The 72089-nt window shown below is 35.6% G+C and overlaps 4 protein-coding genes across 7 annotated transcripts; all 4 read right to left on the bottom strand.

The window, feature by feature from the left end:
• Window positions 1–21141: 21141 nt before the first annotated feature.
• Window positions 21142–28002, bottom strand: LOC131154979 (arabinosyltransferase RRA3-like). Its single transcript, XM_058107846.1, has 2 exons — window positions 27509–28002; window positions 21142–22433 (listed from the first exon to the last, which is right to left on the bottom strand). Exons 1-2 carry the CDS (start codon window positions 27698–27700, stop codon window positions 21315–21317), a joined length of 1311 nt encoding a protein of 436 aa, XP_057963829.1. The 5' UTR covers window positions 27701–28002; the 3' UTR covers window positions 21142–21314.
• Window positions 28003–36022: 8020 nt separating this feature from the next.
• LOC131154977 (putative pentatricopeptide repeat-containing protein At3g18840) lies at window positions 36023–38827 on the bottom strand. 3 transcript variants are annotated; one of them, XR_009136722.1, is made up of 3 exons: window positions 36680–38751; window positions 36163–36303; window positions 36023–36087 (listed from the first exon to the last, which is right to left on the bottom strand). XR_009136722.1 is itself a non-coding variant. In XM_058107842.1 (2 exons), exon 1 carries the CDS (start codon window positions 38616–38618, stop codon window positions 36612–36614), a length of 2007 nt encoding a protein of 668 aa, XP_057963825.1. In that variant the 5' UTR covers window positions 38619–38751; the 3' UTR covers window positions 36259–36303; window positions 36586–36611. The 3 variants fall into 3 exon arrangements, 1 of the variants encoding a protein (XP_057963825.1); XR_009136721.1 differs by lacking the exon at window positions 36023–36087 and having other exon boundaries at window positions 36096–36303; window positions 36405–38827; XM_058107842.1 differs by lacking the exon at window positions 36023–36087 and having other exon boundaries at window positions 36259–36303; window positions 36586–38751.
• A 3502-nt stretch (window positions 38828–42329) lies between these two features.
• On the bottom strand, window positions 42330–52565 carry LOC131155836 (multicopper oxidase LPR1 homolog 1-like). Its single transcript, XM_058109282.1, has 10 exons — window positions 52475–52565; window positions 51453–51553; window positions 50965–51035; window positions 49953–50062; window positions 49389–49538; window positions 48964–49262; window positions 48427–48873; window positions 44222–44455; window positions 42511–43971; window positions 42330–42383 (listed from the first exon to the last, which is right to left on the bottom strand). Exons 1-10 carry the CDS (start codon window positions 52563–52565, stop codon window positions 42330–42332), a joined length of 3018 nt encoding a protein of 1005 aa, XP_057965265.1.
• Window positions 52566–54705: 2140 nt separating this feature from the next.
• On the bottom strand, window positions 54706–66710 carry LOC131154978 (pseudouridine kinase). 2 transcript variants are annotated; one of them, XM_058107845.1, is made up of 9 exons: window positions 66497–66704; window positions 66301–66396; window positions 65137–65239; window positions 60888–60935; window positions 59984–60081; window positions 59754–59868; window positions 59115–59197; window positions 55753–56314; window positions 54706–55216 (listed from the first exon to the last, which is right to left on the bottom strand). In XM_058107845.1, exons 1-9 carry the CDS (start codon window positions 66638–66640, stop codon window positions 55158–55160), a joined length of 1308 nt encoding a protein of 435 aa, XP_057963828.1. In that variant the 5' UTR covers window positions 66641–66704; the 3' UTR covers window positions 54706–55157. The 2 variants fall into 2 exon arrangements, with proteins under 2 accessions (XP_057963828.1, XP_057963827.1); XM_058107844.1 differs by having other exon boundaries at window positions 54792–55216; window positions 66301–66426; window positions 66497–66710.
• Between the last annotated feature and the right edge of the window lie 5379 nt (window positions 66711–72089).

The raw sequence follows: 72089 nt of genomic DNA, 5'->3' as shown, positions 1-72089 counted from the left end.
TTTTATGTTCATTGCTGCGTAGATTTTCGCTGTGTTTGACAGGTGTCCCCGTTACCCACGGGTTCGGGTTGACTTTTCCATTTATTATGTTATATTTCTTATTTAGGAAATTGAGGTCGCTACAAATGTTGTTTATAGGGGTGTTGAATTGGGAACGTAGGGAATCATCCCTAAGTTGAGGTAAGACTTTTATGCCGAATTGAATTAGTGATAGTTATAGAAAATGTTGTACGTACGAAAATACTGAACTTTAATACTGGGAGTTTTCATTTTCAGGGTGTTGAGTTAGGAATCCTGCGGGTGTGGGACAGTTTTATTAGGGGCTTTCCAAGAATTAGGTAAGGGGATAAACTAAGCTAGTTTCGTTTTGAGAAAATGCATGTATATGTATATATAACATCTGGTTTCAGGAAAATATATATATATATATATATATATATATATATATATATATGATTTATATTTGTAAAATACAGTGAAAATAATCGTATGTTGAATATATGAAAATCCATTTGTGTGTCATAAGTAAAAATGTTGTGAAATACTGTTTTCTGGGAATGTGGATGATATTGATTTTTATGATGGAAAAACCGGCGTACGAGCAGAGATTTTATATGATTTTCCGGCGTACGGGCTGTGCTATGTGGATGTGATTTGCCAGTGTACGGGCTGTGCTATGATTTGCCGGCGTACGGGCCATGCTATGTGGATGTGATTTGCCAGCGTACGAGCTGTGCTATGATTTGCCGGCGTACGAGCCGTACTATGTGATGTGATTTGCCAACGTACGGGCTGTGCTATGATTTTTCGACGTACGGGCCGAGCTATGATAAAATGTGTAATACCGGCGTACGGGCCGATGATTTTCATGATATACGTATATATGCAAATGATATGATTGATTTGATAATTAATGATATAAGATATTCATGTATCACGATTTTAGTATATGTATATGATATCAGAACCTGGTTGGCTTGGTCTAGGCTAGCACTTGCACGGTACCGTTGCTATGTGTCCATGGTGTTTGTGATCATGATATTTGTGTTAACGCCGCTGTACGGAGTGGTGTGAGATTGGATGGTAGATGCGGTTATTAAAGAAGTGTGTTGGGATCGTCCCTGGTGTACGGACCAGGTTTGGCAGACCCATCGGACCTATAGACTACTATTTGACTTGACAGTGATCGGCCAACCATTGTCAGGTCCCACTTTCGAGTCACACAACCTAGTCATGTGGGGGTAATACATGACAACAGCCAGCTAACCTACCGGGATTGTTTTTATGTTATTATTACTATATGAGATGAGATAGATTTATGAAAATGTAATATGTTCTGCCATGATTTGATATATACCTGTTTTCCTAGATTTGGCAAACAGTTATTGAATATGTTATGTATGGTATATGTAGAACATAGAATACTCATGTTGCCACACATTGATATTAGTTTATTTCCCTTACTGAGAGGTGTCTCACCCCTAAATCTTATAAACTTTTCAGGAGCCTCAGATAGGAGAGTGGGAAAAGCCCCGCTGAGCTAGTGTTGTTTATCTGCCCTCTGCGAAAGGTAAGTTTTTGTAGGGACAGTTAGATTTTGTGGGAAATGTCCTTAGATATGATTTTTTGGATGTGTATATAAAGAAATACAGTGGTATAGTGACTCTGGTATATTGTAATGCATGTTATGGTGAGATGTATATAATTATATGCTTTCTGCTGCTTAGGCTTCTACTATATATTTTGTTAAATCGCTGGTACCCACGGGTCCAGGTGGATGGTGACCTGTTGAGCTGAGATTTATGACGCTGATATTATTATTCAAAAAAAAAAAATGTGGAAAAATGAGCAGGTCGTGACATATGGATTTGGGGAGAATATGTAAATGATAATTATTTAGGTGAATTTAGTTGTTTGATTGAGAAATTATATGTGTATTATCTCAAGATGTTGAAATTATGAATGCCGCACACGTGAGATTGTAAATAGCAGTTAGTGCTCAGATAGTCACGTAAGGGAAATATGTTATGGTAGGAAATTTTAGTATGGTTATCAGTAAAAATTATATGTTCTACCAGATTATTATTCATATCATAAAATATTAGTATAATAGAAAATACAGACTTCAGAGCATGTGAATTTAAATATTTAATTGTGTGGCATGAGCTCGTAACATATTAGTACGATATTTATACAGTTTACAAATATCATGTTTTATAGTATATTAGCAGGAAATATCATGGAATATACATGTTCTACACAATGATGAATTTTCAGTATATATACAGATAGAAATTCTACATAATATTCAGAAACATGATTTATAGTATTTCTAAGATACCATGATTTACAGTATACGTATAGAAACATGTATTTTCAGTATTTTCAGAATACCATGATTTCAGAACCATAACACCCAGATACTCAGATATGCAGACATATATTTAGATATACAAATATTAAATATTCAGTCTGTTATGCAGATTTTTAGATTATTCAGATCATTTTACAGTGTTATGGTTATTTCAAAATCATGGTAAAACAGTAATATAGAAATATCAGTTATACATATATATATATATATATAGTATCAGACCTTGATGGACTAGATTCAGTCAACAGAGCACGGTACTGTAGCTATTTTCAGTTTAGAGTGCAACCACATAACTCAGATAGTATGTGGATTTTCAGTAGTCGATCGTGCCTATGTTGTGGACAGGCTCCCTGCTAGTTAGGGTTGAGGAGGTCGATTTAACTTTCGGAATTCAGTTGAATTATTCTGGTCGGCCAGCTAGTGACAGGTCCCGCCTGCGGGCTGCACAACCCTGTCATGAGGGGTTAAATCATGACTTCTAGTTATCCATCCAGGGAAATTTTCGTAGTTATTATTATATATATGCAAATTTATAGAAACCGTAGACATGCCTATGAGCATTATAAGTATTATGAATAGAAAAATTCAGAAAAATAGTTTATGTTAAGTAACATAGGTATGAGCTATACTGTACATTATTTATATGTGTTTTCTCAGACTCTGGTATTTGCAGTACCTCTAAATCAGATTTTACAATTATGTAAACTCATCTGTCATACACTAGTGATTTAACATTTTTTAGGTGATCAAGTTAGGCGAGTAGATCAAACTCGCAGATAGAAGGGACTACAGTACTACCCTGTCTGTAGGGTGAGTGTTTTTGGGAAGTCATTCTTTTTGAGTAGTCCCTAGATGTAGGTGAGGGCATTTTGGGGAGTGGCTATGTATGCATATTCTGGAAAATTCTAACACTCTGGTATTGTATATATTGATGTGGTTATATGTATTTTGCTTTCCGCTGCATAGGTAGTTTATTGTGTTCCAAATTCCACAGTCCCTGTCTGGTCCGTGATGATGGTTTGGTTTATATTAGAGGGTATTAGAGCAGTGAAATTTTACTGTTACACACACACACACACACACACACACATATATATATATATATATATATATGTGAAAAAAATGGCATGAAAAATCAGGTCGTTACACCTTTCCTGGTCAATCTCGTCAAAGGACTTGACAATTTAGAGAAACACTTAACAAATCTACGGTAGTACCTAGCCAAACCCAAGAAACTTCTGATTTCCTACACATTCTTAGGTCGCATCTAGTCTACTACCCCCTCGATCTTGCTCGGATCCACCGAAATACCACCTGTGGATATCACATGTTCAAGGAAGGTAACTTGCCTCAGCTAGAACTCGCACTTCTTGAATTTCGCATACAATCTTCTTTCCCTCAGAACCTGAAGCACTATCCTCAAATGTTCCTTATGCTCCTTTAGGCTCTTTGAATACACTAGTATGTCGTCAATGAATACCACTACAAACTGTTCCAAATACTAGTGAAAGACCCTATTCATCAGATCCATAAACATTGCAGACGTATTTTTCAATCCAAACGGCATAATCTGGAATTCATAATGGTCATACCGAGAATTGAATGCTGTCTTTAGAACATCTTTTGCTCTGACTTTCACCTGATAGTACCCAGACCGCAAATCTATCTTCAAGAAAATATGTGTTCCCTGTAACTGAATAAACAAATCATCGATGCAAGGAAGCGGGTATTTATTCTTGATAGTCACTTTATTAATTTCTCGGTAGTTGATGCACATTCTCATTGACCTAACCTTCTTTCTTATAAACAAAATCGGCACTCCCTAGGGCAACACGCTAGGACGAATAAACCTCTTGTTTATCAGTTACTGCAATTGTTCCTTCAATTCTTTCAATTCCGCCAGTGCCATTCTATACGGAACTTTAGAAATTGGCGCTGTCCCTGGAACTAGATCAATAGTAAACTCTACCTCTCGATCATGAGGTAGTCTCGGAAAATCCTAGGGGAAAACATCAGGAAAATCACTCATTACCGGGATATCCTGTACCCTAAACTCCCCTTTTGATACTTCCTTCACATAAGTCAAATATCCCTGGCAATCCTTTAATAACAACCTCCTCGCCTGAATGGCGGATAACAACCGTGGTGGGGTGTGCACACATGACCCCACAAATCTGTACTCCTGTCCTCTTGGAGGTCTGAACACCACCTCTCCCTGATGGCAGTCAATACTAGCATAGTGGGCAACTAGCCAGTCCATCCGCAAAATCACCTAAAACCCATGTATATCTAAAACCACCAAATTAATTGGTAAAGACCTTCCCTGAATATAGACTGGATAGTTCCTGAGTACCTTCCTACACAACACTACTACCCTGGTTGGTGTAGAAACAGACAAACTAATGTCTAATTGTTGAGTTTCCATGTAACGACATGCTTAATTTCTATTTATTTATTTTAAATAATAAAATACTACACCGACATATCAAATCCAGAAGGTTATAATTAACCTGAACCTGTGGGTACAAGAGACATACCAGAAACACAATATGGAAGCCTAAACAGCAAGAAAAATAAAAATCCTAATATCATAAACATAACACCATTCATCACAATACCAGAGCTACTACATCCATTGTATTTTTATATATACATCCCAAAAAGAATTCTAGAGCCACTTCTCACCAAAACAATCTGGCCCTAACAAAATACTTACCCTTCAAAAAGGGCAGGTCAGCTGAATCTATCTTAGGAGAGCTTTATCCGCTCTCCTATCAAGGGCTCTTGAAAATTTCTTGTAATTCGAGGTGAGACACCTCTCAATAAGGGAAATAAACTAATACAAGTGTGTGACAACATGGGTTTTTCTGTGTTGTACATAAACCATACATAAACATAATTAGTAAACTATTTGTATCTTATTTGGGAAAACATATACAATCATAACATGGCAGAACATACTGCATTTCATACACATAATTCATCTCATATAATAATAATACGAAAAACAACCCTGATAGGTTAGCTGTTTGTTGTCATGTATTATTCCCACATAACTGGGTTGTGTGGCTCGAAGGTGGGACCTGACAATGGTTGGCCGACCACTGCCAAGTCAAAAGTACAGTCTGTAAGTCTGATGGGTCTACCAAACCTAGTTCGTACAAGAGGGGCGCTCACATTTCTTAAAACTACATTGACTATCCATCCTCACGCTACTCCGTACAATAGCGTTAACACAATATCATGATGATCATGAACACATAGTAGCAGCGGTACTGTGCAAGTGCTAGCCTATTGAATTAACAAGTAATATCTGAAGCTTGTGTATACTATTGAATTCATCACTAGTTAAGTGATTTAAACAGTTTGATTTAAGTATCATATGGATGATGCAAAATCCTTATGACATATATGATATAACCAGGTTTGAAAGCAGCTTCTTATGGAACAAGTTCTATTTTTTGAACGGAATGCTGCCCAAATTTTTCTAAAAACCACATATATTTTTTTTTGGAAAAATTGAACACTATGAACTTACATGCTTCATCGTTTTGTTTTTGAGTCCAAAGGTTTGTTTGTGCTCCTAGAACATCACAATTATGGGCTTCATGATTATATTCAGTGTGGATTGTTCTGGTGTTTTCTGAATACCTTGCAGGACTTGATGTCAGAAACTTTGTTGCTTATGTGTTCCAAATCTTCCATTTAAGCTAGATTTCTAATTGAAAGGGGGATGCGGCTCTTGAGTTTGTGTGCATGAATCTATAATGGGCCAACATATTCACAAAACTTCTTCAGGAGGATAGATTTATATAGATTAGACGTGAATTAGGTCTAGTGCATAGTAGAGATGCCACTTAGAAGTATAATTGAGTGCGTAAAATGATGGGAAGCTACTTAACTTAGAAAACTACGGCTTTGAAAATGATAAATAATTTTTCACATCAATTATAAATATACTTCATACTTTGTGAGATCACTTTTGTTATCCATTTTGCACTACATGACTACACTATCTTTTGGATTTTGGAAGTAATGTACTCATTATATAAACTTTTTTGATTCATACTAAGCTACTTGAGTATATTGATGTAGATATTGTAAACTATATGTTGAAATCAATCAGGTCATTGATATACTGATTTTTTTGGGAAATGCTCTACTTTCAAATGACATACTGCCGAAATTTCTAAAAACCTTCCCAAAACTATATCTTGTATTTAAATGACTAATATCCACTGCATACCTATAAGTTTCTATCTAAGGTTATTTTCAAGTGATTATATCTTTTCTACCTTAGCCCTTTTGTTGATGCCAAAAGGGGGAGAAGTAGGCAAAGCTGGGTAAACAATTTGATTGCATGATTAATTATTTGTGTCTTCCTTTCCTCATCTGCTTGAGCTTTACTATATATTCCTTTATGCATATTCTCAGGGGGAGCCTTTCATGGCTATACCCATTTTTGCTTAAAGTATTTGTCATCATTAAAAAGGGGGAGAATGTTGACCTTATAGGTCATATCCCGTTTTGATAATGACAAATATCTTTGTGTCTTACCTGTGCCCTGAGTTTGTGTGCAAGACCATTCTTAGCATGAAATGGCAAAGATTTAGACAAGGCCATAAAGAACTCAATGCTCACATCATATGGTGGCGTTTGGAGAAGTAAAGGAAATGAAGACCAAATATTTTCAATTGTATTTGTTGTTTAATTCATTTGGGTCTGTAATAATTAATGCATCGCACGCATGATAAGGTTAATAAGCTCAATGACTATAGATTGACTTTAGGTCCCCAAGCACTTCATGGAAAATCCCTTATAATTTAAAAGTTATACCATTAGTAATAGAGGTGAATTATAATAAAAATCAGGACCTAAAATAATCTTTGAAAGGGCCCCGATCGAATGAACCCACCTAGTTATACTCAGCTGGGTTGATCGAACCTTTGTTGGCTGAAAAGACTTATCCATGGTCGACTGAACCTGTGACAGTATAAATGTAACAACCTACTTAATTTCCATTTATTTATTTTTTATATAATATAATAAAACCAATATGACAAGCTTAATAGATCATAATCAACCTGAACCCGTGGGTACAGGGATATATCAGAAGTATAGAACGGAAGCCTAAGCAGCAGGAAACATAAAATCAAAAAATATCATAAACCCATCCTCACTCATCACAATACCAGAGTTACTACATCCACTGTATTTATATATACACAATACACAACCCAAAAGATGTCCTAGGGTCACTTCTCAAAATTCCATCTGACCCTATCAAAGTACTTACCCTTCAAAAAGGGCAGATCAACAATAACTACCTCAGTGGAGCTTTATCCGCTCTCCTATCAGTGGCTCCTGAAATGATCATATAATTTGGGGTGAGATACCTCTCAGTACAGGAAATAAACTAATACTAGTGTGTGGCAACATAAGTATTCCGTGTTGTACATAAACCATATATAAACATATTTAGTAAACTGTTATATCGCATCTGGGAAAACATATACCATCACAGCATGACAGAACATACTGCATTTTTATAACATAATTCATCTCATATAATAATAATAATAATAATAATAAAACAACCCTAGTAGGTTAGTTGACTGTTGTCATGTATTACCCCCACATGACTGGATTGTGTGGCTTAAAGGCGGGACCTAACAATGGTTGGCCGACCATTGTCAAGTCAAAAGTACAGTCTGTAAGTTCGATGGGTCTGCTAGACTTGGTTCGTACACCAGGGGCACTCACACTTCTTAAAACCACATCGACTATCTGTCCTCACGCTACTCCATACAGCAGTGTTAACACAAAATCATAATGATCACGAACACATAGTAGCGGTACCATGCAAGTGCTAGTCTAAACCAAGCCAACCAGGTTTTGATAACATATGACATATAATCAAACTGTGATACATGGATATTTCATACTATTAATTGTCAAATCAATATCATTACATCAATTTGCCTATTTATATACATCATAAAAATCATCGGCCCGTATGCCGGCATTTCATATTTTAACATAGTTTGGCCCATACGCCGGCAAATCATATCCATAGCTCGGCCTGTATGTCGGGAAAACATATCCATAGCATGGCCCGTACACCAAAAAATCATATCCATAGCACGGCTCGTACGCCAGAATATCATATCTATAGCACGGCCCGTACACTGACAAATTGTATCTATAACACGGCCCGTACGCCAGCAAGACGTGTAAAATTCTCGGCCCGTACGTCGGTTTTTATTATAAAATTCCATATCATTATCATATTCCAAGAAAATTGTATTTTATCATAATTTCTACTCATGCTACACAAAATTGGTTTTTCATAAATTCAGAATATCTCATCAGTTTCAGCAGTATTTTCCAACATAATGAATAATTATATAAATATATGTATATCCCTGAAATCAAATGCTATAAAATTATACTTATTTTTCATAAAATATCTAGCTTAGTTTATCCCCTTACCTGATTCCTGAAAAGCTCCTAAGATAAATAGTCCTGCACCCGCAGGGTTTTCCGTTCAACACCCTGAAAATGACATTTCGCAGAATTAAACTTCAGTATTTCCACGCGTACTACACTTTCTACAACTGTTAAGAAGTCAAATATTGAGTAGAAAGTCTTACCCTAAATTTGGGATGAATTTCCAAACTTGACCCACCGATGATCCACTCTAGTAGATATGCAAAGAACTTCTCGAGGAGTGTCATGGTGGCTTCGGAACGTCGATCCGGCGAAGAACGAACCCAAAAATTTAAGAGAGAAGGGGTGGGAGTCGAAGAGGAGAGAGAAAGAAGATTTTGCACGTGAGTTTTCAGCCAAAAATGAAGATTTGGCCTATTTATACACTGACCCTCGTTGACGAGGCACGTCATCTCGTCGACGAGATCATGAAGACAACTCGTCGAAGAAATTCATAATCACCCAAAAACCCCCTCTCGATATTTTCTCATCGACGAAGAGCACCCTTGTTGACCAGTCCAACATGTCGCGTAGTCGACGAATACCTACTGTGCCCCTTTTTAATTTCCTTTTCTCCCTCTAATTATTTAAATATTATAATTTCTTTGGGTCACTACATTCTCCTCTCCTTATAAAATTTTGTCCTTGAAATTTGCTATTCTCGTAGTTCATCATCCCTTAAAACAAAATGGTTTACTTATTTTATTACTTACCCTCACTTATGGCGGAGGAATACCGTGGTTACATTCTGAGTCTTGGGAGATTACATAAACAAAATAAAATTCTCCCAAAAATAAAATATCACTTACTAATTAAACTATTACATGTACCTGCAAAAGAAATATAACCTAATTATTTACATTTTATCCTGGTTAAACTTCTTGAAATAATTGCAGATACTTTTATCTCATTTGCTCCTCAAACTCCCAAGAAGCCTCTTCTACTGCATAATTCCTCCACAAAACTTTAACCAGAGGAATCTTCTTGTTACGTAACTCTTGTATTTTCCTATCCATAATCTGTACTAGCACCTCCTCATACACAAGTGAATCACTGAACTCTAATTCACTATAATTGATAATATGAGAAGGGTCTGGGATGTATTTCCTCAACATAGATACATGAGATACATCGTGAATTCTGGATAACACAGGTGGCAAAGCTCGCCTATAGGCCACCGACCCCACTTTCTTTAGGGTCTCAAATGGACCGATAAACCTAGGACTAAGTTTACCTTTCCTCCTGAACCTCATAACCCTTTTCAACGGAGCTATCTTCAAAAATACATGATCACCAACATCAAATTCCAAATCCCTACGGCGGTTATCAGCATAACTTTTCTGTCGGCACTGAGCTGCACTAATTTTATCTTTGATAAGTCGAACTTTGTCACACGCTTGCTGTACCAGCTCTGACCCCACAACACGCCGCTTACCCCTCTCATCCCAGAACAAAGGAGAATGATATCTCCTACCATATAGTGCTTTAAATGGTGCCATGCCTATGCTGGCCTGACAACTGTTATTATACGCGAATTCCATCAGCGGCATGAATTGAGTCCAACTACCCCCAAAATCTAATACGCACACTCGAAGCATATCTTCCAATATCTGTATAATCTTCTCAGTCTGTCTGTCTGACTGAGGATGGAATGTTGTGCTAAAAGACAATTGAGACCCTAGTGCTTCCTGCAAACTCTTCCAAAAACGTGATGTGAAATGCGGGTCTCGATCTGACATAATAAATATTGGCACCCCATGAGAATGAACTATCCCCTGAATGTAAATCTCTGCTAAACGATTGAGGGAGTAGTTAATCTTGATAGGTAAGAAATGGGGGGTCTTAGTCAAACGGTCAACAATCACCCAGATGACATTCTGGCTGTGCAACGTCGTTGGCAGTCCTGACACAAAATCCATAGATATATGATCTCACTTCCATTATGGGATAAATAATGGTTGTAACTGCCCTACCGGCCTCTGGTACTCAGCTTTTACCTGCTGGCACGTCAAGCACTGGGTTATGTGATGACCTAAAAATATATACATGATTAAAGCACAATAATAATAAAATAATAAAAATGGTCATTGAGTTAATATCAATACAGAAGTATTTTTCTGTAGGATCCTTGATTCCATGTTTGATGCCTAAGAAAGACCTTGTCTAAGCGAGTGTTCAGAGACCATTGCGGCTTAGTAGCTCCCTAGAGGTCGGCCTGGTTAAAATGGAATTTCATAGGATAAACAGGATAGATACTGTTTGTACACGTAAATAAGTATATATACATAAAATAGTGTTTTGACAGACATAATTTGTAAAAATACATAATAAGATGATAATAATATAGGTATCATATGTGGGGCCCACAAGACTATGTGGGGTCCACATGAGTCCCGGAGCCACGAGATATTGTTTATATACGTAAATAAGTACATAAAATAATGTTTTGACTGATATAATTTGTAAAAATATATGATAAAATAATAATAACATAGGTATCCTATGCGGGGCGCACAAGACTGTGTGGGGTCCACATGAGTCCCGAAGCCGTATGGAGGTTTACACGAGTCTCAAAGCTAGGTAGGATGCATAAAATCGTATAAGAGTTATTCGAATTACGTAGGATCTATTCGAATCTCGAAGTTGTATGGGGCCCACAAGACCATGTGGGGCCCACATGAGTTTTCAAAATTCAAATTTAATTTTTGTTAAAAAATAAATAATAAAATAAATAAATACTAAAAATAGTTTAAAAATAAAAACAATGATAATAATAATGATAATAATGATTAAGAAAAATAATAAAATAATAAAATAATTAATTAGCTAATTGACTAATTAATTAGGTAAGTGATTAATTAAAAATTTATTTAATGGGAATGGTGGCAAGCACTCCCACATGGCCTCCATCCCCATCCCATACTCAACCCATACCTTACCCATCCCTTGTCCATTCTTTAATTTTAAAAAAATTATAATTTCACCTATCTCCCCACACTTTTATAAATTTCATTTCTTCCCCAAAATTTTCCTATAAATAGGGAGCTCTCAACCTTCATTTTTCACAACAATTTTTCAAGGAAGAGAAGGATTAGTGAGTGAAAGAATTTGTGATGGAGAGAGAATTTTTGAATAAATTCTCAATCACCCACTCTTTCCGATCACATTTCTTAGAGATAGTTACAGTGTTCGTAAGGAAGAAGGTAAGTAAATTTTGATTATGTTAGTTTTTTTTTTATTTAAAATTTATACCCGAGTTTATTTTATAAGTAAATTTCAATTATGTTAATTAGTTCCACAAAATTTCCATGAGTTTATTTTTACGCATATTTAATTATACCAGTTATATTTTTAATATACTTGCATCTATTTTTGGGTTAGGAAATGTTCTAATTCCCTCGGGTAAATTTTCAGCATTTCTTTCTATTCAAAAATAAGATTATATATATTTTTAACACAAAAATTGTGTGGCATGAGTTTATTTCCGTGTTGCATTTTTTTATGAAAATATAAGTAAAGATGAGATTTTTACGATATTATTTTAAATTGCATAAATTATAATAAAATGATTTTAAAATCCCTTATGGCAACAAAAGTTCAAAGTTACAGATGTTCGGTACCGCAGTTTAAAGTTTATACAGATCAGAGTGCACCCGCACTGCTTACAGAGTGGTTATTTATGTTAGTGGATTTCTCCTGAGTGCACACCTGGTTCCGGACCAGGACTTAATAACGAAAATCTAACTTAAAGTTTACGTACGTTGATTTAGTTTAGTTGGCTAGTCAGCTAAGTCTAATCTTCGGACCGCACAACCCAGTCATGGGGGTAAACATGACTTATGGTAAACAGGCCTAAGGGTGGTTTTTTTATAATATATGTTTATACATATTTAATTACGTGTATACAGTTACTGATGATTTGAAGGAAAAGTGTAAGTTTACGTGAAAATGATCATTTTGGTGCTTAAATGACGATCTAAGGAAAACGTATAAGGAAAAGTATATGTATGTTTATCATTAAATGTTTATACAGTTTTAAAGTTAAAAGTTTAATTTAACAGTTATAGTATATAATTATAAAATTTTACTGTTGTAATTGATGACAAAAGTTTTGTGCAGAAATTTTTAAATTTATATTTATTCTAAAAGAAATTTTGAAGTTATAGTATTAAATATTATTTTACGAAATTTATAAAAAGCTCATTTTGGCCACACACTAATAATAATCTTATTTACTTACTAAGTGTCGTCTTACTCCAATCATATTTTTATTTCAGATAACTCTGAAGAGCATGTTGGAAATCAGGCTTAGTAAGCATGCAGGTGGGGATTAGAAAAATAAAGATTGATTAGAAATATTAGTATGATTTCAGATATTTATGTTTGTGTAATTTTCTTCTTTTGAAATAAGTGATTGTAATATGGATAATTAGCGCTCTGGTTTATAAAAAATCGAGTTTATTTGCTTCCGCTGTAAATCAATGGTAAAAAGTTAATATCCCAGGCCCCTCGGGGTTGGGGTGTTACAGGTTACATATTCAACAATCTCTTTCTTCATACCACTCCACCAGTACGACTCTCGCAGATCCCTATACATCTTCATACTACCGGGATGAATTGTGTACAAAGATCTGTGAGCCTCTTCTAAGATAGTCTTTCTGATCTCAATATCGGCAGGAACGCATAATCTGGAACGGAACCGCAAAGCTCCATCGTCTACAACACTGAATTCCTCCCCTTGACCACTCTGCACTCCATCAAGAAACTCCTGATCTCCTGGACATTCCTCGGTCTAACCCAATTCAAAACCACCTCAATCTTACTAGGATCCACAAAAATTCCATATCTAGAAATAACATGCCTAAAAAACATGACTTTTTCAAGTTAGAAGTCACATTTACTGAATTTGGCGTATAACTTCTTCTCCTTGATCGTCTGCAGAACTTGCCTCAAGTGCACCTCATGCTCCCCATAGCTCCTCGAATAGACCAGTACATCATCAATAGAAACAACTACAAACTAATCTAAATATGGATGAAAAATCATATTCATCAAATCCATAAATATAGTAGGAGCATTCGTTAGACCAAATGGCATAACAAGGAATTCGTTATGCCCGTACCTGGTCCTGAAGGCCATCTTCGAGACGTCTTCTGCTTTCACTTTTACCTAATGATAGCCGGATATGAGGTCAGTCTTCGAATACACCAGTGTACCCTAGAGCTAGTCAAACAAATCATTTATACGGGGTAGAAGATATTTGTTCTTGACTGTCACTTTATTAATTTCTCTATAATCTATACACATCCTCATAGACCCGTTTTTCTTCTTCACAAATAGAACTAATGCTCTCCATGAAGATACACTGGGTTGTACAAAGCCCTTTTCAAGCAAATCTTATGGCTGATTCTTCAATTCTGCCAATTCTGCTGGCGCCATTCAGTAAGAAACTTTAAAAATCGGCGTTGTACTTGGAAGTAGATTAATAGGAAAATCTATCTCGCGATCAGGTGGCAAGCCTGCTAACTCTTCTAGAAAAAGATTTGTAAACTCTTTTACTACAGGCGTACTAGTAAGTTTCAATTCATTCTCTAACATTTCCTTCACAACTGACAAACCCTTGACAACCACTCAGCAGTAGTCTCCTGGCCTGGATAGCTGAAACTAGCTGAGGCGGGGATTGCACTCGTGACCCTACGAACTTGAATTCTACTCGTCCCGAAGGTTTGAATATCACTTCTCATGAATGACACTCTATGCTGGCAAAATTAGCTGTTAGCCAATCCATGCCGAAGATCACATCGAACCCATGCACATCCAACACTATTAGATCGACAGACAATATTTTCCCCTGAATATAAACTAAACAGCACCGGAGCACTCTACCACACCTCACTGTTGCCCCAGTCGGTGTAGATACCAACAGTTCAGTGTCTAACAACTGTGTTTCTACCCCATATAGTCTAGTACACTCCGAAGACACAAACGAGTATGTAGCTCGTAAATCAAACAATGCAATAACTTTAAAAGAAAGCATAATAACCATACCTATCACCACGTCACCTGCCATCTTAACCTCACCCGGCGTCAGAGTAAACACCCTGACTAGAGTCACATTCCTCTCTTGGCCCCCACGTGGCGCTTGGTAGCCTCCTCGATACGGTCTAGGAGCAGAAGCTACATCTGGTGGGGTAGGGCAGTCTCGCACCATATGCCCCAATCTACCACAGCGATAGCAAACAGGTTCGCCTTAAACCTCTTTCAAACTGCCTCGCTTTCTTCACCTCATTAGGGACAATATGCGGAGCAAAGCGAGAGAGCTCTATAAAACGCGCCGCATACTGTTGGACTGATAACTGTCCTTGCTTCAGATTCAGGAACTCCTCCACTTTAGCTTTCCTGATAATAGCTGGAAAATATCTATCGAAGAATAATTCCTTAAATCGATCCCAAGTCATGGCTATCGGGGTCGTCCTTTACTGCTCTAGAAGTCTCACAGCAGTCCACCACCTTTTGACCTCTCCCATCGGTTTATAGGTGGCGAAGAGGACCCTCTATTCTTTCATACATTGCAACACAGCCAAAACTTTCTCAATCTCTTGCATTCAATTCTCAGCGGCTGCAGAATCGACCCCTCTTGAAAGTGCCGGAGGATTCATCTTCGTAAACTTATCGATAGAGCATCCATGGCGAACCGACGGACCACAAGGGAGCTCCTAGCGATCTCAGCTATAACCTGCTGAGCCACGCTACATAGTACCGCGTCAGAGTTAGTCCCAGTTGCACTCGAGGGCCCTGCTCCATCATTGCCACTCGCATGGCCACCACCTCCTCCTGCATCCATCCTGAAAGACAATAATCTCAACTTAGAAATTCTATCCTTAAAATTTTACCCGCCTAACCTAACCTCTTATTCTAACATTCTCAACTTACTTATAATCCCCAGTCCAACATTTTAGGAACACAACCTAACAATAGTTTACTATGGTTTTCCTGAAATCGTCACCCTAGGAAAAACATAGAAACCACCACGGAAGTCCTGCTTCTAGACTGTAAAACAAACCTTAAATCATTTCCTATACTCTAGTATCGTTTCCGCTGCATTCTAAAGTCTACAGAACCTAACAACCTAGGCTCTAATACGAAACTGTAACGACCTGCTTGATTTCCATTTATTTATTTTTATATAATATAATAAAACCAATATGACAAGCTCAGCAGATCATAATCAACCTGAACCCTTTGGTACAGGGATACATCAGAAGTATAGTACGGAAGCCTAAGCAGCAGGAAACATAAAATCATAAAATATCATAAACCCATCCTTACTCATCACAATACCAGAGTTAATACATCCATTGTATTTATATATACACAATACACAACCTAAAATATGTCCTAGGGTCACTTCTCAAAAGTCCATCTGACCTTATCAAAGTACTTACCCTTTAGAAATGGCAGATCATTAATAACTACCTTAGCGGAGCTTTATTCGCTCTCCTATCAGGGGTTCCTGAAATGATCATATAATTTGGGGTGTGACACCTCTTAGTAAGGGAAATAAACTAATACTAGTTTGTAGCAACATGAGCATTCTGTGTTATACATAAACCATATATAAACATATTTAGTAAACAGTTATACAGCATCTGGGAAAACATATATCATCATAGCATGACAGAACATGTTGCATTTTCATAACATAATTCATCTCATATAATAATAATAATAAAACAACCCTGGTAGGTTAGCTGGCTGTTGTAATGTATTACCCCCACATGACTAGGTTGTGTGACTCGAAGGTGGGACCTGACAATGGTTGGCCGACCACTATCAAGTCAAAAGTATAGTTTGTAAATTCGATGGGTCTGCCAGACCTGATCCGTACACCAGGGGCACTCACACTTCTTAAAACCACATCGGCTATCCGTCCTCACGCTACTCCGTACAGCAGCGTTAACACAATACCATGATGATCATGAACACATAGTAGCGGTATCGTACAAGTGCTAGATTAAACCAAACCAACCAGGTTTTGATAGCATATAACATATAATCAAACTGTGATACATGGATATTTCATACTATTAATTACCAAATCAATATCATCACATCAATTTGCATATTTATATACATCATGAAAATCATCAGCCTGTACGCCGGCATTTCATATTTTAACATAGTTCGGCCGGTATGCCGGCAAATCATATCCATAGCTTGGCCCCTACGCCGACAAAACATATCCATGGCACGGTCTGTATGCCGGAAAATCATATCCATAGCACAGCCCGTACGCCGGCAAATCATATCCATAACATGGCCCGTATGCCGGCAAATTGTATCCATAACACGACCCGTACACCGGCAATACATGTAAAATTCTCGGCCCGTATGCCGGTTTTTATTATAAAAATTCATATCATTATCATATTCCCATAAAACAGTATTTTATCATAAATTCTACTCATGCCATACAAAATGGGTTTTCATAAATTCAGAATTTCTCATCAGTTTCAGCAGTATTTTCCAACATAATGTATAATTATAGAAAAAATATATATATATATATATATATATTTCCCTAAAATCAAATGCTATAAAATCATACTTATTTTTCTTAAAATATCTAGTTTAGTTTATCACTTTACTTGATTCTTGAAAAGCCTATAAGATAAACAATCCTGCACCCACAGGATTTTCGGTTCAACACCCTGAAAATGATATTTCGTAGAATTAAACTTTAGTATTTCCACACGTACTACGCTTTCTACAACTGTCAAGAAGTCAAATACTGAGTAGAAAGTCTTACCCTAAATTTGGGATGAATTTCCAGACTTAACCCACTGACGATCCACTCCAGCAGATATGCAGAGAACTTTCCCAGAAGTGTCGTGATGGCTTTGAAAGTCGATCCGGTGAAGAACGGACCCAAAAATTAAGAGAGAAGGGTGGGGGTCGAAGAGGAGAGAGAATGAAGATTCTAGGAGTGAGTTTTTGGCCAAAAATGAAGATTTGGCCTATTTATATACTGGCTCTCGTTGACGAGTCACGTCACCTCGTCAACGAGGTCATGAAGACAACTCGTCAAAGAACTCTCTCCTTGTTGACGAAATTTAGAATCACCCAAAAACCCTATCTCGGTATTTTCTCGTCGACGAAGACCTGCTGTGCCCCCTTTTAATTTCCTTTTCTCCATTTTTTATTATTTAAATATTATAATTTCTATGGGTTGCTACAATAAATGCCACGGTCGACCGAACCATTCGGAAGTCAACATTTTGACTTCGCGCGGTCGACCATTCTAAAGTGAGCGTAACTTCCTAGGTTGACCGAATCGAAGCGTGTCTGACCCCTAACTGTTCGTCCGACCAAATTTGTAGTTCATTTTGGCCACGGTCAACTGAACCACATGAGCGGTCAACCGTACCTTAACTTCGGTCGACCGGACACACGAAGAGGTTCAAAATCGCCTTGAGACGGTCGACCGAATCCCTAATTCAAAATTACCACGAACGATCGAATTTAGTAATATGGTCAATCAAACCTTGAATATGGTTGACCAAACCTCTCAGGTTGGCGCGATTTTTACCGAGATTAAACTGAGTTATTTTTTTATTAAACTTAATTTAACATTTTCAAAAATACCCATTGAGTCACAAACGGTTATAATTTTTGGAGTGTCTATATATACTCCTTCATTTGTTCTGATTAGGATAAGATTAGCAAACATAATTAGCAAAAATCCTCTGAATTTCCAAATACTCACTTTTTCCCATACAAGCTTAAAAACTCCACTCTTATACATTCCTCTTGCAAAAATTTCTTTGGTGAGAGTATCTTGAGATCATCCACACTGTTACTATAAGCTTACACTCTCATATTCTTTGATTGAGATTGATTTTTATTGAGAGTAAGCTTGAGTTTTCCCTTGTGATTTAATTCATAAGTATTCTTTGGAAAAACTCTCTAGGGCTTGTGAGTCTTGCATTCTTATTGTAAGATTCAAGTGTTTGTATTGCGATGTTGTGAAAAACATTTTTAACAAGCTAAATCCAAATATCTCTCATACTTATTTGAAAAATTATTTTTGAGATATTTGCTTGTGCTCTTGAAATCTTTGAGTTTGCAACTTGTGATTGGTACATATATACATATCTTGACTCAAAGATTCATTCATAACTCACTCTCACATATTACTTGCTATGTTGACATTATCTTGAGAGTTGTTTGAATATACTTCATTGAGCTTATAAATCTTTTCATATTGAAGTACATTGATTATATTGGTACATACTTGCTTATTGGAGAAGCATTGAAATTGTACACAAAATTTGTACAATTGATTATATTGGTACACACTTGAGTACAATTCCAATACTTCTCCAATAAGCAAGTATGTACCAGTAAGGAAAGGGTGTGGTATTCGGTGTCGCTCCACCCGGTAAACGAGCATTAGTGGAATCCCCTTACTTGTGAGCTTGAGGCGGGGATGTATGCAGTATTGACCGAACCATGACATCATATTTTGTGTTCCCTTATTTTCTGCACTTCAATTTCCGTACATGTATGCTATTATTTATTGGCTTGATTACTTTACAAACATGATTTGAATTGTTGAGAAATATTGAGATTGATTTATTTGTTTAAATATTTGCTCAGTTGTTTTTCTGTGATATTGGGAAAAACTTAGATTGACCCTAGGGTGTGTATTATTGCTCCTGACTTTACTCAACCTAGGAAGAATTTTTAAATTTCCAATTCACCCCCCCTCTTGGGATTATACCAAAGTCAACATGGTTTGCTCATCACTCAACATGTCTCAACCACTCAACAGGTTGCCATCTCTTTACAAAGCCAATGTCTAAATCATCTCTTCATTATTTTTGTACCAAACTTTGCCTTCAGACCCAGCAAGGTTTACAGGAGGGTATTAGCAACACACTCCCCTCAATCAATTCCATCCATGAAGACACTTTGCAAATCGTGAAGAAATCAATTCCACCCATGAAGACACTTTAGCAAATCCCTCGCCAATTTGAGAAGAATTCAAACGGTTGTTGCACACTTATTGAAGATCTGATTCCAATCTTCAAGGAGCCTCAAGGAGCCGAATTTTTGAAATTCAAAATACCACAACTGTATCATTCATCCTCTATAAATACTACCCATTGTATAGCCTAAGTGTTCACATTGCCAAATTTTGAAATAAAATTATTTTTTTCCAAATTCATTGTGTTGTTAATTTTCTTTAATGTCAACTGAAAAATAGTAAAATTATTTTGTAATTAGCTTTATTATTATTTTTAAAATTTATGTATATTTTTCTTTTAATTATATTTAAATTCATATGACCATTTAATTTTGATTTTAATTTAAAATGTATAAAATTAATAAATTAATCCAAGTAAACTATTTTTGGATGTTAAATTTCTAACAACAGGTTGTCAAAACTACTAAAAATCATAAAATCTAATTTTTAATTTTTTGACAAATAACTGAAAACTGACAACAGAAACAAACATGTTTTTATAATTTGTTTCAAAAAACAATAAACTGTATCAATACCAAACGGACTCTACATTTGTCATTAGTTTTCTATTTTGCGCAAATTGGATGTTGATGGGCATTGTTTCCACCATTCCTTCTTCGTTATGGTTTGGTTGGATAAAAAAGTTATTATTTGCTGTTCAGGCCATCTTTCTCTAATCTAAAGATTCCTGGGAATAGAGTAGCTCCTGCTATAACCAGGGTTTTGAATTTCACCATTGAAGAAGAAGAAGAAGCAAACTTCTAAAGCAAAAACTGTTGATGATCTACTCACCGGAAAACCTAAATTAAACAGTTCAAGAGGACCCTGATCTTAGGTGGCATACATATGGCACTTCATGCTGTAGGAATCATAAATCCATGGTCTTAAAACCAATTGCTAAAACAAGGTGTAAATTTTACCCTTCCTCGGAGCATGAATTTCCAGAATTGGATTTTTAATTGTGTGAATTTAAATAAAATATAATATAAAATTGTATTAAGTTTCTTCCAAATGTGTACGAATTCAAATCCAAGACTTGAAATCCAAGCTCCCAAACATTAGGATGTTTTACAAGCCATTCTCGATCCACTTGTCAATAGATAAATCCAAGTCAAGAGCTCAGAGATGGTTTAGCATGTCCAATCTCAAAAGTTCATCGATGGAGTCTCACATTGACACACTGCACAATCCTTTTCTGACTTCTGTGGCAAGAAATCTCATTTTCATTGTAGTATTGTACAACTCAAAGTAAAGCAATGTATGTGCATGACATTCCATCTCTTCAAAGCAGCATTCTAATAAAGTACAAAATGGAAAACGAATTCGATAAAGAGCTACATATCAAAATAGACCAAAAAAACATTCTACAAGCCTTCTGAACCTAGGATGCAGGATGGTATTCTCAATGAGTGCAAACAAGATTTACCAGCTTGAACCATCAGGGAATGCTTTCAGTGCATCTTGCTTGCCATTCACATAGAATTCCACAATAGCTCCCATTCTTGGAAGTTTATCAGGGTGATAGTTTACATGAACAATCACGGGTTTGAACTTGCTCAGTCTAGCATCTTTCCTAACAGTCTTGAAAAGGACCTTGCTGTTCATAAAGAGATAAAAATCCATAGTTCTCCTTGCAGCATGAAGTCCATCATAGCCAGGATGTGAAGGGAAAAACAGTTCCTCATTGAAAACTGCCTGATCCCATGAGTGTGGCTCCCGAGAAAGCCGACCAGCAACACGATCCAACAGCTCAATGGAAGGGATTGTTGGCCTTATATAAAAGAAGCCAGAGTTATAAACCCATATGCGCATTGTGTGAGCATATCGAGCCCAACCCATTGCTGGTTCGTCAAAGACATCATTATACCCATAAGCCGTCATATTATTGTGGCCATCAGTCATAGACTCCACATCTGAATCTCGATATAGGTAGTCAAAAGGGTTCTGCAAGTACACTATATCAACATCAGAAAGGAGAACACTATAACCAAGCTGCAAAAACTCTCTCAAGATACGAAATTTCAAGCCTGAGACGGCATGGTTTCCTCCTGTCCTTGCAATGGAATCAATTCCTTCATCTGGGTCTCTCTTATAGACTGGAACATCATTTGCTTCACAGAAATTGGCAATCTCTTCATCCAAAGCAATAACTAAATAATTTGGTATACCCACTCTCTTTATGTTAGCGAACCAAATCTCCAACATGGCTTTCACATTGGAATTTGCCAGAGCAACTATAAGCTCTTTTTGAACAGCAACCTCCTCAAGTATTTTTGCTAATCTTGGATTCACTGATTCATCAGGAATGACAGTTGGGTTGGTTCTTAAACCCTTAACAGTACCAAAAGGCCCAGCTTTATGCTGCTCACCCAACAACAAGACCTGCTTCTGTGCCTGATCTTTTCTCTGTTCAGCCAACCTAAGTTTTTCACTCAATTCCCTGGCCTGCCTTTTCAACTCCGCATTTTTCTCTGACACTGTCGCAAACTCTGACTTCATCATATTGATTCGCTCTGATGTCTCACATAGGGATGATTCAACCTGGAAAGCAAACAAACAAAAACGCTTATTACATCTGCAGACCACCAATACCTTAAAAAAAATGTCTGCCGACCACTTGTTTGTTCTGAAATTCCATCAAAAGCATCAGCTCAAACGTTCAATGTCTAAAGAGCAGCTGTAAATTTGAATCAATTGAGAACTGTAGAAAAACTGTGTATCAAACACACAGCAGTTTTGAGACTGCCAACAACAGTAAAAATAGGAAAGCTGCTTTTAGGCTTCGGTTCGGTTTTCCAAGGGTGAGAAAAGAAAGACAGTATCACCAGACCAAAGAGAGACAGCTGAGGGGAAAGAAAAAACATCAACCAAGCTAGCTAAGCTAGTCCCATTTGGATAGAGGTTCCATTGCGTTTGTCTTCAATTCCTATCCTCAAGCTGGTTGGAGCCAAACTTGGAGCATAATGAATTAAATACACAACACAAACTAGTCTTTTTTTTTTTTTTTTTAATGCTTGTAAGATTTGGATGATTTTTCTCTTCATTTGCATGAGGTTAGGCGTGGGATCAGGGTTTGAGTATTTGAGTGATTCTGAACTTCACTGTACCTCCATTTAATTCAAAGGGAAAATTCTCTCCTCCCTTACTCATTGATGTAGGTCTCAAAGATAAACCACGAAAATCTTTGTGTTTGATTTGTGTTGTTTATCATTTTTACAGTTTATCTATGTTACTGTTGCATTTGATTTGGGGTGTTCATAACAAATTGGTATCAGTCCCGGTTGGTGGTTTCTGGCTTTTGAGATGGTAGCTGTAAAGCATGATATTCCCATGCCCAATCGCAAAACTAAATTCACTCTCTGGCAAGTCATTGAGCAAGCAATCTTGACTCAGCTGTATCCTGAAGATGCTCTACTAGGACGGATAAGGTGCCAGAAGAAATAAAAGAAAGGATGAATTGCAAAGCCCTCACTCAAATTTAGTAGCATATATGAAATTTTGCAGGGAGTCTTGAAAGATACTTCTGCTGCTCTGAGGCATAATTTGGAGTCAAAAACCTCACCAATAAACTTCGTTTCAAGCAGCACTTTCCCATCAGATTACCAAAGGTAAATCTATTAACGTCTGTCCTGATGCAAGGCAATGGGTTACGCAATTGGAAAATATGGATGTAAAAATATGTGGATGGCGATATAGCCTTGTTGCTGTCTGTTCACTGTTTCCTTCACACACCAACTTTAGGTTTGTGTTGTATGGGTGAAGAGCATTTTAAGATGTTCAAGCATATTTGACGTCAAAAAATAAGATTGATGAAAAGATGAGTGGTAATGTTTCTAAAGACCAGCGAGAGGACTTAGTTTGCTTGAGGACTAAAGGCATTTTACTGAAAATAAACAAAAGTTCAGAACAACTTTAGACATAAGGACCTAGTTTGCGACTAGAGTAAGAAGAAAGCACATTTAAAAACTGAGGGCCTGTTTCGTATCGTTGCTGTTTTTTGTTTTCTGTTTCTATTTCTTCACAGTGAATAAACAGATTATAAAAACTTCTTTGTTTCTATTGTCATTTTTTTGTTTCTGTTGCCGGTTTTCAGTTGTTTGCCAAGAAACTTCAATCCAAATTTTATGATTTTTTATTGTTTTGACAACCTGTTTCCATAAATTTTAATATCCAGAAATAGTTTTTTGGATTAAATTATTCATTTTATACACTTCTAAATTACATTCAAAATTAAATGATCTTATGAATTTAAATATAATTAAAATAAAACAATACATAAATTTCAAAAAATAATAATAAAGCCAATTACAAAATACTTTTACTATTTTTCAATTGTCATGTCCAATAAAATTTTTATTGTAAAGTAAAATTTGAAAGTAGAAAAATTATGTAAAATAATTATAATAAATTTTATTTTTATTGTAGTGATTTTTTAAATGTTTATTATTTGTAATTTTATTATTTTAATCATATTTTTATAAATATTTTGTTTAAAAATGAAAATTCACATTTTTTAATTAAGTTTTTAATTTGTATTAGTTTTATAAATGCTAACCGAACAAGCTGCTAGCGGTAGATTTTAGTTTTTGTTTCTGATTTTTGGTTTTCGGCTTTTAGCTTTTGGTTTTCATTTCTCTAATTATTGATGGTGATACCAAAAGGCTCCCAAGTGTTTGAAGCAGAAAGGGAAAGAGTCATAATGAAGGAAAAGACAATAAAAGGAAAACTGTGATGAAGCTGCTATTGTGCAGGATGATGATAGTGATGGGAGTTCCTCTTAGTGAGTGACAATGGAACCTAACCTCGGCATGAATAAATTTTAGATTCTGCTTGTTCCTCCCATATGTGTCCCAATTGGAACTGGCTCTCCACTTATGAATCAGTTGATGGTGGAATTGTGTTGATTAGCAACAACATTCATTGCAATGTTGCTGGAATAGGAAAAATCAAAATTAAAATATTTGACGGTGTGATGAGAGGCATGTCCCTAATTTGAAGAGGAATAACTATTTTCTAGGGTACCCTTGATACTAATGAGTACAAGTACGTTGAAAGTCAATAAAGGTGCTCTAGTTTGCAACTCAGTAAAGGTGAAGATGGAGCTTTGAAAATTAGTAAAGGTGCTCTAGTTGTGATGAAGAGTTACAAATTGGAGGTAGATTATATATCTCACCACGTTCCAGAAATGCTGCTGTTTTCTTATCTTTCTAATATATGAGACTGGGTCATATAAGCAAGAGAGAGCTAAGTATGTTGAACAAGAATGGCTTCCTGCACGGTAGAGTACAAGTAAGGCAGACTAATGTGAGCACCACGTGTGTAAATGCATAAAAGAATGGACTTTGACAAATCAGTTCACAGGTTCAAGATAGATTCAATAAAGATGGTTGCCAGGAAAATCCCATTAAGGAGAAGAATAAATTGGGTGATGCATTGGATGATGTGTGCGCCCCAGACGGTGATTTTGATTGTGATGGAGGATTATGTATAGATGAGGTTCATGGTCAATTTGTGTCTGGATCAAACTCCTCAAATTTATGGGGTGATATTTCCTATGTCTCCATCTCCACTAGATGGTTTATAGGATGTTCCCATTTTTGAGGATGATGGAATAGGCAAGGAAAGATAGAAGATTCAGCAGATTGGGGTTTTTATTTTGCCCTCCCCTTGGTATCATGTTCAACATCTGTTGGGTAAAATGGGTCTGCGGTTATCTAACGATTCCAAATCAGTTTGGATGGCTGTAAAAGTAAGGTTGGGAAGGACCAATGTGAATTATTGAATTTTAGTGTTCTATTAACTATGATGGAAAGGGATAGAAAAGGGATTTTTTTTAAAGTAGCGTTTGTTAGGTCTCTTTCTAATTTGTTTTGGATTTCTTTTTTAGTTCTTTTTTTTTGGAAGATTTCCTGTCGTCTTTTGATCATATTCTCTCTCTCTCTCTCTCTCTTAATATATCTTCTTTTATATATACTAAAAACAAATCATTTAGACCCTTTGGGACCTAGCTTGGCCTCTCTAAAAGGTCGTGCAAGATACATCTTATCTTTATAAAACTATTTTGGGAATGTTTTAAAGGTTCTCGAAGAAGCATAAGAATGATGTGCTTGTCACATTTAAACAAATCAAGCATCTACAAATTACAAACTAATAATGGCCTGGATAGTTCTGATGAGTTCAAAAAGTTAGCAAAATGAATATTGTTAGTATTGAGCAAGTTGCTCTACTTGAGGTCAATTTGTTGGACAGAAGGCAATATATCTTTACTTTATCTGGGACTGACATCAGTTAGAAGGGTAAAGTCCCTAAAGGATGCTTTGTAGTTGAAAGGCTAATAGACAATCTAAGGAGTCAACTGCTGTATCTTGTGATAGCTGATTTAACTAATGTTCAGTTCATTTGACCTAAACTCAGTATGAGAAAACCAAGCATATTTAACATCAAACATTGCTTTGTGTGAGATTGTGTAGTGTGGTGAAGTGGTGGTTGTAGCTATCTGCATTATGACAGTTGGTTCCGGCTACCAAGTTCAAACATTTTGCTTGGACTTTGATTATTTTTTTGTTGAAGATAAGGAAAAGTCTCCATCATGTTTTGCTCATTAAATTTGTGGTTAAATTTACAACCTGACAATCCTTTCATAGGGTTTGAATGATCTTTTTCATCTGCATGATCTTAAGTGTATTTGGATTTTGAGGTTAGGATTTGAGCATTCTTGGCATTTTCATTTTCTTTTTCCCATTTGGAAAACTGTATTCATCACAAGAAAACTACCACAATAATTTTCACAGGTGATGTGGAATGCTGCGGTTTCTCGGAATTGATTACGCGTGAAAAGATCAACTAATCTCGATTCCAAGAAACTTGTCAAAAATTTTGTGGCCATTTTCTTGTGATGATAGAAAAACTCTTCTCTTTTTTTGCTTATTTAGCCGTTTCACTGTTATAATATAATGAGTATAAAGACCCAATCTTCCATTTTAATTCTGTTCCACCATCTCTCAGCAATCAGGAGGGACAACAAAACACACACAATTAAACTACTAGATTTCACTCATTTCAGTACATTACCATTTAAAGAAATTAACATTTAATAAACAGGCAGCCAAATTGGTCAGTTAAAAAAATAATAATAATAAAATAAAACACAAAACAAAAAACAAAATTCACAACTAAATCAAAGTTTAAAAACACAAAAGCAAATCTAAAGTCAACGCCTTCGCCTCCGCTAAAAATCAGATCAGATACCGAAATTCAACAATGGAACATTATTGCCGTATTGCCTCGCTTTGACTGAGAAACGACAGGGAAAAGGAAAAGAGAGAGAAAAATTAAACCACATTACGTTTCATTATTTTAGTGCACGAAATGACGGAAAGACGAACTCAATTAAATTAAACCAACGATTCGCCAAACCTACTAGATTTATTCGTTCATTTACAAACCAAACATTAGGCACACACAATATTCTATTGCTTCGATTTTTCGTTCCCCCGATTTTTTATCAGCCAAAGAGAGAATCAGAGAACAGTCTAGCATAGATCATTTCGAATTCTAGTGGGAGAAAATACAGTTTATCCAAGCGGGATGGGTGCAGATGAGGAGAGGACTCAAACCTGGGAATTAGATTTTGTGAAGGGGCGACGAGACTGAACGGAGGAGTCGGCGACGAAAAAACCGCGAGGGTATAAGAAGGCGCAGATGCAGCCGAAAATGATCCCGACGGCGATCGCCGCGGCGATTCTCGATCCCCGCAGTGACTGCAGATTGTTCCGCATCAATGGCCCATCCCGGCGACCACCTGTCATGCCTCTCTGTGTACGAGAGAGTGACAAATCCAAAGAGAAAGAGGAAGAGAGACTGGCTATGGCCCTGCCGCTGCTGAAGCAATTCAGGTACGCTTCTGGTCGCTTCGCAGTGGCTTGAGAGAGAGAGAGAGAGAGAGAATGTCCGGTCAGGTGCTTCAGAGGGAAGGCAATTGAAGATCGGGACAGATTAACTGCGAGGGGAACTCTAAAACGTCGTCGTTGCTATGCCCGCAAAGCACCAGGACGCAGCTTGAGTTCACCAAAACGACGTCAGTTTCCCCGAGATTGACTTGATAGCAGCTGCGGCACGTTAAGAATAAGATAAGGACAAATTAGACACAATCCCTTTTATTTATTTATTTTAAATCCAAGTTCCTCTCTCTCAAGACATTGTGATATGTTTAATAAGTACCATTCACTTCGTTCTATTCAGATTTTCAAATTAAAAATACCTAAAATGTGCTTTGCTTTTGCATGCAATCCAAACAGTGTGTAATTTTATTGTTAAATATTGTCTATTAAAGAAAAATATAATAAAGCTAGCAAGTATACTTTTTCTTATTTAACAGAGAGGGAGAAATATCGTTTAAAGTCGGGCTTATACAATAGATACTTTTTCTTTTATTCAAAAACCATACACAGCTACTAGCTACACATTTGGTATATATATAGAAATAGAATGAAATTAAATCTATCACTTTTATTTTGTCATACTTTCCATTTAAATTTTCGTTTCGATCCCATTGAATTTCTTAAACCGAACATGACGTAAAATAGGATCAAGTCACGAACCTCATTTAATTTACTAAAAAAATAATAACAACAACATGAATAATAATGATAAGAATAAAGAAATAATAATTATTATAAAATTTAAAAAATAATAATTACAAAGATAAAAAATAAATTAACACTAATAAAAATCACTATTATAAAATTTAAAAAATAATAAGATAAAAATTAAATAATTATGTATTGGAGGTTTTTACAAAGAATGACTTATTTTTTATTTTATTATAGAAGTCATTGAAAAATATCAAATGTTGAAAACAAATCAAACAACGGTCGCTACAATCATTCCATGTTACTAGCCAAATGCAGTAATTGCATTCCATTCCTTTCTCAATTCCTTTCATACTTCATTTTATTCTACAAACCAAACAAGATAACTATTTTCAATTGGCTCACCGAATGTGTTGTCCACTTTGGTTTGTTGACCTTACATATATCATAGCATTTCTTATCAAACACATGTGTCTATTGCTCTGATTTTGTAGGCTTCTATATAGTTTTTTCATTTCTCAATGTTTCCCAATATTTAGTAATGTATACTTCAATTGTTAAGCAAGGTCTTCGGCATTGCACCGACCTAAAATTATAAAGTCAATAATTCATAAACTTCGATATAAAATCTATGTCAAAACCTTTTTTTTAAAAGAAGCCAATCATTAGCTATTTTTATTGTGTTTTTAAGCTAGAATGTCCCTAGACTTTCAACTAATATGAGATCCCAATCCTTGCTTCAAAATATTATGCCATTTCTTATAGAATTGGCATGAATACATGTGCCTAATGTTTTGATTTTTTAGGGTTTTATTTAGTTTTCATGTTTCCTTATGAATTGTAGTGTAGTCAATTTCATATGCCACTCCAAATGAGTGTTACTGGTACAGTTGTGGTCATGTGGCAAAATTAAAGTCAAGTCTTTTGACTATTCATGCACTATTTTTGCAAGTGGTCCAATGTAGATAGGTTGGATGATGAGACTCATTATGTCTAGTCTGCAGGCAAATGGTCCCTTACAATCCTCATGCGTTAATGATTGTTATTTAAATATATCCCTGACTTCAATTAAACCACGGGAATTGGATTATATCAGGGGTTTTGAATACATTAGAGTTAAATTAATTATTTGAGATTGATCATATGAAATTATAATTATTATACAAATTATGTAATATGAGCTTATTTTATTTTATTGCATATTTGAGTAAGTTTGAGAATTTTGTGGTGTTATATTTATTATGTATTTTATTGTGAATTTTACGGTGTTATATTTATTATGTGTTTGATTGGGAAAATGATCAGATTATTACACTGTTTAATTGCATAAATTGTATTATATGTTTTAAGAACCTGATGGCAGCCACTACAGATGAATATTAGTGTAGTCACACTGTTGTGAAAGTGTTGGCGGTGGATAGTTATGAGTTTGAGAATGAGTATGAATGTAATAGGCAAATCCTACTTACAGATATGATATATGACTTAGTCTGCTTGGTTGGTCGGGTAACCAGTTAAGTTCAGTTTTCGGACAGTCATGGGGGTAAACATGACCTGCATAGGCCAAAAGGAGTTTTTTTATAAATATTTCTATATTTATGAGATTGTGGACAATTAATAGGCTTAAATGATATTTTGGAGAAGAGTTCGTACATTTAATTATATATGTGACCTACGATTTATAAATGCAGTTTTTATTAAAATAAAATTATTAAATATATTTTTATACTGTCAAGCTCATTTTAACCACACACTGATAATAATTTAATCCTTACTTATTGAGAGGTGTCTCACCCAATTATTTCCATACATTTCAGATACCTTGAGAAGTCTAACCGAAATCAAAGTAGTGTAGCGAAACGTGGATGAGATAGTACGAGTTATTTAGAATAGATCTTAGATTAGTTGTATTTTTAATGTTTTATAATTTTAAGGATGATAACATTTAATATTGAAGATATTGTTGTAATAAAGGTAATTAGTACTTTGGTATAAATACATTTGGAGATCTTCCGCGCTAAAATTTTCAGATTATCATAGTCTGGTAAATAAATTTGAAGTCTTTCGCTGTATGAAATTCGGGTTATCACATCTACCATGTGTTAGAATCTAAAAGGTTCAAAAATCATTTAGCACTAGTAAAAACTGCCCTTACTTTGTGGCGGGATAATACAACAAAAAAACATGTCAAATATATATGAGGTGAGTTAAAAAAAAAAATTAGAAGTTTGAATTATATGAAGGTGACATTGAAATGATTAAGGATGTCTTCAGGAAAATAAAAATTGTCAAAGAATAACAAACGAATTTGAATTTTGAACTTTGATAATGGACACTGATTATGAGAGAATCCAAATATTAAGATCAATCATAATAATACAAAATTACAACAATGTATCATTTTAATACAAAACTTAAATGTAAATACAACCTTATTATTAGTAAAGGTGCATAAGAAAAACATATTTGAAATTTACTATTTCATTAAACATTACCTTTAATATACATAATACAATCAATATCTCGGTGTTACTTTTTTGTGTATTTTTACTAAGATTAATTGTCATATATATGTAGTTCGGTAATTAGTTTTAACAAAAATATCATAATTTAACACATTATTTTATATTATTTGTTCAACATAATTGACAATTATTGATAAATTCATATGAATAATTTTATATTTATAAAAATTGCATGTATGTAAAACTCTAAAAATATTATGACCATGTATATGTGCTATAAATTTATTTGCAGTGAAAAATAATAGCTTATTTATAATATATGTAAACAAAAATGTAACATAGTATATATATTACTATAATTTTGAATAAAATCAATTAAAATAAATTCTATTATTTTAGTGGAGAAAAATTGTATTTTTTTGTTTATATGATATTGAATTTTAAAAATAATTCTAATCATTTATGCTAATTTAAATGTATATAATGTATGTAAATAAAAATATAATACGGCATATATATATATATATATATATATATATATATATATATATATATTTCTATGATAGATGTAAATATGAACCAATGAAAAGAAAGTACGAACTAATAATTAAAATTAGTTTTATAATGTAAAAGTATTGAAAAAGGAAGTGAAGAAAAGTTGTTGAGTTGGAATCATTTAAAAAAAAATATTTAGTAAAATTTATTCATGTTTGAGGGTTTTTTTTTTAAAAAAATTTTGATTAATAAGAAAAGAACATATTTTTAAAAATCATAAATAAAATTAATGGGATCAATGTAGAGAGAGAAATAAATTTTAAAATTTTAGTAGGGTCCACATGGGACCAAAGAAAGGAATTTTTTTAAAAATGTAAATGATTAAAAAAATTAATGGGGCCCTACCTATGTTGGGAGAGGAAGGGAAAAAAAAAAAAAAAAACTAAATATGTATGTAAAAAACTTGTGGGGCCTACCAGGGCTCCTCCATCTGCACAAAGAGTAAAGCAAGAGAAGATAAACAACAACAACAACAAAACCAAGCCTTAAGTGCCACTAGGTGGGATCAATTATATGAATCATTTTTCGCTAATTTATGTGATCATATACAATTTTTTTCGACAAATTCAAATCTAATAAATCCTTATTAACTATTTCATTCCAACTTATTTTAGGTCTACCCCTACCTCTCACAATAGCTAATTCACTCTTCCTCATTGGCACGCTATGTGCGTAGTAATTCCAAAAAAAAAAAATAATTAATTAATAAATAATATAATATATTAATATATTATATATAAATAAAAGCAAATCCTTCCTGATAATTGAATCAGCCCTCGGAACGTGTCTCTCTCTCTAAAATTTTTCTTCATCCGTAAGACAAATTGAAAAACGAACACCATCACTGGGTCCTAACTTCAGTCCTCGTCATTTTAATCGGAGTAGATTCATGGTTTGGAGATTTTAGGCACCACTCTAAAGTTAAGGTAAGAAAAATGAATTATGTCTGTCGTTTTAGAATTTAATCGGTTAACGGGAGTGTGTGAGCCTAGAGATGTTATGATAGTAATTATTCCGGGATTTAACTGATTAAACTAAAATATATGATTACAAGATTTTGTGCACCAAACGCTGCAAGCGTCAGTTTAGGATTTTTGCGAACACATTCTTAGTAAACAGGTCAGGGGAATAAATTATGTCATATCACCATTATCATATCACCTTTGCTACTTTATCATGTAAGGTTGCCCTTGGTAATATGTTAATCAAGAAACATTTCACATTCACTGCCTCTACCCAAAAGTTCTTTGTAAGTCCTGTATTCAACTTGAGACACCAAACTTTTTCGACTATTGTTAGGTTCATCTTTTTCGCCACACCATTTTGTTGTGGGGCTTGCGTACTATAAAATGTCTCCTAATGCCACGATGCTTGCACAATTCTATGAACTTTGAATTTGTGTACTTAGTACCATTGTTGGACCTGAGGCATTTGATCTTCCTCCTGGTCGAGTTTTTCACTTTAGCTTTCCATAACTAGAACTTGACAAACGTCTCTGACATATGCCGCATGAAGTACACCCAAATCTTTCGTGGGAAATCATCAATAAAACTCACGAAATACATATGTACTCCCTGTGATGCTACCCTTACTGGCCTCCAAACATATGAATGAATGTAGTTAATAATTCCCTCTATTTTGTATGTGGCTGTTTTAAACTACATCTCATTATGTTTCCCAAGAACACCGTACCTGCAAAAAATTAGTTTGCATGTTTGGACACCCTTTAAAAGATTTCTCTTATGAAACTCCATCATTCCACACTCACCCATATGACCTAACCGCATATGCCATAAACCTGTACTATCTGACTCAGATTCTGTAGCTGTAGCTCCACCTACAATTGTGGTACCTAACAATGTATAGATATTTCCTGCTAATTTCTGTCCCTTCATCACTGTTAAGACCCCTTTACTTACCTTCATTGTTCTACTTGCAGACTTGTAATTAAACCCATTACAATCTAAAGTGCCTAATGAAATCAGATTCTTCTTTAAATCAGGTATATGCCTAACATCACACAACATTCTAACAACACCATCAAACATTTAAATTCTGATATAAACCTATTATAACAATTTTGCATGACGCATCATTACCCATCAAAATAGAACCATAATTTACTAACCTGTAGGTGTTAAACCAATCTTTATTGGGTGTCATGTGATAGGAGCATGTCGAATCCAGGATCCAAGAATTTGTAAGATGATTTGAACTAGATGAAACAAAAAGCATATCTCCGTCACCGCTTTCTGAGTCTACTTTTCCCACTACATTCGCCGATTTTGATGGACACTTTTATTCTCTGCATTCCCTTTCTTTTTCTTTGGACAATCTTATTTTATATGCCCTTTTTTCCCATACTTAAAACATCTTATGTTCTTCCTCTTCCTAGAATTGGGGCGAGATTTATTGTTACTTGGTTCGCTTCAAAACTTGCTTCTCCCACGTTCCTGGTTACCCCTCACCACAAGCCCTTCACCTAGTGAATTCTTATCGCTGACTTTTTTCCTCTGATGAAAACCCAAAAGAGCACTTGTGATCTCCTCCAATTTGAGAGTTTATTTTTCCCACATCAGAGTTGTAACCAAAGTTTCATACGAAGGACAGGCAAGTGAGAAATTCAGCAGTATCAACATCTTGTCTTTGTCTTCGAACTTCACATAAACTCGCTTCAAATCACTGATGATCTAATTGAACACGTTGATGTGCTGGTTCAGATATGAACCCTCAAACATCATAAGCCTATACAATTTCTGCTTAAGATAAAGCTTGTTCATCAACGATTTGGACATATGTAAACTTTCCAATTTTAATCAAATTGTCATCGGTGATTCCACATTGATGACGCGATACATCACGTCATCAATTAGACAAAGCCTAATAGTCACCATAGTCTTTGCTTCCAGTTCTTTCCAACTATTGTCGTCCATGCCTTCCAACTGCCTTTCGTATAACGCCTTCCCCATACCCTACTAATAAATTCTTAACCCTAATATGTCATAATCCAAAATTTCCAGATCTGTCGAAATTGAAAATGTCAAATTTTGCAGAAGAAATCTCAATCATTGTAACCAATTGCTTTGATACCAATTGTTGTGCGAATGAATGCGAAAACGATCATGCAATGCAGCATTCACAATGAGCAATATGGAAGCACACAAAGATAATGAAAGCAATAAACACACGACACAAAGGATTTAATGTGGTTCAACAGAATGTCTACGTCCACGGGAGCAAGTGGCGGCTGAATTTTACTATCTATCAAAAATAGGGTAACAACATTGTATTTATGCTAACCCTACATGTACAGAGGGATTAAAACATTCACCAAATACCACTGTATCAATCCCCATAAGATTTGCCTCAGTATCCCAACCTGTTAATCTTCCCAGTTCAAATTTCAAAAACAACGCCGAACAAAACCATTGACAATTTCATCAAACCGTTGGCGATTTTCTTCTTGATTAAGCTTCTGCTTGAAACCATCAGTGTAACCATCGATGTAACCATCAAACCATCGATGGTATTTCTTCATACCAGCTTCCTTATTTTTCTCCAGTCTGCTTTCTCTATACATGTGTTCCACTCGATATGAGCCACATACTACAATAGATTCCAAATGGACATTCCTAGAAATGTTGAAAGATACCAAACGCCCCCCATCAGCATCTTTCTTGTATTGCTTCTTTCCCTACCTCTGCTAATCAATTTGGTAGCCAAGATTCATCAGTAATTGGAGATGACCGAAGATGTTTTGATTGATTTTGGGGCGTCTGTCTTATATTGGAATCTAATGAATGTCTTCTGATAATTTTGGATTGGGTTGAAATTATGTTCATTCTTGATGGGATTACAATCTAATGATCTTGCTTCTTGGTTGTCACTTTATTAACCAAGAGATTCTTAGGATAGATGTCAAGAGAGACTTAAATATATGCGACCAATTTGAGATATAGGTATTATTACGACCTTATTTTTGAAAATTGAAATACACAAAAGCCTTATTATTTGTTTAGATTAAAGATTTTGTTTGGAAAAAAAGGAAATAAAAGGAAAATAAGGTGAAAACTTATGTTCCCTTATATTTTCCTTCTATATAAAATACTATTAAAAATAAAAATTTATTTTACTAACTGAAAATTAGGAAAAACTAAATATCAATAATGTGTAAAATCAATTTTTTGTTCATATATTTGATATATTTTTTATTCTCTTTCTCACTTTTCTTGATAACCAAACATGAAAATGTGGATCCCTTGATATATTTTTTTTCTTTTCCTAATATTTTTTGAGTTTCAAATGGAGCCTTAATGAATCCAGTGGAATCCATGATGCCTTTGTTGGTGTTCAAGGACCACAATAACAGTGGATCAGCCAAGCACGCGATTAAGAAGACTCATTGCCTGCCATTTGCAACCACACTGAACATGTATTTAGACCATTTATGGTACTTTGTTACCTGCAATTTTTCCAGATATTTCATCAACTTCCTCTAAATCCACATCGCCGAGAGATATACTCAACTTCCTTGAATTGCCATTGCTATAAACCATCAGGCCAATTGTATGAATTTGTGTCATCCTGCAATGTGAATAAGGTGGTTGGTTCTTTATAATTCTTGGTAGTACCATTTTAGTGTTTTAGTAAAATACAAACCTGTTGAAACTTCAAAGGGTATCTTAGAACGATAGAATACATTAGTGGCATGCCCATGTGAACCTGCTTTTGACTGTTGTCACATGATAAGATGACCTAGCTTCCACATCAATCCCCAGGCTATCACATTAAGATTGGTACCTGATAAGAAAAACGATCAGTTCAATAAAGCCTGTTCTACAATAAATGTGTGTGTGTGTGTGTGAGAGAGAGAGAGAGAGAGAGAGAGAGAGAGAGAATACATTCGATTCATTTTGTTTGTATAACTAAATATATCATGTAACTTTTGGTGGAAATCCAAAATGCATGGCCAAAAATCCTTAAATGTTCATGCTTTTGGAAACTTCAAAATCTGCTTCCCAAAAGCAACCTATACCGTTTGTGTCATCATCTTAACTTCGACAATATAACAATGATAATGACCTGGCTTTAATATCTGCCAGGGCTATTTAATTTAGTTCTTCAGACAAGCAGTATAAAAGAGAGTATATGGCCTCAGCTTGTGGATGAGATGTACCACCAGAGATGAAGACATGAACTCTGTTCTCAACATAAACCCAACTGCAACCAGCAAATTTCTTGACTTCTGTCCCTCTCATCTTCCTCCTCACCCTTGCCATCTCATCCCAATAACCTTCAGCAGCATAGACATTAGCTAACTGCACATATCGAGCACCATTATCACTTTCAATTTGCAACAGTTTCTCCTCTGCTTCTCTTGCAAACTCCACATTGCGATTTATCTTGCAAGCATTTAAAAAAGCCCCCCAAATTACAGCATCTTGTTGTACAGGAATCCTTTTCATAAATGTAGCTGCTTTTTGAAGTTGATTAGCCTTCCCATATAAATCAATCATGCATGAATAATGATCAATTTCAGGAGATATGGCGTAATTTTCTATCATGGAATAAAAATATTTCTCACCAACTTCTACTAAACCACCGTGACGGCAAGCGGACAGAAGTGCAAGAAAGGTGACGGCATCAGGTTTAATGCCTCTCTCCAACATTTCTTCAAACAGCAGGATAGCTTGTTTTTCTTGTCCATGGTGAGCATGACCAGCAATCATTACATTGTAAAGGACTGAATCTCTCTCAGTTACTGGCCGGAAAATTCTTTCTGCATATGTTATATTCCCACATTTCGAATACATATCAACCATAGCACTGACCAGCTTGTCATCCATTTCAATTCCCATTCGCAGTATGTAAGAGTGAATCTGCTTTCCTGAATCCAGAGCAGCTTGTATTGCACAGGCCCCGATGGCACTGATAACAATCAAAGCATCAGGAACGACGGCTTCCTTTGCTCTGAACTCGCTCAGAAGTTCAAATACAGCTTCACATTGCTTCAATTTAACATACCCAGAAAATAAAGCAGTCCACACAACAGAATTCTTCTCTTCTAACGAATCAAAAAGTCTACGTGCTTCTACCATATAACCTTGGGAGGAATGCCCCACGATCATTGAAGTGACTGAGAAGGAGTTTAGCATCCCAGTTGCAGCATGAACTGATTCTGCATACTTCATATGGCCACACTTACAGTAGACATCAACAATGCCACTGCTAATGAAAGAATTTAAGCTCAACCCCTCCTTCAAAACCCGAGCATGGACTTCCTTTCCAAGCTTCAAACTCTTCAGACCAGAGCAAGCACTCAAAACACTAGCTAGAGTATGCTCATTACATCCAATTCCTTTCTCTAGCATATGAACAAACAATTTTAGAGACTCTTCATTACAACCATTCTGTTCAAAGCCAGAAATCATCGTGTTCCACGACACTGTATCGTTCAGCTCTGGATTTCTCCAAAAGAGATTTTCAGCCATTTCCATTTCACCTTCCCTACAGCAAGCTGCAATCATTGCATTCTTAGAAACTAAATCAAGCACCCCATCTCCACCATGGTCAAACACTTGATGTGCTTCACGGAAACACCCACACTTCGAATACATGTCAACAAGAGAACTCATGGCAAACCCATTTGAATCATTGGCCGTTTTCACCATAAACGAGTGCAGCTGCCTCCCGTAAGACAGCTCCGACAGCTTTGCCGTCAAGTTAAGCATGGTCGTAAGAGTAAACTCATCAAATCGAGCCCCATCACGCATCGTCTGCATTTCGACAAACAGCTTAACCGCGTCAAACTCGTACCCGTCCGTGCTTACATAACCTGACAACATCGAGTTGTACGTAACTATATCTTTACAAGGTGCAGATTCAAACAAGACCTGCGCTTGCCCCAAGTCTTGGTTTCTAACATGCGCTGAGATAATCGCATTCCAAGTGAACACATTCCGCTCAGGCATTTCATCAAACAGCTTATGGGCTTCCCGCAGAAGACCATGGTTGGCGTAAAGGTGGATGAGTTGATTGCAAGTGAAAATGGTAGGTGTAAAACCAGCTTTCACGGCATACCCATGAAGCCGAAGCCCATCTTTCAGCGACCTCATTTACATATCTGTGCTCACAGATGCTAAATCGCAGGATTCAAAAGTATCCAAATCTCCGCTATTAACATTTAAGCTAATGGGTCGAGCGACTCATGCCCTAGGGCCTAATGTTAAGGTGGGTATTGGCGTTGAGCTTCCCACATCGATGAATCAAACAAATAAAATAAGCTTTATAATTCTCATTCCGGGTTTTGACTGTTCGCCGAGTTGAAGTAGCGTCAACTTGTGACTCAAGCGAGGGCATCAGGGTTGGGGGAACGCTCGACCGTTCGGTTGGGTGGGTCTCGAAGATGCGACTTACTGGCTTGCCCGTTCCAAGTGGGGAGTAGAGGTATGTGGTGCGTGCGAAGGCTTGGGCCGCGTGCCTCTTAAAGAGGAGGGTACAGCGTTAGACTGGCTTCACAGAGCAGCGACCACCTCCCGCTCTTCACGGTGGAAGGAAAACGAGTCGGTGCATTTCGGGTCCACTTCACCCAGTCCAGTGGTTAGGATCGGACCCCCACTTTTTACCATTTTATTAATAAAATTTTTGAAAAGGTGTACAAACTATATTTTATTATCTAAATATTCAATTTAGACTTTTTTTATTTTTATCATAACTTCTATTAAATTTTGATGAAGAGGAGTGAAAAATTTTGATGAGATTTTATTATTTAGTGTAACAAAAAAGAGCAAAATTGTGACATCATTGTAAAATATTGTTGTTATATTTCAAATTTTTGGACAATTTTTTTATAACTTCAAGTTTATGAAATAATTTTGAGATTGTTATGGCTAGTTTTTATTTTTCTGTTGTCATCTAAATTTAATTTATTATTACAACGGTTAATTTTAATGTTTTAAGACTTACTATTGAAATTTTAAAAAATATTTATTATTGCAAAGTATGACAACTCATTGACATCAATTTTACCTACATTTTTTTAGGATACATTAGGTGGTTTCAGTAATAAATGAGAGCCTAGAGACTATAGCTTATTCTATTAAGTCAAATATACATGGATTGTAGCAACCACAGAGTATATTGGGTTTATGACTTGTCTTCTTAAGGTTTATTTCCTCGTTTTTCTTGAATGGAAGGTTAACAAAGAACTCAGACTCTTCTATAGTGGCGTTGAACATTTCTTCATAAATTCATTGCGGCTGTCCGCACAGCTTGTCTGGATTAATTGCACTAATATAATATCCATTCTTAAATTAAATTTAGCATGCTCTAAATTTTATAGGACTCCAAAATAAAACTTCGAATATGAAAATATTACAAAACAACCCATAATGTTTGAAAATGCAAAGATTATAATTTATATTATATATTTTTATTTTTAAAATTTCTAGAACATCATAAAAATTTATAATATTCAAATTTTAGACCCACATTTTCATTTTTTGTCTAGTTTAATATTTATGTAAATATATTTTTATATCATAATTTTCAATTTTATTATCTAAATAATCAAATTAATAAATTTTAATTTTTTCAATTTTATTGTAACTTGATAACTTAATTAGTGTAGACTAAGCTATAGAACATTTATATTAAAAATTCCAATCTTAAATTTATTTATTAAAATATATATTTGATTGTATATAATAAATAATCTTAACTATATTTATAATACTAATTTTTGAAATATTCTATTCATGCAAAATCATTGATTCAATATGCAAAACTAACAATTTAAAATTCATTATTCCAAAAAAAAAAAAAAAATTGTATGAGTTATACACACAAAAATGCACGTATATATATGCACCATTGAAAATAAAATAAAATAAAATAGACACATTTAAAGATAAATTACATAAATTTATGAAACAAAACTATAACTAAAATTTAATACCATAGGGCCAATTTTTGCTAACCCAACTTTGAGGAGTTAAAAGAGAAGAAATATTTTACTAAATATTATTTTTATTAAATACTTTTCTTAATTTGGCTTATTAGAATCTATACTGCATTTTAGAAGAATTTGTTAAACTGTGAAAGTTTGCTGAATGAGAAGTTGAAAAAGAGAAAATTGTCCGGTTGAGATTTGGCAAAGTCTTTTTTTTTTTTCAAAGAAGATTTGTCGAATATTCGCTAGCAATATTAGATTCAAAAATTGAAATAAATTTCGGCGATGTTTCAAATTTTTGGACAATTTTTATAACTTTTAGGTTTTATTAAATTATTTTAAGGTTGTTATTGCTATTTTTCTTTTCTGTTGTCATAAAAATTTAATTTGCTCTTATAACTGTTAGTTTTAATGTTTATGATAGATGAATTTGAATGTGCTCGAGGTTATCCCCTCTAGGTTGCCTATATAAAGCTTACTCCAGTCCTTTTATTCTCATTCCATCACTCTCTCTCTCTCTCTTCTCATTTTGGGTAAGGCATTCAAATTTTCTTTTGTAGTACTAAAATTTTAAAAATATTCATTATTGCACACTATGACAACTCATGACATCAATTTTACTTATATTTGATTGTAAATATGAAAAAGTGAACCTAAAACAAATGGGAGCCTAGAGACTATAGCTTAGTCTATTAATTCTATACTACATGTGGGAATAAGTAATGTCCATTCTAAGTAAAATTTAGCACACTCTTAACTTTTATATAGGATTTCAATGTAGAACTTCTAGTATGAAATATTACATACAATTTATGATATTTGAAAACGCAAAGGTTATAATTTATCTACTATTTTTAAAATTTCTAAAAATGTTTGTCATAAAAAAATTACAATATTCAAATTTGAGGTCCATATTTTCATTTTTGAGTGGGCCAATTTTAAAAAAATTGTATGTCAAAAAAGAGAATTTTTAAATCTCGATGGGGATAATGAGTGGCGTTGAGCTATATGTACGTAGCTAGTTCTATCTTTTTTTCACACCTTATTAACCAAACGGTCCAAACACTAGCTTTTACTATTTAAGTATTTGTGAGTGCACACAAATTTGAATTTGATTGAGTAATCTTAGAAACCGTACAACCAAGAATCATTTTTTATAAGTACGAACTCAATTTTAAATTAATAGAGACACCCCCTTTGTCACAGTCTCACTTTGGATGTCTACTAGGGGAATTTTGAGTTGGTAGTTTGTGCTCCAACTACGTGAGATGTTTTTCATAAGACAAATTTGTGAGGCCATGGATTATAGGGGATGATATCTCACTAGAGTTAGGTCCAACACTGTTACATTGGTATCAGAGCTACTGGAGGGATACTATCATGTGGATGCATCCTACGTAGAGGTATGAGTCACTTTGACTAGGGCGTCAGACATGGGACGGGAGAGTCAGTCATTATCTCACATCGAATATGTATTAGGAAAATCTTAGAATTATAAGGTTGGGTTGGACTCACGCTTTTATAGGACAAATCCATGAGCCTATTGCATTTTTATTTTCTACAATAAAAACTGGAAAGAGTTTTAAAAGGGAATACAATTCTCTTGTCATAGTGTATAATCTTACTAGTTATATAGACAAACCCTAAAATTAATAATAATAATTATAATAATAATAATAATAATACGCGTGATGACACAAACATAAATGGAAGATAGTGGGTGCAGCTGCCCCCACTCAGCCCCACTTCATTTTATAATAAACGAAGTTTCATTTCAACAGTAGACTGGCAACAACAACATGGCCTTATTGCTATTTAATTACAAAGGGCACCTTACATAATTTTAAAACTAGCAGTATATATAGATCATGATCTCTTAGGAAATTAGCTTCAGTGGACGAATCATAGCATTGTCTTCATGATCCAAAATCTGCATTAACAGATCCAAAATTAAACAAACAAACAGGCTATTCAAGAAAATATCATTGCTAAAGAAAATGTTTGCCATCATGACTCATGAGTATTCATGACTGGTATAAAATAAAACGGGTACCTACATGGCAATGGTAGACGTAGCCAGGATCTGCAGTTGCATCAAACGGATACTCACCACCCCCATCCACCAAATTAAACTTCACCACCACCGTCGTTTGACATCCCGGCGCTATCTTCACCGAGTTCTTCCACGTCCTCTCGTTCTCCGGCACCTCCACAATCTTTCCTGTCGCATGTTCCGTTACGTTGCACCCCACGGCGTCGTTCTTCCTCCCCATGCACGCCGCGAAAACATCCAAACCCACCATCTGCTGCACCTTCACTGCCTGAAACGTAGCCAAGTGTATGTGCAGAGGGTGATTATCTTCGGTCAAGTTTATCACCTCCCACACTTCCGTGCTGCCAGACTTCGGCGTCTCCGTCGGCGGATCCTCGAACCTCTTTCCGTTTATGTACAGGTGCGTCGGAGTCCCGGCGGCGCTCTGGTACTCGTACAGCGTTATGTATCTCCTCGCCGTGGCCGCCGTCGTCGTCGGCAGTTGGTAAGCTTTTAGACTCCGTGGGACCCGCGAATTGTCCGGGGGGTTCGGAACTCCGGGAATGATTATGAATTTCATAACCTTGCTGTTCAGCTCGTCAACCGGGTTACCCGTCGGGTACGGGTATGGTGCGTCGTTGGTCAACTCGGATTCGCTAGCTGACGTGGCTGAAAAGTCAATGATCACGTCGGCTGTCTCAGATGGAGACAAGAGGATGCTTCGGGTGCGCACCGGGCGGGGCAGGTACGATGAATCGGATCCGACTTGAATGAATGATAATCCGTTAGTCAACGAGAACCGAAAATGTCGGGCATTGGAGGCGTTGATGATCCGAAACCGATACTTCCTCCGTTGGACCTTTAAGTACGGCCACGCCTTGCCGTTGACGATGATGGCGTCGCCGAAGTATTCGGGTTGCCATTGCGGGTGGATATTCGGGTTGTCTCCGGTTCGATTCATGTACAATGATCCGTCTACGTTGAAGCTCCGATCGAAAATCATTAGGTGGCGGTCGAATTCGGGGCCAACTGGAAGTTTTAAGCTACTGTCAAGAGCTGCATCTCGGATCACGTAGGCTCCAATCAGACCCGCCAGGAGGTTGACACGTGTGAGGCCGACGGCATGATCGTGATACCAGAGATTTCCCGAGTGTTGTACGTTAGGGTAGGTGTAGGTAGATCCGGACCAAGTGGGCCCAGTTTCGCGAAAATTAGCGGTGAACCAAGCGAGGGCATGGCCGTCGCTTTTAGGGGGGTGGACGCCGCCGTGGAGGTGGACAACGGTAGGGACACCTCCGGCCTTAGGGATGGCAGTTGGGACGGTTGGGTCCCACGGCAGTATGTGGGATTGAGGGAGGTGATTTTGCCACGTCACAGATGTTGGTGTCCCTTTGATTGCCTCAATTGTGGGACCCGGGACAGTTGCAGTGGCGGCAGACGTACCATAGGCGAACACTGTTGTTGCTGGTAAATCACGATGAAATTTCTATGCACCAACATATAATTTTTTAATTAATAACTTAAAATAATAAGATTACTGTGCTTGTTTATATTTTATTTTTTTGAAAAAAGGGAAAAAAGAAAGAAAGAAGGGATCTTATCTATGATAAGAGCAGTTAGTCACTATATTTCTAATATAATTACTAAGAAAAAAATTGAAACATTCGAGTTGATAGCTTGCCCTAGAGTTAACGACATTGTTAACTCCTAAGTCTAACGGCAACGATAGTACATACCCATTTACTTTGATACATGCCAATGGTGAGATTTGTAGGATTGATTGAGGCATGAGGAGGAGAAGTCGTGGTATAACCGTAAAGCCTGGGCATTTGAGGGAGTTCATCAACGTACATTTTTAGAGAAGCCGCCACCTTGTGAAGAGTTGCTTTCGATACTGGCGGAGGTTGTGCAAATGATAACCTCAAAAATAGGAGTACTGATATTGCTCTTATTATGTTGTTCCTTCTCATCTGCGCTCAATCGCGAACTATTAATAAAAAAGGTAAAGAATTTGTTTTTTTTTAATTAGTATTTTCTTTTTTTCATTATTTTTATAATGCTCTCACCTTCACAAGTTATGATTATTTAGTTACAAAATTTACAAGACAATATGCAAGTAATTAAGAAAATAATTTTGATTTTTATATTGTAACCAAAATTTCAACTACCCATTTATTTTTATGCATGCACTCCACAGTTAGTAACTAAGAATGGAAGAAGCAAAAGGAGGAGATAGACCATGGAGCTTACCTTTGGCAATTTAGGCAGAGAAGAGGAGAGGGAGAGCAGGTCGGAGTGTGGCGAGCACAAGAGGAATGGTGAAGTGGACGTCCACCTCATCCAATTTATAGCCACGAGAGCCTCCGGTTTTCCTACGTGGCTCCTTGGTTGGCGCAATCCATGGACTCATAGGGTCAACTTAACCACGTGGCCCACCTAATGCCGCGTCCGGCCATCCCATTTTCCAACCCAAATCTTCCATTTGGTCTTATTTTAACTTATGGGATTGGCTTAACGAAGGGTGGAGCTTAGCTTCCATTACAAGGGGTGCAAGATCCAATGGATTCAACTCCAGCTCACGGTCTCAAACTCTCAATCCAAAATTCAACATTTCATAATTTTATTTTATTGTATGGGGCTTACAAATTAGTGGCAGTAGATCTAAGAAGTCCACCAGTTCCCACATGCAGCCCTCCCCTGGATACATCACCTGCTGACAAATCTATGTAGCCCCCCACTCCCAACTTAAGGAAATGTTTGCCATTGCCATGGACGGAGTTTTGTTGTCGCCATAACACAACAATACTGCCGCTTCCATCTTAAAACATCAAATATGCACAAAATCAAACTCAAAAGTTAATTCAACCATAGCACCAGCCAATTATATTCCATTTCAATTGCCATTTGCAGTGCATGCGAGTGAATCTGCTTCCTAGATCAGTAGATCCACAGCAGCTTGTATTGCACATGCCCAGGGCATTTAATGATGATCAAAGTTCAAACACACCTTCACATCACTGCAATTTGACATATCCAGAAAGCAGAATTCTTCTCAGCCAATGAAACAAAAAGTCTATGTGCTTCTACCGTGTTGCCCCGGGAGAAATGCCCCAAAATCATGAAGTGACTGAGGAGGAGTTTAACATCCCAATTGCAGCATGACCTGACTGCGCATGTATAAAACTTCTCGGACAGAAGACATAAATAAACTCTGATCTTATTTCTTGAATCCAATGAAGCTTACAAGCAAAAAACTGAAAAATACAATCATCAAATCTCCTCATATACAAAATCTGTTAAGCTAATTAATAACTAACTTTAAAAAAAAAAAAATAATTACAAAGCTTAACTAATCATAACAAACAACTAACTCTTTCAAGTCACATGGCAATAACTATTCACAGTTGTGTATGAATGATTCCTTACAAAGCTGCTTATCAATTTTAACACCCCCCTCAAGGGTAATGCTCTTGCATTCTGATCTTTCTTCACATAATCAGGATATTCAATCTTAGGAGCAAATATGTTGATCAATCCCAACTTCTTGACTAATCTGATATGACTATCTACACCAAGTGCCTTACTAAAGATATCTATCAATTGATTCCTGTAAGCAACATGAAATGTTTTGATAGTATCATCAAGAACTCTATTTCTTACAATATGAAAATCTGCCTCTATGTGTTTTGATCTCTCATGAAACATAGGATTCACAGCAATATGCAAAGCTGCTTGGTTGTCACAGTACATTAACATTGACTTATCATACTTCACTTGAAGATCTTTCAAAACATACAATAACCAAGTTTGTAAGAACCCGGAAAATATAAAAATGGATTTCTGCAGATTTTGTCGACTAAGCTAGATTTCGTCGACGAAGGCGGAAGACTTTTCGTCGACGAAATTCAGAGGTTGGTCGACGAGGAGAAGGCGAGAGGTCTGGGGAAATTGTAAATATCAGACTTCGTTGACGAGGCTGTCGACATCCTCGACGAAATCCTTGATTTTTCGTTGACGAAGGCACATTTGGTCAACGAAAATTGGCCGGGTCAAAGGGCTATAAAAGGAATTTTCTCTTTCTTCTTCATTAAGTTTTCTCGATATCTCTCTCTCTCTCTCTCTCTCTCTCTCTCTAGAATTCCTCATCGGTCGTTGATAGAATCGGAAATCAGAGGTTACCATGAGGATCGTGGAAGGATTCTTTACAACTTTTGCGGATCGGAATCTTGTTTCGGAGATTTTCAGGTTTCAGCATAAAATTGAGGTAAGGCTTGGTTTTCAATTCTGATCCGGCAGTTTTGTAGGTATCAGTCTTGTGAGTATTTTCTGTACTGTTGATTGTAGGTTTTGGAACTTAGTTTGTTGTTTAAGAGCCTTGGAGTTCAGGATTTGATAACGGGGTTAAGGTAAGGGAAACTATGTTTATATTGGTTATTTTTGAATTCGGACTCGGTGGAACTGTGGTCCACGGTCCTGTGTGTGTTTTGGCTACTCATTTGGGGGGATCCAATGGGAAAAATGAGGGTTTTTCATTATTACAGTTTTTGGAAAAAAGGGGGCGACAAGCTGCATCCTTGGTTTTGATGAAAATCTATGTATATATTGATTTATATTGCGTGAATGGGATGGCCGTGCCTTGACTTTGTATAAACTGTATTTGTAAGGAAAACCATGATTTAGATTACCAAATGAGTGTGATTTGTTTGTTTATATGAGCATGCATGTGTGTGTGATATGTTGAAATGCTAGTAGGAACGCGGTTTCGAAATTGTTCCAGGTACTAAGAGTGGCTGGCTCTATATTCGAGGGCGTGTGTTTATCGCCTGCCACGTAGGCAAGAGTAGCCAGCTTTATATTCGAGGGCGTGAACCTATTCTGGCAGATTAGGCCGAAGGGTGTGGATCCACCAGTTAGCGCCGGTACGATGTCATGGGAGTGGAGGACTTGCCATGTGTCGGTGGCGCTGTGCTTCGCTGGTTGGGTACGGGCCAACACCGGAATGCCGGATCGGCTTCGGTCCATTGAGTGTGACGACACTGTGTACTTATCATATGTGTGGATGATGAGACTAAGCTGATGGGATCGCTAGTTCTTGTACTGGATCCGATGACTATGTGTGTGAGGATGACGAGACTGAGCCGATGGGATCGCCAATTCTTGTACTGGATTCAACGACCATGTGTGTGAGGATGACGAGACTGAGCTGATGGGATCGCCAGTACTTGTACCAGATCTGATGTTCATGTGTTGTGTGTGCGTGTATGCACTGTGTAAACTAGTATTGGACTGCATTTAACTGCGCATATGTTTTTATCATGATAACACTCAAATGCCACACACCGATATAACCTGTGTTCTTCCTTACTGAGAGGTGTTTCACCCCTACTGTACGTACATTTTTTATAGGTCCTTTGAGTAACTGGAACTAGCGTCCTGGTGTAGGGAGCGTAGTGGCCGGTGTACTGCGTTAGCACTTGGGTAAGTGCTAGGATTTTAGTTATGTTGGGTTGCCATTTTGTGATGTATTTGGGCACCCAGTTGTACGTTTTGATAGAGCTGTGTTTGGCTCATGTATAGACTCTAGTATGGTACTGTATATATTGATATAGAATGACTTTTTCCGCTGTGTATATGTGGTGATTGGATGCGTCTAGGGTGCCTGGGAACCCCACGGGGTACGACCCTTCATCCATTGTATTGTATCTTTTGATAATTGTATGATACAGGAACATGTTAGGTTACATTCTCACCTCTGGGTCCCATCTCGGGGTTCAGGGTGTGACAAAGTTACTTCACAGGTAGTACGTGCCATTGATCTATATTCAACTTCAACCGAAGACCTTGACGCCATTGATTGCTTCTTTAATCTCCATTAAATTAAAACATTCCTAAGAAAAACACAATAACCAATAAATGATCTTTTTGTGTTTGAACATCTTGCCCAATCAGCATCACAATAGGCTTTCAATTGTAAATTTGAATCATTAGGGAAAAATACCCCTTGCCCTGATGTTCCCTTGATATATTGCAATATTCTAGTAGCTGCCTGCATGTGTGAATGCCTTGATTTAGCCAAAAACTGATTCAATCTTTTTACTGCATATGTCAAATCAAGTCTACTCAAGGTTAAATACATTAGTTTGCCTATGAGTCTTCTGTATTTGTTCGAATCTGTCAACAAGTCTCCAGAATCCTTAGACAACTTCAGCTGCTGCTCCATAGGAGAATTAACAGGCTTGCATCCCATCATGCCTGTTTCTTTCAATATATCGAGAGCAAACTTCTTTTGATTCAAGCTGATACCCTTCTCACTTCTAGCAATCTCAAGCCCCAAGAAGTATTTAAGTGAACCAAGGTCCTTAATTCCAAATTTGGCATCCAAAATTGACTACAGTTCAGCAACACAATCTGGATCATTTCCTGTGATGATCATGTCATCCACATATACTAATAAAGCTGTAAACAAAGGACCTTTCACATGCACAAACAAGCAATGATCAGAAGTAGATTGAATGAAACCAAGATGTTGAATAGTGATGGAAAGTTTAGTGTACAATTGTCTAGAAGCTTTCCTTAAAGCATAAAGAGATTTAAGTAGCTTACAAACAATAGGAGAAGAAGAACTCCCCCCTTTACTGTGATAACCAAGAGGCAGAGACATATATACTTCCTCATCCAAATCCCCATGTAGAAAAGCATTATTGGTGTCCAATTGATGAAGAGACCAAGCTTTGGCAGCTGCTAATGCAATCAAGACTCTAACAGTGACTGCTTTGGCTATTGGAGAGAATGTCTCAAGAAAATCTAGACCTTCTCATTGAATGTAACCTTTTGCAACTAGTCTTGCCTTGTATCTTTCAATTGAACCATCAGAATTCAACTTAATCTTGTATACTCACTTACATCCAATGGGTGATTTACCAGGTGGTAAAGTAGAACGCTCCCAAGTATAAGTTTTCTCAAGTGCTTGAATTTCCTTATCCATTGTCTCTTTCCACAAAGGATCTTTAACTACTTGAAAGAAAGACTGAGGTTCTTGAGGAGAAGAACTGACTGTCATCATTTATGATAGATAACTTGGTTCCAAATGTGAGTAAGTAAGGCATTGAGATATATCATAAGGTGCACCTAGAATGTGAGTAACAATACAAGAATAATCCTGTAAGTAACCAGGTTGTTTGCTGTGTCTGATTGATTTTCTGAGAGGTGCAGATGGTGGTTCTGCTACTGTAGTAGAAACAAGTCATGTTGGGACAATATTAGGAACAGTATGGTCGGGTAAAGAAGGAACCAAAGAATCAGTAGAATTATGATTAGCGGGGGAAGTAATAATAGGAATGATAGAAGAAGAAGAAGAAGGATTAGAATTAGAAGATGGAACCTCAACTAAAATAGAATTATTAATTGGATTTGAACAAGGAATATTATTTTCATGAATGCAAATGTGAGTAACAAATGAGCTATTACCTGAACTGGAATTGGCAATGTCATCAACTTTAGAATGAAAAAGAAAAGGATCTGAAACTGATTTATTAGCACCATCAAAAGGAAAAATTTCTTCATGAAACACTACATCTCTAGAAATAAAAACAGTATTTGTAGTTATATTTAGGACTTTATAACCTTTCATACCAAAAGGATATCCTAGAAACACACATTTTCTAGCTTTAACAGTAAACTTAGATCTATTATGAGCTAGAGTGGAAGCAAAACAAAGACATCCAAAAACCTTTAAATGACCATAGAAAGGAGCATGACCATAAAGTACTTCATAAGGAGTTTTATGAGACAAGACTGAAGTTGGGATTTTATTAATCAAATATACTGCTGTTAAGACACAATGTCCCCAAAGGTATAAAGGCAAGTGAGAATGAAACAAAAGGGATCCTGCAACATTTAAGATATGTTGATGTTTCCTCTCTACTATTGCATTTTGTTGAGGAGTTTCAACACATCTTAATTGATGTAAAGTTCCTTTTGAACAAAAAAATTGCTCATGATAAACTTTGTTCCATTATCAATCCTTATCATCTTTATTTTTCTAGAAAATTGAGTCTCAACCATATTGCAAAATTGTTCCAAAATGGATTGTGTTTGGGACTTGTGTTTCAGCAAGTAAACCCAAGTAGACCTAAAACAATCATCTACAATGGTTAAGAAATATTTGCACCAATCAATTGTAGGAACAGAAAAAGGACACCACAAGTCACAATGTATCAAATAAAAAAAAAAATTCAAAAATATGAGAACTTTTATTAAAAGGTAATCTCTTTTGCTTTGCAATAGGAAAAATATCACAAAGAAAATCTTTATTTGAATCAACAAGAGGTACATCATTGATTTAATCAAAGCCAATTTGGCATTTGATAAATGTCCCAACTTAGAATGCTATACATGTGATTGTGGCTTATTGACTGAAAAAACTGAAGAAGAAGAAGAAGAAGAAGAAGAAGAAGAAGAAGAAGAAGAAGAAACAGACTTGCTTCCTTCTAGCAGGTAGAGCCCATTGCACTCTTTACCCAGACCAATCGTGCTCCAATGAGCAAGGTCCTAGATAAAACAAAAATTTCCAAAGAAAATAAGGCAACAAAAAAATGATTTAACAAGCTGACTAACAAATATGAGATTAAAGGTGAAAGAAGGAACACAGAGAACATTGTATAAGATAAGAGTTTTAGTGATTTGAACAATCCCAATATGTGTAACCAAAGTAATTTCACCATTAGGTAGATTCACATGAGCATTCAAAGTGGCTGTGATATGTGTGAAACAAGTAATTGAATGTACTATGTTGTCAGTAGCTCCTGTGTCTATGACCCAATCAATAGATCCAAAACAATTTCTGTTTACCAATTTGGTTGAGAAAATAGAGTGTGTCAAGGGTGTGAAGGAAGAGTTAGATATAAAACCTAACATGGTTTCAAGATAGTTATTATGTGCTTGAGGTTGGGAAGAATTTATTGTCACAGCAACACCACCATGAACACTAATAGATTCAGAGGTCAATCCAGACAAACCATTACCAACACTTGCATTAGCAACATGATGATTGTCACTAGAAGTTGATCCTGTATTGAGAAAAGCCTACAACTACTCACATTAAGCCTTGGTGATGGGACATTGAATCCGGCTTTGAGAAGAATTCTCAATCATAGTTCCTTGAGGACAAGAAACTTGATTTGCACTTGATCTCCATTTTGGCTTGTAACCAGGTGGATATCTGTGTAGCTTGGAGCACTTATCAATAGTATGCCCAAGTATATTACAATGAGTGCACATATGTTTTTCTTTCTTGTTGTTTCCTTTATTCCATCCTGAATTACCAAAACTACTTCCCTTTGAGTTTGCATACATTGCCACAGTATTAGGTTTAGCAGTATAGGATCCTCCATCTCCAGCATTCTTGTGAGACTCTTCTTGAAGAACTAATGCATGTTAATTGAAGGAAGAGACTCATACATCAGAATTTGAGTCCTAATGGTTTCAAAATTTTCATTCAATCCCATAAGAAACCTCATGACATAAACTTTGTCATGATTAATACTTAAGGTTTTATTCGCACCACATGTATACTCTAGTAATGGTTCCAGATTTAGCAATTGATCCCATAACCCTTTGAATTTTGTAAAATACTCAGTTACTGACATCTGATTTTGAGTAATATAACAAAGTTCCTTTTGAAGATTGTATATTTTGGGACCATTGCCTTGAGAAAAAAATATTTTGCAATTCCAGCCACATTTCTCTAGTAGTTTTACAATACATCACACTGTCATATACATCTACATGCATTGAATTAATCAACTAAGAAATTATCATCGTGTTGCAGCTCTACCAATCTTCATAGAGAGGAGACTCTGGATTAGGTTCAATAATTTTTCCTTTGATAAAACCTATCTATTTTTTGGTAGTGCGAGCAAGAATCATGGCTCTTGACAAAGAATGATAGTTTTTCATGCCACGTAGTGGTTGTGTGACCAGAATGCTACCTGGATTTTCGTTCGAATGGAGGAAGAATGGTTTTGAGATATTCAGTTGTGAGGATGGATCAGATTGATTGCTTGAATCTGGAGATGCCATGGATACACCTTCAGCTATCATATATTTTCTCTCTATGTACTTCCTCTCTCCTCCAAACTTTGTGCATGAGGAGTAGTTTCAGTCTTTGTCAGAATTCGCACATCCATATATATATATATCTGATCATCGTTTCATTTGTATGAATATTGCTCTAATACCATATAAAACTTCATGGACAGAAGATCTAAATAAACTCTGATCTTATTTCTTGAATCCAATGAAACTTACAAGCAAAAGACTGAAAAATACAATCACCAAATCTCCTTATAAACAGAATCTGTTAAACTAATTAATAACTAACTTTCCAAAGAAAAGAAATAATTACAAAATTTAACTAATCATAACAAACAACTAACTCTTCCAAGTCGCATGCCAATAACTATTCACAGTTGTGTATGAATGATTCCTTACAAGACTGCTTATCAATTTTAACAGCATGAATCATATGGCCACAGTTGCAGTAGACATCAATAATGCGCCACCAATAGATGTTTTTAAACTAAGCCCCTCCTTCGAAACCCTAGTTCCAAGCTTCAAATTCTTCAACCACAGCAAGTGTTCAACACTAGCTAGAGTAAGCCCATTGCATCCAACTCTGTTCCCTAGCATATGAACACGCAACTTTAGTGCCTCCTCATTACACCCATTCTGCACATAGCCTGAAATCATTGTGTTCTGCGATACTGTGTCTGTATTGTTCAACCCCATTTTCTCCCAAAAATAATTTCAGCCATTTCCATTCACCGTCTCTACAAGAAGCCACAGCCATTGGATTCTTGGATACCACCAAATCAAGCACCCTACCTCCGCCACCATCAAGCACTCAACAGCCAAACCGTTTGAATGATTGGCCATTTTAACCTTATAATAAACGAGTGCAGCTGCTTACGGTAAGACAGCTTCACTGCGAAGATAAGCATAGGTGTAAGGGTGAACTTAACTTACAAGCTATTTTTATAAATGTATATATAATTAAAAATAACTTAAAATTTTAAATTCAATAATTAGTGTTATTTTTAACATAAATTAATATGATAAGCTTATGTATAGATGTGAACTAATAAGAATATTATTAATTAATTAATAATATTATTATTATTATATTACCTAATGGAAAATATTTTAACTGAAAATAATTAACATAACTGTCAATTAAAATTTTAATTATAAAATGTTAATACTTTTATTTAAAATATATTAAAAATAACGATATATCATTTTATTATGTATTATGATATATTAGTTGTAATGAAATATAATTCTATTCTAGAACAAGGAAGAATCGTAATTTAAATTAACATTAAATAAATTTAAAAATTTAATATGATTGAAAATATTTTTAACATAAATTAATATGATAGTCATATGTTATAAATTACATTAATAACAAGATTATAACAGTATAAATTCATGTAACTCCTATCATAAAAGTGATCATCTAAATTTCACTTATTTTAAATACAACCAATAACTACTTGTAATTTTTAGTACTTTTTCAGTTCACACTTACAGAAAAGTACTCTTTTTTTTTTTTTGAACATATTTTTATTTTAAAATTCAGTTATATAGAAGTAGTATAAGTACTTTTTCATATATGTACTTTAAATATATATATATATATATATATTTTTTTTCAATAAATATTTGTTCTAAAAATGAAGTAGTTTGAAAAAATATCTGCTGACGTACTTGTTAAAATGTAAACCAAACACTATTATTGACAGAAATCCTTAAAATAAATACATTTCTAAAAGCAATAATGTTTTATAATGTTTCAAATGGGGGCTAAAACCTTAAGGAAAGTTGGTCCACACTTAAAATGCTTTTATTTCACTTATTAAGGAGTTACAAAACCAAACTGGATTAACTTGGTTATAATAATTATGAACATGGCTATTGTTTTGATCCACCTTAATGAGAATGAAAAAGTTTGAACTTCAACCCATGCCTGTAGACTTAGAACCAAAGCTCTACTGACTCCCCTTCACAACTCTATCTTGCTCCTATTTTTGCTCTCCCAAGTTGCACCAAAATTTTGCTCTCTCTCTCTCTCTCTCTCTCTCAATATTTGACCGCCCTTTTTTTTTTTCCGCTAAGGCATCCATTTGTTACTTTAGGGGAGATGGGGGAGCAAAAGACGAAAGTACAAGATTGTGACAGATTATGATTACAACTCGACTTTACAATGCTCGTGAAGCAACCAATTGCCTCAGCCAAGATTTGGACTTTGGAGCACCATGGTTTGTAATAGGTTGGCATGGGTGGGAGAAGATCAAACTTGGGTTTAAGAACACAGGTTCTCCACAATTTCATCCCAAACTCGCAACTATTAATAGCATGGGCTTATGGGATCGCAGAGAAAGAAAGAAAAGAAACAAGAACAACAAAGAAATTAAATAACTAAGGCCTTATATGGTAAGGTTGTTTCTCTGCAACCGGGAGTGCTGCTGGCTTGACTCTGCAACTCTCTGCAAACTGCCGTTTCTAAGCCCTGGGATTGGCTGGTAGCTCGAACTTCAAAGCTAATTCACAAGAATGCAAGCATTCTGATCCATTCTATCAGCAAAATCAAATGCAACTATTGTCCATGGTTCACAGCTTGGACTGGAGGCACAGAACTTTGGCAGCAGAATATACCACCCCTGCATCATCTGCATTAAGAAACATATATCAACCTTACCCACCACAAGTAGATCACTGTCATCACATAACAAGAGAAAATCAACACTCTGCTACTATGGATAGACCTACATCTAGTTTAATGTACACAAGGTGTAGTTAATACCCAAAGTAACGGGTTGTTTTATTTCTTTGCTACCATGGAGAAACCTACATCAAAGTTTAATGGACTCAAGATGTGGTTAATGCCCAAGTAACGGATTGTTTTGTTCATAAAAATTCGCTTTTGTTTGTCCCCATACCTTCAACCATCTGGCATGACAGTCTCGCTAAATATCCTAATGAGAATAGCCAAAGAGATAACTGATAATATCTACTGTTTATCTAATTCTGGGATGAATTTAGACCTTCCTAAGGCTCCATTAAAATTTTGCTATGATTACATTATAAAGGATGGATGGTTACATCCAACTGCTATGGAATACCAGAACAGAACAATATCATTCCATAGAAAAATCTAAATCATATTCTTTTATGAGCAAATTGCAATTAAAATTCACAAACATACCTGCAATTGTGGCTAAACTATATTCAGCAGGGACATTAGCCACTGCCTGAACAGCGGCTTTGGCTGCTGCAATACCAACTGCCACACTTTGAAGAACATCTAAGCCCGCGCAAATGGAAGCAAGTGTTCCCCCAACCAAGCAGTCACCAGCACCAGTAAGCTTTACAACTGACGCAGTGAGTGCAGGAAAGTGAACGGCAAATAGATGAGAGCTTCCCTCAGACTCCACAGCACTGGAAAATTGATTGGGGGGGCAGCTTGCAGAGACAAGTTTATACAATTGCCTGCCAAGACCACCACAGTAGGTTCTCTTTGAACCAGATTTCATCAAGGCAGACACTCCTTTGGAGCATAAGTAGACCCCGTTTGATCCAACAGTCACAAGAACTATTTTAATACCCTTCTCTAGCAAAACCCATATGGCTGGTTTTAGCAATTGAAACAAAGATTCTGTTGAAAAGTTTCTATAGTCATCCTTTCTGATCAGACAAAACACGTTATCACAGGATAGAGCATTTGCCATGGCAACAAGTTCATCCTCATTAGGTGAAGCAAAAGTTATCTGTAGAAAGGCTCCATATCAATTGCAGGGGGAAAATAAAGAGATGAAAGTTCAAGAGCATGATTAAACAAAAGAAAAGTAAAGAGATGGACATAAATGCAGGAAAGAAAGACGACAGCCAGGGCATGATTACATGATCCCAGGGAAATTAAACCATGAACACAATGAAAAAATATGTATAGTTTTGACTATACTTCCTTTTTGTGTGTTTTCGAGGGATAGGAGAGGAAGGAATGCCTATAGTTACAATCACAATACCTGGAAGATGAAGCTTGTTTAAAAGATGTGGCATCTACCAAATTTATGCCACCACAATTTCCACTTATACTCCTATTATCATTTTTGTTTCTTTCCTATATTTTTTTCTTTTACAGCTATAGTTTCTCTTTGCTCATAATATGTGATGTGCAATGCACGAGATAGCAACTAGATAATTTCTAATAATTTAGATGCTTTTTTTGAAATAAAATGATAATATATTGTCATAATTCATTATATAAACTAGAATAAAAATATTCAAATTTGAATAAAAAAATTTTGTTCCTTTTGAAACTATAATCTATGGACATGGATATGGGATACTTCTATAGTTTTACAATACAATAAAAATATGGGGGCATCACAATACCTAAAAATGTAAGACATGATACAACAGGAACATGGCCAATTAAAATTTTACAATATTATATTTAAATATATTACCTATTGTAGATATTAGATTTTTGTATTCATAAAACACTATATAAAATATTCTTTCCTTTTTATTTTTCAAAAAATCTCAATAAATTTAGAAGAAAATTATAATTTTTATTTTATAAAATTGCAATATAGTTATCTAGTGTTAGTTTATACCTTGTTGTAGCCATATTTATTTTAATTTGGTATTTTCTGGTATAAATATTGATAGATCAAATTGTTCTCAGACAATAAAATTTTAAAATAAAAAATGTATAAAATATGAACAAAAATATGAAATTCCTCATCAACATGAAAAAAGTGAAATAAAGTTTGCATTGAGTTATTATATAATATGTTATTATTTGATAAACAGGTGAAAGCTATATTTTGAAATTTTCAAGGATATTATTATCTCAAAAAAAAAAAATTGACAAAACATTTAATCTTATAAGGAGAAGATGAGTCGCATATTAAAAATTATTTTTTATTAAAAATAAAAATAAAAATACAATATAATATAATAGGAATTTAATTTATTGTATCTTGTGTCCAGGAGTGATGCTTTTGATTTATAAAATATTAAAACAATACTTAATTCACTAAAGTGGCACAAGGGACCTATGAGTGAAAATCCATAACTTGACACAATTCCAATATTTAAAATAATCAAATATTTATACAAATTGCGATTCATTAGTTAAAATTTTTATAGTTGCTATTTTTTATCTACTTACAGTCAATTTATGAATTTTTTTCTAATACAACAACAACAACAAAACCAAGTCTTTCCCCACTAGGTGGGGTCGACTACATGAATCATTTTCCGCCAATTTATGTTATAATTTATTATATAAAAGGTACTTATAGGTCTACAATTTTATTCTAATATTTATCTTTCAAAAGTTGAATGATAGTTTATCTAAATAATATTATATACTTTATAATAGTTTTAGAAGAAATCAGACATACTTCAAATTTTATTTGGTTTCAATTTGAATAATTCTTTTTAAAATGTTTTTCCCTACTTTAAAAGTACATTTGCCCACAAAATGCGTTACACTATTCGTACTTATATATATAGTATACATTCAAACAAGATTGTTAATCCTAACAAGCCACCGAGTGTTTGATCCGTGTTTAACATGTGTACACAGTCAAAAAAGTTCATTAAAAAATTGTTAACATGTAAAGAACATGCAAGAGACCCAGGCATCTCAAATGCAACATATCTACAGTCTGACAAACATGTATCCAGAGAGTGACAAAGAAGTTTTAGGGCCAAAGGTGCTTAGAAACACTAATGCAATATGAGCTTCTAAACTTGTGATGGAAATCTTGGCATTTTTAGGATTTTTGGGCAATCTTGTAGTTTATTATTTTCAGAAGTTTTCCTCTTTTAGGATTTTTATAAGCTAATAATCTAGTAGACTATCTAGAGTCTTTAAGACTATCTAAGGTTTTATGATTTAAATATTTTACAATTATGTGTTGGTCTAATTTTTAGGGATTTGATATTAATTCTTAGGCATTGTTTACTTATTTAGAATTAGGAAAAAGCCTATACGAAGGCTTCAAGTGTAACCATGAGATACAAATTGAAATATTGAGCACTCAGGCCCAATTAAGATTTGTCTTCAATTTTTTACTCTCTTTTTTTAATTTATTGTTTGTTTTCCTGTTGTTTTCTCTTATTTTCCTGCATCCTTCTCTTGTGCCAATAGGTCCTGGATCAATCACACAACAAAACTCATTGGAAGAAGCAGCCGTGCTCTACTTAAAGGAGGTGGAATCCAAAATCAATGTGTTGGAAGACAATAGATGGTAAAAATTCTGCCCAACCAATCAAACAGTGTGACCAGATGAACATTAGTTCTCAATAGTTTACGTCCTCGACTGTCCAAAAGAATGCGCTACACCAACACTTGGGAAAATAGGGTGAAAAATAATCATATCTAGAAACAAAGTTCCGAACAACTTCCTTCCGTGGAAATTGGGGACCATTAAAAAACACTTATCTTCAATGAAAGAGAAATTAGAGAGATGGAAATAATCATCTTGTCAAGAGTAACACTAAGCTTTCCATAAAAGATGCACTGTAAAATGTAGTTGTATCAGCACTCACATACTTGACCACAGGAGCTACTCTACTGGATTTTGTAACCGACACAGGCTCAAACCACACAGGAACATCAGACTTTGCTGCCTCTGAGAATAGGGGAAAAGAAGAAACATGTGAAAAAGAATGAATAGAAAGAGAGAAAAATGGGAAGGCATCAGATAAACAGCTAACAGCTAGCATGGATTAAACCAGCACAAAAGTCGTAAAAGGCATTGAATCCAAAAAAGCAGGAACAAGTGGTTCGCTAGCATTAAAATTTTATTACTATTTATTAGAGGAAAGTACATTCCATCAATGTTTCTAAACTTGCCATCATGAATATCATAGCAAGAAGGTCAGTATTTTAACCATATTCAAGCAAAGACTTCAATAGTGCAACATGCAGCAGCAATCATGAACTGTTTCCCTGATTGAAATTTCCGTTGCAACGAAAGAAGCCCAAAAGTATACAAGAATGCCATCAAAAACTGTAACAAAGACGATTCTATTTCTGTACTGTATATGTACACAAAAGCAAACAGTTTGTGGAAAATAAGGATGAAAACAGGATACGTATCACCACCAAGAAATATATATTTGTGTGCGCGCATGAGTGTTTGAGAGAGAGAGAGGTTCAATGTAAAACTGACAAATTTAACATACTTAGGCAAGATGCTTCTAGAGCAGGAGGATTTAAGTTTGCATCAACCATCAACACTGGCGCAGTAGATAATTTGCTCTTGAATTTTTTAATCCACTCTGCTGTGAGAAATTTTTCCTGCATCAAGGTGCTTGTAAAAATTCTTAAGATCACTATAAACAGTTCTTAAACTTAAATTAGTTGGCAACTTCTTTTGATCCATTATGGCTACAATCATTGACAACTAACTTACAACTGCTTCCACACTCGCAACAGCAGCTGCCAATTCTCCCTCAGCATCAAATATGTTGCACACAACAGCAGTCTCAATATCATGGCGCATCTGAATGCCTGCTCCAGACCAAACATTATTTAATTATGGCTAGAATGTTTGTAAGTAGTAAGGACAGAATTTTGTTTAACTTTCTAGAAAAAGAAAAATGGGTTAAGCAGTTACTATGGGGCAACATAGGCACAAATTATACTTCATTTGATTGCCAACAAGACATAAGAAACTTAAAATTGCAAGTTTATAAAAGGCTAAGTTGGAGTGGCTGCTGCAAATATCTAACTTCCCTTTTTCTTTTCCCACAGCTTATAGAGCAGAGAACTGATTTTATATAATTAAGCAATGAGCAAATCATGCATGTTTATGACATCCAAAACATACAAGAAAGTATCAAGTTAGAATTAATAATTCAAGTAGGCATCCTTCTCTTCCTTCCTAAGTCAAATTCAGTTCCACCATAATGCTTCATTCCTCACTCTAAATTCTTTTTTGCGCTGCAATATATATATATATATATAAAAGCATGCATACATTGAAGTAAACCCAAATGTAACCAAGATGAGCAACACCGAATTGGGACTCAAACAGAGCAAATCAGCTTGTCAGAACATGGGTTCCAACAAGATAAATAAAAGGTGTTGTCTCAAACATAAATAAAAGAGCTTTTCATTGTTGCAGCCAAGTTAAATATGGAATGCTCATAGTTTAGTAAATGGGAAGAGAAAAATATTGATGCAGTCAGGGTGCACCAAAAAGCAAAACCTCAAGGCAGTGATCACTGCAGAACAGAAACTACAAGTTATGAAAAAAAAAAAAAGGTTAACCTTGATACTATACAATAATAATTTAAAAAAATAAAAAAAGTTACCTTCAATAGATAGTTTAGCAGATTTCCAATGCTCCAATAGCAAATTTCCTATTACAAAACAAAGAGAGCATCTTTCAGCTTTATAAGTTAATGTTGTATGAATACAAGAGAACAGTCATGGTGATCAAGACATGTATACGGGTACAACCAGTTAAAGACCCAAGGTAAAGACATTTGGTACATAATTTGATCAAGGATGAATAATTTAGAATCTATTGCCACTATGGATTCCAAAAGATTCAAATCCAAACTGGAAAGAAATGAAATTGCCATGAAATCCAAACAAATGGAAATCAATAAAAAAAAGTAAAACAATGTTTGCACGCAAGCTGTAACTTAATGTAAAATGTGCGTTTGTGTGTTCACATAATGGTATGATTGTATGAATTGATGAGGATGTCCCCAACTCCTGTTCAGTTTCAAGTGCATCTATCAAAACTAGAGAGTGTTTGCCAAGGAATGAGTTCACATCAGAAGTTGCTTCTTTGGCTGTGTCAGGGATTTAGAGTTTGCGACCCAGACACATGATTTTGGTATATGTTTCTGACTTGGAGGGAAGGTTGGATAACCTGGATTCAATTATACAGATGTCATGGGATGGTTATGGCATGTCACTATGACGTTGTGATTGGTCCAGTTAGAACTTGTAGTGGAGTTCTCAAGCCTAAGATGTATGATCATTAGATCCCTAGTCGTTACTCATATATGAATGGGAATACTTTGGAGACATGAATGTTGTAGGAACGCCAGGTGAGCAACCTACCTCCTGTTGAATAAATTAGTAGCAGCACGTTAGAATTGTCCTAGACTTTAGGAGTTCAATTTATTTTTGCTGCCTAGTTTGTAGGAGTTGTTTAGCATGATGTTAGTGGTGCCTATTTTTGTGCTTGTAATTGTTTTGTTTTTTAGCCTATATAATGGTCATTTCCTTATCAATGAAGTGTGGAGTTTCAGTCCAGCTCTGTTTTCCCCTTGTTTTTAGTTTATCGTTTTCTTCTTCCATTTTACATCAGTGGTATCAAAGCGAGGTTAGAGTTCCACAATGCCTTCTGAAACTTTTGTGCAGCCAGCCATTCCACGCTTTGATGGTCACTATGACCATTGGAGCATGCTCATGGAGAATTTTTTGAGGTTCAATGAATATTGGACAGTTGTTGTTTTTGGAGTAGCAGAACCAGCAGCATGTGTTGTGCTGACAGATGCACAGAAGGTGATTCTTGAAGGGCAGAAGTTGAAGGATCTCAAAGCAAAGAATTATCTCTTCTAGGCAATTGATAGTTCCATCCTGAAAACCATTCTTTGTAAAGAAACTTCCAAGCAGACCTGAGACTCTAGGAAGAAGAAGTATGAGGGGACAGCAAAGGCAAAGGGGGCATAGCTTCAAGTGCTTCAAGGCGATTTCGAAACTTCACACATGAAGTCTGGAGAATTGGTGACAGATTACTTTTCCAGGACGATAGCAATCACAAATAAGATGAGAATCCATGGCGAAAAAATGACATATGTCACTATCATTGAAAAGATTCTTCGTTTGATGACAACAAAATTCAACTATGTTGTTTGTTCAATTGAGGAATCTAAAGACACTGACAGTATGTCCACTGATGAATTGCAAAGTTCTTTGTTGGTTCATGAGTAGAAAATGAATCGGCAAGACAAGGAGGAGCAAGCATTACAAACCTTTGCATCAAAAGGAGGAGGTCAAGGACGAGGAAGAGGCAGAGGTGGCAATGACGGTAGACACTCAAATCAGAAATTTGAAGATTCTAGTTCTCAAGGGAGAGGAAAAGGCCGTGACAACAATAACTATCATTCAACGCCTTCCAAGTCAAAGTTAGCAGACAAATCAAGAGTTGAATGCTACAGGTGTCACAAGTTTGGCCACTACAAGTCAGAGTGTTGTACTAATCTAAGGAGAGATGGTGGAAAGCAATCCAATTTTGCTGAGAAGGAAGAAGAAGTGTCTTTGTTGATGGCTTGTCATGTGAAGGAGGAAACCGACAAGAAATTCTTGTGGAACTTAGACACTTGCTGCAGCACCCATATGAGTGGAGAGAAGTCTGTATTCTCTAAATTGAATGAAGCTTTTCGTGATGTTGTGAAGTTTGGTGATGGCTCTATAGTCTCTATTATGGGAAAGGGAAAGGTAGCAATTCAAACCGACAAAAATTCTATTAAAACTATTTCCAACATTCTCTTTGTTCTAGATTTGAGAACAAATTTACTCAGTGTTGGTCAGCTACAAGAAAAAGGATATGGAATCTCTATAAAAAATGGAGTCTACAGAATTGAAGATGAGAAGTTGGGCTTGATAGCTCAAGTCAACATGACAGCCAATAGAATGTTTCCATTGTATCTCCATGACACCGCTCACTCATATCTTTCTGCAAGATTGGGAGAGAAGGAATGGCTATGGCATTTTCTTTATGGGCATCTTAGCTTTGGCGGGCTAAATACTTTACAACAGAAGAATATGGTGATAGATCTTCCCCAAATTACAGCTCCTTCTGAAGTTTGTGAAGAATGTGTTGTTAGCAAACAATACCGTTTTTAGTTTGTGAAGTTTGTGAAGAATGTGTTCCTCAAATTACAGCTCCTTCAGTCCAACTCTGTTTTCCCCTTGTTTTTAGTTTATCGTTTTCTTCTTCCATTTTACATCACCTCCTCTTGGTCCCCTATTGGGTACTAAGTGAGCACTATGAGAAGCACTTAGGGTCGAGCTCTTGACATCCTCGAGGGGTGTCTTGGACTTCCATGTGGGATTGGAAGCCCTATGGACAATCCATTTGAGAATGAAATCGCATAGTACTCTCGACTCCAAGGTTTGATATCCGTCCCTTCTTGGTCGTTGGCTATACTGATGGGTGGTCTCATTGTGGATCCAATTGGACTATCTAGGGGTCTTAATCCTTCTTGTCTACTACTCGAGTAGTGTATGGTGTCACTTCCCCTAGTTTCACCTAGTGGATGGTAAGTGATGGGTACCTGTCACAAGGATTGTGCTATGAGGATAAGAGTTACTTTTAGTGCTGGTAGAATGTGAGTTTAACTCCTTTACCATTCAAGTCTAGGTTCCTCAATGATGACCTTAGTTGGATCAAGGTCATCACTGAGGATTGTGCTATGGGTTAGATGAATATTTACTTGGATGAGGATTAGTACAGTTGGGTTGGGCTTAATGTAGTCTTGTTGACGCATGGGCATGACTCCTTGTCACTTTAGGCAGATCTGGGCAAGGGTGATTCCTTTTGGCCATCTGGGCAAGGGTGATTCCTTTTAGCCTTTGAGATCTCCACATCCATGACATGATGACACCACTCAATTTGATGGTTGATGCATAAAACCTATGCAATCAAATGGTCCTTGCTTATGCATCAAGATGCCATGTTCTTTCTAATGAAGTATACATATGGTGAAAAGAACTGTCAAATGTTGTTTGCCAACCTTAGGGTTTGTTTAGTTGTGGTCGTGGAAAATACTTTTCGTTTTCCAATTTTTAGTTTTCCTCAAAGAATTATAAATATTTTAGTTTATTTTTTAATATTTCAAGATTCGTATTAAAAAAGTAAAAAATAAAGAGTTTTTTTATATGTGCAAAACATTTTTTTATAAAACATAATCTATTTTTCTAATTTTTAGTTTCTGAAGAATAAAGAGTTTGTTTAAAAGTGAAAAAAAATTTTTATTTTTTATTTCTATATTTCAAAATAATCACAAAGAAGAGAACTTGTTTCCCACTTTTGTAAAATTTGTATAAGTTAATATTTGGAATAGTGGATTTGGGGCTAAAATTTATATTCATGTGGATTTATTTAGAAAAAACTCTATACATAATCCACATAAATTAAAGTCCAAGGTCCAAATTACATGCCACAATACACAAAGTAAGAGTCAGAAATCTTGATAAATAATGAAAAGATGTTTTACAACTTTTCGATATAAATTTAAAAAATTGGAAATAAGGTGGCATTTTTGTAATTATTTGAAAAATGAAAAATGAAACTATTTCTGCAAACAAAAAATGCCAAAATTGTCTATTGTTGTTCATTTATTTCATAAAAAATGTTGTAAAAATGAAAAAATATGTAACATTTTTGTAATTTTTTGAAAAAATAAAATGGAAAATGAAAATTGCTTTCCAAAACTAGATGGGTCCTTAATGTTTGTGTAGAAGTAGCATCCCTACCATCAAAGTTACAAAATTTTCACAAACCTAAAAATGTTTAAAGAAAATGGGGGTAAATGTCACCTGCCATGTCAAGGCCAACAGCACTAAGCATAAAAGGTTTTGCTCCAAGCTTAGACATGCACTCAGCAACATTCCTTGCCACGCCTCCTAGCACATAGTGGACCTGAATAGAGCTGCCCTCAATGTTAAAGTATGCAAAAGTCTTCCATGTTAATAATTGACCAAACTTTTGAAATGCACAAGCAATTTGTTGTTGTATTATTTTGAATAAATTCCAATCACAGTGTGGACTACTAGCAATGGATTTGACAGTTCTTTCATAAAGTCCATCTTCACTTCAATTTTAAGTAATGACAGACACAGACCCTAAATGCAGAGATCACAATGGCATAGTATGGAACACAATATGCAAAATATCCTGCCCGAGTTTTTTTCTTTCAAATTCCTATACACACGCATGCACACACATACAAGTACATACATTTGCAACCTAAGTTGTTCAGTAAAAATATGTATTTTGTGGAAAACTCTCGCTAAAGGGTATACCAACTAGTTCACTCATAACATCCTTTTATGGTAAAAAACCATAGCCAAATACCGGTTCCAATTTCTCATGCACTTGAACATTGCCCTCCTGATTCTTAACTAAATTTGATGGTGGTAGTGAGGCTATCTCTCCCTCTATCTCCTCATGCACATGTGCGTTCAGGAACCCACATGAAACTATTTTCAAGCAGTGCCTCTACATCCTTGTGTTTCAAAAACTATCACAGGTTTGAACGAGAGCATATTAGAATTAGAAATGACAAATTCTAGTGACATGGCTCAGCTCAGATATATCCATCAACTTCGTTCCCTAATTTTCCCATAAAAAGGGCGGAAATTCCTAGGCTTCCCAAAAGTTACTTTCCTACAGTTCCCATTAACATCAATATCACTTTTCATTGCTTGAAATAAGAAGGATGCAAGATTTCCCCCAGAAAAAAAATAATTTCCCCTACAAAATCAACAAACCCCACGAAGGTTTTCTCCGCCCATAAATGAAAAAAAAAAAATTTGACCATATACATTTTCTACTAGTAACAAAAATTGGTACATACACTCCACACAAACACGATCTCTACTATCTCCATTATGAATTTCAATTCAAAAGAATTACAGAAATTTCGGATATAAAAAGATGAATTTCGAAGTGAGATCAAAAGAGGAAATGAGAGAAAACACCTTGCCAGGAGTAGTGGTTCCGGGATTAGCAGGCATAGAAGGTGTAGCATGTATATCCAACACCATACCTCCAACGATCACAGGTTCTGCCTCTTCCTGTTTCAGTTCCTCAGCTCTCAGTACAATCTACGAGTAGAAACAAGCACAATTACACACAAAATCCAGAAGTGCCGAGTAAAGAGAGAGATTATCTCACCGGATGAAGAAAGTGATCCGCTTCAGGCGGCGGTGAGAGACGTCGAGAAAGAGTGTCCCTTTGCCTCCGGCCACTGCTCTCCATGTTTCGCCGTCTTCTTCCACCTCTGTCCCTATAGACTTTACTCCCTTGAAGGACAGCCATTGTCCAGTTTCTGCTTAGGTAGCGAGAGCAGACGACGACACAGTACCATGGGCTTTTCAATCGATGGGCTTTTCTAACTTGGGCTGCCCAAATCAATGGGCCACTGCTTTCCTTAGCCTGCCCGGTCTGGTCTGGTCTGGCCTTGCAGCCGCGTAATAGTTTAACATTGGGCCATTTGATTGGGCCCCTTTTTTTCAATATCCCATCATTGAACAACAAATCACATCAGTTGCTTTGGTCATATTTTATTTTCATATAATCAAAAAATATAAATAAATATCAAAATCTATCTTGTAAAATTTATTATTCCTTTTAAAAAATGAAATAAAAGCGTACATGTGCTATAAATAGATAAATATAATATAGAATTTTAGATTGGGTTACTTATTCTCCTTTATAGCTAATAAAATTTTAACATATAAACATAAGTTCTACGAGGTATATAAAATTTATTATTCCTTTTAAAAAAAGAAATAAAAGCGTACATGTATTATAAATAGAAGTTTAATTTGGGAACTAAATATAATATAGAACTTTAGATTAGGCTACTTACTCTCCTTTTATAGATAATAAAATTTCAACATATAAACATAAGTTCTACGAATACTGGGTCTACTATATAAAATCGAAATAGATGGAAAACAACTAATTGTTCTAACTTTGTCAAATGATCATAGGTAGCTAATTGAGATGGTTTTTTTAAGACTTTTTATAAAAATGATTCATGTGATTGGCATTTGAATAAAAAATAATATGCTAAATTTAAAAATCTTATAATTAACTTTATCAATTTAATCATTCAAAACATTCACGTTAATAAAGTATAAGTCTCGCGAAGTATCAGTAACCATTTTCCCTTGTGAAAGTACAAACGCATGTCCAACCACTGTTTCGAACTTTGAAATAAGATCTTAGTATCTGAGTAAAATAATATCGAAAGATGAATCGACCTTATTTCATCAATACATAAAAATCTCAAATATTATTATATTAATTTATATATGTATAGGGACATGCACAGCATTACCCATTAATCGAAGATTCAACAAATTGACCCGGCTACCCATCTTCGTCTTCATTACAATTGACTGTTCATTATGGCGTGCAACCCTTTTACCACGCTGGACAGATGACGTGGCAGTTGTTTTGCCACTAAAATGGTGAAGCCAGTCAAAACCAAGGACTTCCTCAGCAGGCGACTGTGACACTTGGCGATTCGTCGTTAAGTTTTGCTGTCGACAACATATGCCGCCCCACTTGGCACTGTGGGGCCCAGGGGGGAAGCTGCTCCAAAATTCAAACCACGTGGCATGGACCAATACGAGCATGCATATATTGTAGGTATGCGAAGTGCGGACTTGAAGTTTAAAGGAGCTTGGAAAGCAACGCTTGTGGGACCCACAGTTGTGCACCCTGTCCGTTTTCCCATGCCTTGCTGGAATTGCCATCAGCCGTCAAAATTGAAGCTACTTTCTTGTAATGCCTCTTTTTTCTTTTTCTTTTTTGGCAGAAAATATCACAATGTGATACTGTGATTGCCGACTTCATAGGAAAATGTTAATTAAAATGCTTACTTTCCACTTTAATCCACTGGCGGGTTTATTTTATTAAAGACATCTTACTTAGTTGGATTATAAACCATCCATATAAATCCAAAATTTTCTTAATACACATTCGATGTGGGACTATAATAGATTCTCCCGTCCGATCTATACCATCCTCATTAATGCGATTTTCTTAGTCCAAATCTGATGCGAGACCATGACAGGTTCTCTCATCCAATTTTGACATTCACGTCAAGGTGCTCTGTCTAGTACACATCTGATACGAGATCATGACAAGTTTTCTATCCGTTATCTGATATTTTTGTTAAACTGGGTTATACCTCTATATAAGGTCTACTCGTATGATAGTACCTCTAAATAAATATACTCAAATATTTTTAAAAAATAAATAAAATAAAATAATACCTAATTATGGATTGTGAAATTAAATAACTTATACAAATAAGAGAATGCGAGAAGTGATGGGGATCCCTGCCTTTTGGGAATCAAGTTCTATTGCAAATTCCCCTCTGCATATATATATATAACTGATCAATGGGCCAAACAGGTCGGTAGCTAGGTTAGGTTGATTATGGCCACCAGTGGATTCCTAAAACTATTTGGGATGATAGTGATTTATTCCATTATTAGTTTTTTTACTTCATATATAAATATTATATATATTTTATATTTTCCAGTTCAATTATCTCTCTATTTTCACGTAAATTTAATCACGCATTTTGAAAAAAAAATTGTGTCGTGTTTGGAGTACGAATTTGAACCCTAGATTTGGCCTTTTGTGATTTTGAATAAAATATAATATAAAATTATATTTAACTTCTTTCAAAATCACATAAATTCAAATATAAACCTCAAAATTAATCCATACTTTCAAATTACATTTTCACTTAAATTCACACTAATTCAAATTTAGTGTCCGAAATATTTTCCCAAACACTAAATTTGTACAGATTTAAATAAAATATAGTACAAAATTAAATTAAATTTTTTTCTAATTTGAATGTCATAAACTCATGCTCTGAAAGACTATATAATAAAACCCAGCTTTTCGTAATTTATGGGTCAATGCTAATTTTTTAGACACGTGATTTGATGAGGAGCTAAGTTTGTAATCATTTAAAATAACGAAATATATATAATTGATAGATATGATTCATGAAGGAGCGATCATAGGGATTGTGATGATAATATTTAAGCAATGAACCCTACATGATGAGCTGTTCATTTTGATCATTAATTAATTTTCATGTTCATTATCCATAAAATATCCAACTTCGATCTGGTGCCTACCACTCCCATTTCCCAGTCAAAGGAGCAGTGCAGAATCAGAAATCATCATGCCTACCTTCTCTCTCTCTCTCTCTCTCTCTCTCACACACACACACACACACACACAGGCACACACCCATTGTATTAGAATTACGTACTGTTCAGTATTTATGTTTTTTTTTTTTGGAAAATGCAAAGAATATATTAAAATGAAAAAATTGATCTATAAGCTTAAGAAAACAGTCAATACGAAAGATTTAAACAATGAAACCAAACACATATAGACAATACGAAATATGCTAGCAACAATCAACTAAGATTTAAATTTTAACCCTTTCATTAAAATTATGAAATTTTGGATTCAAATATTTCACTTTCTTGGTTTAGACTTGAATGTGTTAAGATAACCATTCAACCTTACGAAATAAATTATCCTTATGCAACTTTTGAGTTGTACATTTCAACTCCTTGCGATAAAATAAAAAGAAAAAATGGAAATGGGAGATTGATTACTTTCGGATTGTTGCATATCCCGCGAGCCCCTGAAATTTTCTTTTCTTTTTTTAGTGAAGATTTTTTACGTTCATACAGACACTGAGAGAGAGAAGAGCATTGACAGAGAACAATTATTGGCTTTTTGAGATCTGAAACTGAAAGGGGAGAGGTGAACCCCCCATGCATTCATGCAAGCTGTCAATCTCTCTCTCTCTCTCTCTTTGTAGAGTAACTTTTTTTTTTTTTGAAGATAGAAATTGAAAGTATCTGATATTCCCAAGCTTTAGGATACGTGTTCTAATAAATAGCCGTTTATTATGAAGCTATGATGACAGTAATGGTGATACCAAGTCAACACTAGTTCATGCAACGTCACGCATGATTAATTAACGTGCCCAAATAATTAAAAGGATTAAAGTCAATGTTGCCGCAATTTTAGCTTGACTACTTCACCCCCACATTGATTATTTACTCCCATAGTCAAACTATAATGCAAGAAGAATCCAGCTCTTTGGATTGATTCATAGTTAGCTACATACATATTTCAGAGTTTCTTGTGATCCAGTCAAGCTACTACTTTTATTTTGCCTACTCCATCACTCTTCCATTCCACTCCATCCGTCTTTAAAAGAAAGTTACAATAATAATAAGTTAAGGTGCAACAAGAATAAATTAATTATAGTGATCTTTCTTGGGATTTATATCAATGTTCAAATATGATTAAAAATTAAAGGAATCAAAAAGATCAAATGTATACTTACTTAATTATGCAGATTTTGACCGAATGATCAAAATAGGGATTTACAACTTCTGACAATTTCTTTTTGGATTTTACCTTTTATTTCTAACTTTTCTGCTTATTTTTTGTCATTTTTTATTGTAACGGGTGATCCCAGGATAATCTAAAATGAAAAGGTGAAGTCTAATAGTGATTTTGACCTTGTGTATGAAAGTCTAGGTAATTTCGGATAGTCCGAAATGGTAGGAAGATGTTTGATAATGATTTTGACCTTGAATATGAAAATTAAGGTAAAACTCTATCATTTTAGATTTTTCTACTCATTTTTGCCATTTTTAATTACACTGGGTGATTTCAAGCTATTCAAAATAGAAAAAGTAAGTTCTACGGTGATTTTAATCTTGTGCATGCAAATCAACACAAAACTTTATTATTCTAGACTTTTCTACTCTCCTTTCTACCAATTCTTATCACATCAAATGATTTTGGGCAATTCAAACTAGTAGCAAGAGGTATGACAGTGATTTTGATTTTAAGCATGAAAAATGAGATACGACCCTTTCATTATGGGCCTTTTTACTCCCCCCCCGCCCCCCCTTTTTTTTTTTTTCAATTCTAACTACATCATGTGATTCTAGACAACTCGAAATGATTAAAAAAAAAATGGTATTACGGTGATTTGCCCTCATGCATGAACATTATGGCAAAAGTCTTGACATTTCTAACTTTTCTGCTGACTTTTTGCCAATTATGAATGCACTAGGTGATCTAGAGCAATTCGAAATAATGAGGGGACAAACAATAATTTTGGCAAGTGCATAAGTGCACGTGCAAGCTAGTGCGTAAGTGCACACAAGTGTGTGTACACATCTACAATAAGTGGAACGACACAATTTTGGAACCCACCCTTTCTCCCCTTATTTCATGTTGGAACACCTCCTCTAAGCTCGTCAATGTCTTCCTCACAAACTCCTAACCTCTCCTAGTCTCCAGAAACCCAAAAATCTAGAAAAGCCAATAGTCCTAGCCCCCTTCCAACTCTAATTGGCTCCCCCCCCCCCCCCCCCCCCCTCCCCCTTCCTCTTTTTTATGGGCAAAAAACACTAACCTCCCCTAAGATTTGAAAATCCTCCCTTGAAGTTTCAAAAATTCTAAAGACCTGTCCAGAGGTTTTAAAAAATCCCAAGGACCAGGCCTGAGGTTTGTCAAAAAGGCACAAATTTCCTTTTGTATTTTACAAAAAAATAAGTTTTTTGAGGAGAAGTTTTGTCATCTTGGCAAACCTTGGAGGAGGTCTGTGACATTTTAGAAATCTCGGGAGAGGTTTTTGTGGCATATGCAGTTAGGGCATATGGATGACTACATGTATTCAAATGTTTAG

Source organism: Malania oleifera, chromosome 5 (genome assembly GCF_029873635.1).
Source record: "Malania oleifera isolate guangnan ecotype guangnan chromosome 5, ASM2987363v1, whole genome shotgun sequence".
Classification (NCBI taxonomy): domain Eukaryota; kingdom Viridiplantae; phylum Streptophyta; class Magnoliopsida; order Santalales; family Ximeniaceae; genus Malania; species Malania oleifera.
This window is presented reverse-complemented; position numbering and strand designations above follow the sequence as displayed.

Bases quoted from the DNA above. Each gene is read 5' to 3' on its own strand.
- LOC131154979 (XM_058107846.1), bottom strand. From the start codon at position 27,700: ATGACAGGTGGTCGCCGGGATGGGCCATTGATGCGGAACAATCTGCAG. The intron at 22,434-27,508 runs GTTTGAGTCCTC...TTTGCTTTCCAG, and splicing joins TCACAAAATCTAATTCCCAG to GTTGAATCATCCCTATGTGA.
- LOC131154977 (XM_058107842.1), bottom strand. From the start codon at position 38,618: ATGAGGTCGCTGAAAGATGGGCTTCGGCTTCATGGGTATGCCGTGAAA.
- LOC131155836 (XM_058109282.1), bottom strand. From the start codon at position 52,565: ATGGCATCTCCAGATTCAAGCAATCAATCTGATCCATCCTCACAACTG. The intron at 51,554-52,474 runs GTAGCATTCTGG...TTCTCAATACAG, and splicing joins CCATTCGAACGAAAATCCAG to GATCAACTTCTAGTGACAAT. The intron at 44,456-48,426 runs GCAAGATGTTCA...GATTGAGCGCAG, and splicing joins CCTATTGTGATGCTGATTGG to ATGAGAAGGAACAACATAAT.
- LOC131154978 (XM_058107844.1), bottom strand. From the start codon at position 66,640: ATGGCTGTCCTTCAAGGGAGTAAAGTCTATAGGGACAGAGGTGGAAGA. The intron at 56,315-59,114 runs GTGAGTGCTGAT...GCCTTTCTACAG, and splicing joins TAGCTCCTGTGGTCAAGTAT to ATAACTTTTGCTTCACCTAA. The intron at 55,217-55,752 runs GTATGTTTGTGA...TTCTTAATGCAG, and splicing joins TAGTTTAGCCACAATTGCAG to ATGATGCAGGGGTGGTATAT.